Below are 72089 nucleotides of genomic sequence, written 5' to 3'. Positions count from 1 at the left end.
GGATTAAGGTTTATGTTATTGTTAGAGCTTAGAGTTAGGATTGTGGTTAGGATTTAGAGCTATATAATTAGAATCATGATCAATGTTAGGGTTAATATAATGTTTAGGGATATTTAGGATTATGTTTAGGATTAGGGTAAATAGATTAAAGATTTTAGTTAGGATTTTAGTGAGGATCACTGTAAAATTTTATAGTTAGTCTTCACGTCATGGTTAGGTTTTGGGATAACTTTTGGGGTAATGATATAAATTTCTAGGTAGGTTTAGGTTTAGGTTTAGGGTCATACTAAATTTAGAGAAATAGTTATAATTATGGTTATGCTATAGCCTACATGACTAAGATTAAACAAGTAGGATTATGGTTACAATTTAGATTTTATGGTTATGGTTAGAATCAAGGTCAATTCTAGGGTTTATATAATGTTTAGAGTTAAGATTAGGATTAAATTTACATGAGAGTTAGAATTGTGTTACATGACATTTAGGGTTAGGATTGTGGTTATATTTATTTTTTAGATTAGGTTTTATTCAAGGTTTAATTATGTAGACACCTAAATTTGATTACACTATTTTAGTAATCCTATTTAGTTATCTAAAAAGGCATTATTAATTAAATTTCTATTTAATTAATCCTTTGTCATCCCCTAGTTGATTAATTTAATTAATCATATATAGTCCTAATTGATAAATCAAATAATCTATTATTTATCAATTAAATCCTATTCTTCTATCTAATTCCAAAAATCCCCATTTATTAAATAAATCTATTTGATAAATGAAATCCTCTAATTCAAAAACCCCTAACCTATCTCTAATCCTCCATTTAGCCTAATCCACCCCATCCACCCATACTAACCAAGCTTAGCCACTAACTCACCCACCCTCATTAATGCCATCCACTTGCACATCTCTAACATCCCTAATCTAATCCTAAACCCAAGCCTAATCCACCCCCTAATGTTGTCACATTCATTAAACAAGTTTAAGACTTTCCTAATCCAAACCAAAGTATCCCCTCAAAAAACCCAACCACTAAGTCATGAGTGCTCTTACAAAACATAAAGACTCTTACAAGCCCACTCATGACTCTTACACCCATCTTCCACACTCTTCCCTCTTCCACACTCATTCCTCTTACATCCCTCTTACATACTCAACCCCACTCATCATGCCTTTAACCAACCCTTTACCCTACCCTCTCACACTCATCCTCCTTGTGACAAGTGTCACCTTCCCATTGGTGCTAAACAAGCACAATCCATGTGCTCCCCTTTGAGTGCATCTTAGCCCTCCTTAAGCCTTCATCCATCCTTGCATCTAAGCCCTCCATCCCTCTACCCCTTAGCCTATAAATTGAATCCCATCCCAAGCCATTTCATCAACAATCTTTGAGCTAAAGTTACCATGCTATTTTGAGAACCAAAGCCATCAACCATACCCTTATAATGCCAAATTGAGAGCTTACAAAGCTACCAATTTGCCATTACCCATCTCCATTGAAGCAGCTTTTGAGCATCTTGAGCATACATCCATAGCAAAAGGACACATCTACAGAATCAAGAAAGCATGGAGTGTTTTCTCTTGTGAGGTTTGCACTTCTTATTTTCTTTCTTAGTCTAAGCATATATGTGAATTTAGTTTTTGGTTTGTGAATGTTTACTTTATTTGTTAATGTTCTTTGTTTACTTAAGATTAGGGTGAGGACCAAGGTAAAGTTTATAATAGGGTTCATATCATGACCTAGGGTTGGAACTAATGTTATGGTTAGTTCATTGAAATTATTATTAGGGGTAAGGTGAAGATTTAAACACACAAAAGCACATGCGCACGCGCGTGCACACACACACACACACACACACACACACACACACACACAAATATATGAACTTAAACTTTAATATATTACAAGTTCATGTGTGTACATTAAAAATTTAAATGTATATGTATATACACAATACATATGTATACATACATAAATATATACACATATACATGTACATATGTATGTGCATACATATACATACATATGCATATATATATATGTATGTATATATACATATGCATATATACATGTGCATAATATGTATATAATATATTTATTTATTTATTTATTTATACTTATATATTTATGTATATATACATATACACATGTGCATATACATATACATATATGCATATATACATGATATTTATACATACATACATGATATATGCATACATGTATATGATATATATACATACATAGAAAAAATATATATAATGAAACTAAAAACATATAAAGTGAAAGTAAAGTCATTTCTAGAATGGGTAAAAAAATCAAAAAATTATACCTTTTTTGACTGATAGTTTTGGATGCCTCTCTCTGGACTTGTGATCAAAACTGTAACCCCATTGTTGAAAATTACATGTGGGGTCAAAGTGATAGTATTTAAGCTTCCCATTTTTTTATTAGTTTCGATCGAAACTTTAATAACTAGTTTTGATCAAAAATTTAATAATTAGTTGTTGGAATTCTTTAGAATAATTGAGAGGGGGTGGGGGGGTGAATTAGTTATCCAATATCCAGATGTACAAATAAAAAATTTCACATCTTAGTGAACTCATATCCATAAAACCTTATTATGCATGCATCCATTAGATCTTACAATGCTTAAACTTTGTAGGTTATTGTCCTAGGTCAAAATAACTTTGCAATAATGTAAACATGAAATATGACATATTCAATAATGCATTTGACACATGTATTTTGTGTGGAAACCCAATTTGGGAAAAATCACCAATAACATGCTACTAATCCTCACTCTTTTGAAGTGATGCCTTGTGAAAGGCCAACCTTGTTAATGGTTACAATAAACATAGTTAAATGTGACCTGGTTAGAGGATTCCAATCACCCTATTGGGAGTGAGCCTTGTTAGAGGACTTTAGACCATTCACTTGGAATGTCACCTAGTTAAAGGATTTACAAATGATTGTTAAGTCAACCTTTACCCTAGAATAATACAATGATTAGAAAGTAATAGTAAGGCTTGATCTGATAACAAATTACAACTCACTTGCATATTATAAATCTCTATTTTGGTCCTCCATTCTACTTGGATTTCACACACTTTAGCTTTGATAGCTTGTTCACCTTTCAAGCATTCATACACATAAGCCTTCTTACTTTTCTTTCCAATGGCAGTCTCTTCTATTTGGTCACCAAATGAAGCAATACCCTAGACTCCTTGTCTTCCTTAGGTTCTCGCACATGAAAACCTTATGTTCTAACCAGCTCTCTCTAGAAATAAAGATTTAAGATCTTTTTTCATTCAACCTCAATCGTCCATTTTAGGGTTAGGTAGGATACAATGAATCTACCCACTTTTCCATTTGGTTCCTCTTGAAACTTCTCCCAAAATCCTCTTTGAATCCACCTCAAAATGGTTTATCTTGGATTCTTTGCCACCAAATCATCATAGTTATCTTCTACACACTTCACACAGTTCAAAAAAATAAAATAGTTTGTTTAGATTCGTTAAATCTATGATTTAACATGAACAATGGCACTCAACATCAATATGTTGTCACTCAGCTTTCATATTGTTCTTCCACTCATTTTTAACTAGTTAACTCAACAAACACTAAATTTTATTGGTGCTCAGAATCAACTAAACTTTACTTGGCTTACACTAAGTTGACTTAGCATACACTGAATCTTTATTTTACTTGACTTCAACTAATTTTCTCCTCAACTTGTACTAAATTTTCTCGACACATATTGTCCACTCAATCAAGCTTGGTAGAAAAAATTCTTCTTACTTGTTCTTCTAGATTTAGTCAGTGTATCCAACCTTTTCAACCTTAAGTAGATAATCAATACACTATGTCATCACTATCTTAACTGATCTTTGTACTCCTTTTTCTTACCATAACTCAACCTTTCCTCTAGGTGCTCTTGTTATCTTATTTGATCAAATCCTCTCCATTAATCAAACAAATGATAGTACTCAAATCAACTAAGAAGTTATCTTACTAACAAATAGTAGGTTTAACATCAGTGACAAAATAATGATTGTTCCATTACAGGTTCTTTACTTCAAAAGAATCTCATATCAACAATCCCCCTGTTTGGAATTGATGGCAAATGAATACCAACAACAATATCAAAAAGAAATTAATTCCTTGTATTGAAATCCCTCCCTCTATCATCTTCTATGTTGGCTAAAAATTTATCTTTAGATCAACAGACAATCAACTCTTCCTTATGAATTGTATCTCCCTCATTATTGTCTCCCTCTTACTAGGTATATGTATTTCTTTTAGTCATTTCTCTCTCTCTAGTAAACATCAGGTACATTATCTCCCTCTGAGTAGATATTTCATATTGCTTCCTCCTTCTAAAGTATTTCTCCCATTACTATCTTTCTATCTCCCTCTTTGACAACAATGCTAAAGACTTGTCATCTTGACATGCAAATGTTTAACAATTTCATTTTCTCCCTCTATCACCTCACTTGTGACTATAAATCTTCTATTCTAGTTCCTTCATTACTTTAGGCAGCTCCTAAAGTAATATCCACTAAATCAAGTTTTAAGATACAACATCTAGCTCCAGTTGATGCAGGGCACTACTTAGCTTCTCAAGAAGCTTTGGATAGGGGTATCACCCCTAGTTTACCTCTTAGATACTCATGAGAATCCTTAGGTAATTCTTTGGTGAAGATTTTAGCTATCTCCACTTTTGTATTCACATATTCCATCTTCACCTCTTTGTCTTGAACTAACTCTCTCAAGTAATGTGTGCATCATAGGGTTCTTTGATATATTTATAGTACTCGTATTATCACAATAAAGTATCATAGGTTTAATGATTTAACTCTTGCTAAGTACCACTTAAACATTTGAAAAGCATTAGATTTTTGTCTCAAAAACATAACTATCATCATCCTATAATAATCATCAACAAATAGCATAATGTACTTATTACCCTTGTATCTTTGCACTTCAATTGGTTCACACAAATCAGTATGATTAATCTCCAAAATTCCTTTAGAGGTGTGAGTCTTACTCTCAAAACTAAATTTTGTCACCTTGCCTAACTGACATTGTTTGCAAATTATATCGTCAAGTTTCTTCAAATTAGTCAAACCTCTGAATCTTCTCATGTTACTGATACTAATAAAGCTATCAAAATTAACATGACATAGCCTCTTGTGCCAAACCCACACATAATCAATTTCTATGAAAAGATAAGTAGCATCATTCATATCAAGATAAAATATATTACCTCTAGTTTGATCACCTTTTCCAATTAGTTTCCCAATAGTATCATAAATCTTAGCTATCTTGTTCTCAAACTTAACCTTGCAACTTTAACTATTAAATTGTGATACACTCAACATATTATAGTTAAGTCCTTCAACATAATAAGCATTGTTACATAAACTCTTTTATGCAAGTTTGATAGAACCTTTTTCTTTTATCAGACAGGGTGCATTACTACTAAACCTTACACTATTTCCATCATAATAATTCAAGGTAATGAACTTACTTTTATCTCCAGTCATGTGATGTGAACACCCACTATCAATGATCCATTTGTCACTCTTGGTCACATAAGACACTAGTGTAGTTACCTTATCCTCATCAAACTCATTCTTCATTGCAACATACACCACTTCATCTTTATAATCATCAAATCCATCTTGGGTTTCCTCTTCTGAAATGTAGCAAGACTTCATGCCTTTGTCTTTTTAATCTTTTTTTTCCTCATCTCTTTTACCTCTATATTTGTCTCCACTTCTATAATTCTTCTTCTTTGAATTTCTAGTAGCAATATGACCAATCTCATTGAAATTAAAAGACATGATAGGTAACTTACCTTTAAATTTACCTTTGCCTCTATGAAATCTCCTTGCTAGCAGTGCTTCAAATTTTTCTACATCTTCCTCATCTATATCACTATCACTAGAAACATACTTGACCTTTTTCTTCTTCTCCTTAGGATCCTTTAATGATAGCTTAGCTTTGAAAGAAGATTCAACATTTTTAAGTTTGAAATTATTTAAATTAGAGATCTCAAAGGTAGAGAACCTACCTATAAACCTTCTAGAGTCAGATTTGAGCTTGGTATACATCTTAGTTCTTGTATGGAAGAAACTCTACTAGCATAGATGGGTAGCAGTGTTCTCAATACTTTTCTTAATATAGTATCATCATCTATCTTACTAGTAACTCCTTTTATAGCATTAATAAAATCTTTTAATGTAGAGAAATATTGAGCAACATTCTCACCTTCTTCCATTCTCATATCATCAAACTTACCTCTAAGACTTTTAGATTTGGATCTTGAAACATTTGTGTCTCCTCCATAAATGGTGTGAAGAGCATGGTACATCTTATTTGTAGAATCACAACCCTTGATATCATCGACCTCAGAATAACTTAGGGCAGAGATAATCTCCAACATTGCTTGATTATGTTCTTTCTTCTTTTTTAGATCTTCAGTAGTTAGGGCTCCAACAAGATTGACATGCTCAATGATGATGGTATATTTTTCATGAACTCCAAGACCTCCTAGGTGTAGCTTCATTATACTTTACCATGTAGGGAAGTTATCCTTGTTAATCTTGGGTACCTCTCTTTTTGACATCTTGATCTTTTGCTTCTAGTACCTTTAAACTAGTCTTCTTAAGAAGATGGCTCCGATACTAATTGTTGGAATTCTTTAGAATAACTAAGAGGGGGGGTTGAATCAATTATCCAAGGTCAAAATGTACAAATAAAACTTTTCACAGCTTAGTAAACCCATGTCCATAAAAACCTTATTATACACGCATCCATCAATTCATACAATGCTTAAACTTTGTAGGTTACTATCCTAGGTCAAAATAACTTTGCAGTAATGTAAACATGAAACATAACAAATTCAATCACACATTTGACACATGAATTTTAAGTGAAAACCCAATTTTGGAAAAACCACTAATAACATGCTACTAATTCTCACTCTTCTGAAGTGATGCCCTGTGAAAGGCCAACCCTATTAAAGGTTACAACACACATTGTTAAATGTGACCTAGTTAGATGATTTCAATCACCCTTTTAGGAGTGATCCTTGTTAGAGGACTTTAGACCATTCACTTGGAATGTCACCCAATTAAAGGATTTACAAATAATTTTTAGGTCAACCATAATCCAAGGGGTTTACCCTAGACTGATACAATGATTAGAAAGTAACAGTAAGGCTTGATCTGATAACAAATTACAACTCCCTTGTAGATTATAGATCTTTATTTCAGTCCTCCATTTTGCTTGGTTTTCACACACCTTAGCTCTAATAGATTGTTCACCCTTCAAGCATTCATACTCTTAAACCTTCTTGCTATTTTTTCCAATAGCAGTCTCTTCTGTTTGGCCATTGAATGAAGCAATACCCTAGACTCTTTGTATTCCTTATGTTCTTGCACATGACAAACTTTGCTTCTGACCATTTGTCTCCATAAATAGAGATTTAAGATCTTTTGTCATTCAACCTCAATTGTCCATTTTCAAGTTAGGTAAGATTAGGTAGGATACAATGAATCCACCCACTTTTTCATTTGGTTCCTCTAGAAACTTCTCCCTCAATCCTCTTTGAATTCACCTCAAAATGGTTTACCTTGAATTTTGTGGCACTAGCTTATCATAGTTATCTCCCACATGCTTCACACAGTTCAAGAAAACAAAATAGTTGGTTTAGATTTGTCAAATTTATGATTTAACATGAATATTGGCACTCAACATCAATATGTTGTCACTTAGCTCCCATATTGTTCTTCCACATGTCTTCAACTAGTTAACTCGACAAATAGTAAAGTTTATTGGTACTCAAAATCAACTAAACTTTACTTGGCCTACACTAAGTTCACTTGGCATACACTAAATCTTCATTTTACTTGGCTCCAACTGGTTTTCTACTTGGTTTGCACTAACTTTTCTCAGCACCTACTATCCACTTGGTCAAGTTTGGTAGACAAAATTCTTCTTACTTGTTCTTCTAGACTTAGTCAGTGTATTCAACCTTTGCAGCCTTAAGTAGATAATCAATACACTATGGCATCATTGTCTTAATTGATCTTTGTACTCTTTTTTCTTACCGTAACTCAACCTTTCCTCTAGCTGCTCTTATTATCTTATTTGATCAAATCCTCTCCATTAATCAAACAAATGATACTACTCAAATCAATTAAACAGTTGTCTTACCAGCAAATAGCAAGTTTGATATTAGTGACAAAATAATGACTATTCCATTACAAGTTCTTTACTTCAAAACAATCTCATATCAACAATAGTTTTGATTGAAACTAGCAAGCCTAAGACTAGGGTTAACAAACCTTGTCTGAGCTTGGTAGTTTCGATAGAAACTACATAGATAGTTTCGATTGAAACTATCTATGTAGTTTCTATTGAAACTACGTGGCACAAAAATTTTCTATTGAAACTAGAAGAATTGTTAATGTCAATAGAAATTAGATAGTTTCTATTGAAACTTTAATAATACTTTCTATCAAAACTAAGAAAAGGAAAATTGGTTGTTGTGCGATTTTAGAGGAATTTCTTCCCCCGAAAAAGTGTAACTCATTATTGTGGGTTCAACCCTTGTTTTGATTTTACACAATTTAGGGTTAATATAGGTTCAAAATTAGGGTTATATAATTCACTCTTTTTTTTTAAAGGTTAAATTTGGTTTAATTTCTATGACTAATTAGATTTTATTAGTTGAAACATATGTAATAGTGTTGGAGTTAAATCTCAATCTTGTTTGGGTTCGATTTAGTTTAGGGTAATATTTCAAGGGACCTACTGGCCTTTTTTATTTCTTCCTTACAGGTTATATTGTGTTTTAAAGCATTAATTAAAATATTATCGCATAATTAAATTTGAAAGAGTCTTTAAATAATTATATAAAAATTATGAATTAATGTATATTCAAAGAACAATTAAGAAATTGTACCATCCTTCATCACATGCTAAGATATTGAATTAAGAAATTTGATTGTTTGTGCAATAATACAAATATATTTTTCGTATTTTATACTAATCATATTGGTTCATTTTTGAAAAATTTGTAACATATTATAATTAATTGAATGTATAGAATCTTTTATTTAAAAATTAAAATAATAATTTTATTAATTAAAATTGATATTTGAAATTATTGAAATAGTTGGTAAAGGATATGGTTGAGGTCTAGTTAGAAAATCTTTCTGTAATCCTTTATGATGTAGAGGACTATGAGTGTTAGTTTTAGTCCCTGATCAAGACATCACCATTTGATATTTAATTTCATCATGATCGTTTGTGTGCTTCGATGAATTTGATTGTGGATTAGTGGAAAAAGAGTCTTCCAATTATCACAAAGATTTATAACAAAATATTTCTTGTAAAATTTGTTATTTTATTTGATTATATAAATAATGTTGTGTGGCTCTTTTCTATTGTTGGCAAAATCTAGGAGAGAAATACTAAAAAGAAATATCTAATTCAGGGGAATTTAATGGGATTTTGGATGTTTAGAAATTTTGGAGCTTTCATGTTTTTGTTGCTTCACTATTAATGCTAAAGGGGAAAATTGTTGAGATTATTTATATCTTGCCATTTTTTTCATTGATGTCAAAACCCTTGTACTACTAGTTAGGTGTGCTTCAATAATGTGAGGATCATATCTATTCTATGTGGTTTTCTTTGGTGATGGATTTTATTGATGGATATCCCTATTCTAGTTATTATAGTAATATAATATTTTGTGATTGTAGACATGAAGTTTTTTATGGATATAATTAGTTTTTATCTTTCAGAGCTCCTTTGGGTATCTCTGCTACCTCGATTTCCATGCAATACATCATAATTTTTCCAGTATGATAATTGTATTTGATTTTTTACAAGTTCTATCCATTATTTGGTTCATATTGTTTTAATATTAAAAAAAAATTTGGTTGTGGCATCCCCATTGGTCCTAAAATATACTTATGTTTTAATATTAATGATATGTAATGTGCTTATCCTATGTATGAAATATTTGATATGCAATGTGCTTATCCTATGTACAAAATATCATTGGCTCCTATGGTAGAATGGTATAATGTTGTTACATGTATGACATATCTTTTAGATCTTGTGATAGCATATTAAAATATATTGAAATACCTTTCTATAATTCGATCTGACATGTTTTTCTAGGTTGGCATATGTATTTATTTCATTAGATATGTATATCTATAAAACAATTATTTGTATCAAAAGACATAAGAGTGAGAATGTTAAATGTGTTATGATGCAAGGACAGGTATGATACTCGTGGGTGAAGTGTGAAATCAAAAATAGCAAGTGAAAAGGGTAATAGTAAAGGAAAAAGATAATAACAAATAAGAGTATTTAGTTTTGAAGAAGATTGGTGAATGTTGGCAGAAGATATCTAATCGAACCTACTATAATTAATTGTTGTTGTGCTATTATTTGTAACTAATTCATGTATATACCAATGCAACTTTATTAGTTTGCAATTTATTTGCAAGACCTTTTTTTTAATCAATAATTATGTATTTGTGTAGTTAAAATAATAAGTAGTAAGTCTTACATACAGTGACCAAGCTGGCAGTGAGACTTTGTAAAAATCACCTTAACTGGTGTTTATATTTATAAGAATTAGTTTTTCTATGGTTTTTCTCCTATTTGGTTTCCAAGTTATATCTAGTGGTATGGTGTTAACTATTTTTCCTTTGATTCTTTTATTAGTTTTGATTATCTAAATGGCTTAAGTTAGTATTGATTTGAAAAGGTTTATGAATTATTTTTTGGAATAACTGACTCACCTTCCCTTTCAACTATTTGACATTTTCAACATTGTTAACTATTATTGACATAAGTAGTTTAATTTCATCTTTTAATTATCACTTTACACTCATGTCTAGGGCCATGTAATGCTTCAAAGTGGCTTGATTTTGATGGTCCACGCAACTATAAGATTGTTTAGAGACATATAGTATTAAGTGTGGTCATTGAAGGGCCAATACATGTAGCTATTTGATATTTTCATTATATATTGAGCATGAGATAGCATATTCCATTTTTTTTTAAAACTCTAATTGAATTGCATGTATGTCATTTTTGTATATGTGCACACACAATTATTCTACATTTTGATATATAAAAGTGTTTCCCCATTTTTGTACACATAGTTAAAAAATATTTAAGTCAAATTTTCTATCCTTTGAACTTTCTCCACCTTAGTCAATTTTAGTATTGTCATAAATTCAAGATTTGGGTATGGTTCTAGGATAGCCTTGGAAACCCCAAGGATGAAGGGAAACTAAAGAGAACTAAAGGAATGACTAGAAGATATTCAAAAATTAAAAGGTTCAAATGGATTATATGTTCTAGAACAACTATTGGGACTTGAAAGAGGAAATGGAACTTTGAGATCAAGAATGAAATTGACCCATTAAGGAGTTCCAACTATATGACTTTTTGAAGAACAAATCGATTAAAGTGAATATGGATGTCAAGAGAAGGAAATCAAATTGGAAGAATTGGAGATGATTGAGTGTTCTAGAAATATCATCATATTCTAAAGCCTGAAGTGGAACTAGAATAAAAGAAAGGATAAAGTGAGAATAACACCAGGTAAAAGTACAAACATGTGTCACCCTTTACAAAGGTAAAGGTTAATATCAAAAAAAGTGTCAAACTTCAACAATGTAAAAGTCATATTTCTGTTTTGAATTTTAAGTTGGTGTAAAATGATGAAATGTGTATACAAGGATGAAATTTAAGTTGGTTAATTTTATTTTTTTTTAAGTATGTTTTAATAATTTTTTCAATGACCTTTTTTGACAGTGTTACAAATCTAGCAAATTAGGGGTTATAGTTCCCACCAACGAAAAAACTGCAAATAAATGTTTTTCCATCTAAATTTGAAGTATGTCGTTGATGACATATGTATCTAGAACTATCAAAAAGAAATTTTCAAAAATATTGTATATTTTGTCTATTATAGCTAATTTAAAATTGAACTTTTCATAATTTAATAGTTTTTCGTTCCCACCATCTTTTCCCTAGTAAATCCATGTTAACCATTACAAATTTTATATATTATCGAAGAGCACTCTCTCCTCTAGAACAATTCATCATTTAAAAAAGAAAATTGGTACCATCTACTAATTTTTATATTTTTCTGAATGTACATCATCTTCAATGTCGAAATACCTACTTGCATTATTTTGCAATTATTGGACTCAATATTGTGTCACCTATAAAAAATATTATATTGATATAATTTTGACTACAAGCTTTATCCAGTGGTATTTTTAATTTTTTTGAAACCCTAATTTTGATGATGAAATTGGTCTCTAAAGTATGAAGTTCTTCAAAATTGTTAAAAACATGAAAGAAATTGTCATATTGGATGACACATAAACAATTTTGGTCAAATGCAATCTAACTAGACTAGATCTAGCCAGACCAGTACAAGCCAAAGTTTGCTTGCACAAGGTCACATGCGGCAGCCTAAAAGTTTTATCGATTTAAACAATAAAATAAGTGTTTTATTTTAAAGGTTAAGTTTTATCTTTAAAATTGTTATATTTAATGATATTTGCATTTTTAGTACTTAAAAAGTTAAGTTTTATGAAATTTTATTGAAAAAATATTCAGAAATTAGTTTTTTTAGTTATTTTTGTATTGAAATCGATTAACTAAATTTATTGTTTATTTTAAATTTAATGTCTATTTTAAATTTATTAATTAATTTGATATAAATCAATTATTAGAATTAATTTAGGTGTTTTAAAATATTATGAAAACTATTAAAACTATTAAAATTATTAAATAGTTAAACTATTTAATTTATTTAATATATTTAATAAATTGCTTAATCTAAATTTAGCAATGCTTTAATGCAACTAGTTGTCTTAAGATTTTCTAGTCTTATAGACAGTCAAATATAATAAGCTTCTAAATTTGAAAGCTTTTTCTAAATTATCTATGATCTACTATTACTTATGTAATTGAATTTGGAAGTCCTTTGTATGCAAGTGATTTCAAGCTCTCCATTCAGGTTTTCGTGCAATGGGGAATAAAGCAAAAAGAGCGAAAAGATATGATCAAGTAAGAGATGACCAAAAGAAAGGATGGACAAAATGTAATATAGAGCCACCAATTGGGGATCCATTGATTGAAATTGAAGAAGATCATGTTGAAGTTCCATAAAGTAGTAGGACATTTGGAAAAATATGGTTTACGGTTGGAAAATTTGTTGGAGATGGACGAAGACTCTCTATTTAGAGAAATTGAATCACTTGAACACATGGTGCCTGAAAGTAAAATTAAGCTACATCTAAAAATAATGTGGGAGGAATTTTTTGAAGATAAATCTATGATTGGTAAAGCACAATTATTTATCAAATTATTTACGAAAAGAGAAATAAGTCATGTTCAAGAGTTGTTAGGTGTGTACAATAAGAAAAGATAATGTCAAGGCAAAAATAGTTCAGAATTAAAATTGCATAAGGAAACTATCGATCGAGAGACAGATCTGATGTCTTCATAGGTGGATGCGAGTGAAAATTTGCAAGCCACTCATTCAGGATTTTCGCTGCCTCCATTGGTGTCTTAGAAAGGTGCTTCCTCAGGTGGATCTTTGCATGGTGGGCGTCAAAATGGTTCGCAGCTTGGTGGTCATTCTTCTTCTAGCGGGCCACAGTTTGGTGGTCATTCTTCTTCTAGTAGGAATGCTCGCAGGTCTAGATCTTGACATAAAAATCTTAATGGATAGTGGGTATCTCAAGGTAAAATGTACTTCTTTCAAACCCACTCTAGTGGTAGGAAATTTGTTCCTGCTGCTCCCCCACCTCCTTGCATGGCTAATGGTGTTTGCCCCAATTCATCCCTTCCACCCTCTTATGTTTCCTGGCCTAATTTGCTTCCACTTCGCCCTCCAACTTTCATTTGTGTGCCTAATAATATTCCCATTAGTTCCCACAAGGCCTCCTCTCATTCGAGCCCTAATTCACAAAAAGGCATTATGGGTGCTGGTTTGATTCCATCTTCCACTAAACCAAACTTGCAGGCTCCTTCTTCCCTTGTACTGGATCCTCCTGATATGGGCCACACAGAACCCCTACTGGGACTAATCCTGAAGGATCGGAATCGGGTTTCTTGCAAATTATTGTTAGACTTGATAGATTCCTTGCCTCTCAAAATTTGAAACTTCTAAATGCCTTGTTGTCTCTATCTATCCTGCCATTTTTTCATTCTAATCATTTTCCTATCTCTTTAATGATTGATTTGCCTCACTCTTTTACCCCCATTCCCTGTAAACCTTCATTCAAATTTGAATCGGTCTGGTTTAGGCATGCTTTGTTCCACTCCCTCCTTAAGCATTTTTCGATTACTGCCCCTTCAGTGGATGGCACTAAGATGTTCAATTTCTTTAAAAATTTACAATATATCAAGACTCTGATTAAGGCCTAGAATGTTAATGTTTTTAAAAATATCTTTGAACAAAAGTCTCAACTTGAAAGGAATTTGTTTGCTATCAATCAACACATTATTTCTTCTGGGTTAGACCCTCAATCATATGCTTCTTAAAAATGCTTACGAAATGAATGTGCTAAAATTTGTGCTTATGAAGAGGAATATTGGCATCAGAAATCTTAGGAGTATTGGTTTCAGTTGGGTGATCAGAATACAAATTTTTTCCATGCTTCTTCTATGCATAAAGCAGTCGTGAAAACAATCTTTTCCATTAAAGATTGTTCTGTAAATATTCTCACTGATCCTAAGGATATTAGGAATTAAGGTGTTAAGTTTTTATTAGATCTATTAGCCCCTCCTCCTTCTCCTAAGCCTTCTAATGCTCTTATGGACCCATTTTTGGTTGTTATTCCCACCTTTATATTAGATCAGGATAATCGTAGTTTAATGGCTCCTTTTACCTTGGCTAAGGTCCAAAATGTTGTTTTCTCCCTGGCTCCTTATAAATCTCCTAGGCCTAATGGATTTACTCCCCTTTTCTTTCAAAAAGCTTGGGATGTCATTTGCTCTGATCTTTTAAATGTTATTGAAGAGTCAAGACGAAACTCTACCATGCTAAAGTCTTTTAATTCAACGAATATTGTCCTCATTCCCAAATTTGATGATCCCCAATAATTTGCTAATTTTAGACCTATATCTCTCTATAATACCATTTACAAAATTATCACTAAGGCTATTTATATCCGTCTTCAACATATTATCCCTACAATTGTCTCCCTAGAATAGGGGGGTTTTGTTCTTGGTAGGGATACTTTGGATGGGGCTATCCTTGCACATGAGACCCTCCACTCTATTCAAACTCATTCACTTCTATCTTTTATAGTTAAAATTGATGTGATGAAGGCTTATGATAGGTTAAGTTGGCCTTTCCTTCTAAAGGTCTTATTGAAATTCAGTTTCTCCAAAAAATTTGTGTTGATTTCTCTATCTTAATAAATGGTTTAGCCTTAGGGTATTTCTCTGTAACCTAGGGTGTTAGGCAAGGTGATCATCTCTCTCTAGTTCTTTTCATCATTGTAGTTGAAGCTTTGAGTCATGCTATCACTGCTTCTCATTTGGTCGAGTTATGGCTCAGTGTCTCTATTCCAACTACATCGGTTGTGGTGACCCATTCTTTATTTTTTGATGATACCCTTCTTTTTGGTAGGGCTTCTCTTCTTGAAGCCGGTCACATTCACAAATTACTTGATTCTTATTGTTTGGTATTTAGTCAAAAAATCACTCCTCAGAAGTCTAAAATCTACATTTTTAATACTAAATCTTCCCTTGCTTCTCAGATTAAGGGGATCCTTGGTTTTCCTTCTGATGAGCTTCCTTCAACCTATTTGAGTGTTCCTCTTTTTGTTGGGTCCAATAAATCCATTTATTGGCAATTTTTTGTTAATTAGATTAAGTCTAGGGTTTTAGCTTGGAAGGCTAGATGGCTCTCTCTTTCGGGTCAAATTTTACTTATAAAAACTATCTTATCTGCCATTCCTAACTATTACTTCTCAATTTTGCTTGCCCCTAAATCTATTCTTGTTCAGATTGAGAAATTAATCAGGGACTTTCTTTGGAATGCCAATATGACAGGTAAAAAGAAGCTTCCTCTTATTTCTCTTTCTGAAATGGTTGCTTCCCCATCAACTGGGAGTGTAGGAATTCATAATTTGCATGCTTGTAACTTAGCTTTTGGTGCTAAGATTGTTTGGAAACTCTTTTCTCAACCTCATATTAAATGGTGTAGGTTGATGCAAGAAAAATATCTTGATATTTTGGATCCTTCTAGAATTCTGTCAGTTTAGGATCCCCCCAAAGGTTCAGCTATTTGGAACTTCATCCTTAAATCTTGTCATATCATCACATCTTCCATTTCTTGGGAAGTTCATGATGGTGAATCAGTTGATCTTTGGTTGGATTCATGGAATGGTTTACCTCCCCTTTCTTTTATTCATCCCTTCCTCCATATTTGTGAGATTGCTCATTCTCATTGGGGTTCCAAGCTGGTCAACTATGTCTCAACAGTCTCTATGTATTCTGGCTTGGTTCTTTGGCTTGATTTCTCTCTTCTTCCTATTGACCCTCAATCAGCATCTTCTGCTAATTCATTCTTAGCCCAACAATCTTTTTTTTTCTCTCGTTCACCTGATAAACTTTTTTGGTGTCCCTCTCCTGATGGTAAGTATTTGGTTAAGTTGGGTTATGACTTGGTAAATTCCATCCAACTTGCCAAATCCAAACAATGGACTTATTCTCTTTGTTGGCATAGTTATGTCCTTCCAAAAGTCGGTTGTTTTTCATGTTTGGTTTTGAGGAATCAGGTTCTTACTAGTGATAGATTATCAAGACTTAACATTACTAATGTTTTTTTGTGTGTCTTGTGTAACAAGGCTCTTGAAACAGTTGACCACTTTGTCCTTAATTGTCCTTTTGCTCAAGATTGTTGGACATTTGTGCTTGGTAAACTTGATTACTCCATGCCACTTCCTCTAAAGGTCTAGGACATTTTTCAAGCCTGGCCAACTTTGTACCCCAAATCTATGTTTGCATGTATATGGATATGCTCTCCATCTTTGGTTTTATGGGCTATTTGGTGGGAATGGAACAAACATATTTTTTGGAATTCTCCCTCTTCTCTGGATTCAGTCCTTAATAAACTTCTCCATTCCATTGTTGAAGTGACAAATGTATATACATGCAAATTCAAGGGGGGTTGTGGATTCTCCTCCTGGGATAATGTTGTTTCCAAAAATTGGAAAGGCTTAAAATTCCCTTCCCTCCCATTTGCTCTCTGTCCTAAGGATAAACTTCATGCTAGGGCCTCTGTTAAATGGTCCCTTCCTCAGCATGGATTTGTCAAACTTAATTTTGATGGCTCCTCCAAAGGTAACCCAGGCAATTTGGGGATTGGTTATATCCTTCGTGATCATCATGGGATTGGCTTATGTTTTGAGGCTTTCCCTATTGCTCCTACTACTAATAACTTTGCTTAAGCCTTTGCTCTTCTTTAGGGTCTCTCTACAGCAAAAAAGTTTCGGTGTTGTCGTATTCATGTTGAAGGAGATTCTTCTGTTATCATTAATTCTTGTGTTAGGCGGTCTTCCTTTGCATGACACATCCACTATCTTCTTGTTCAAATATGGTCTTTGCTTGATTCATTTGATGAGGTTTTTCTTACTCATGTTTTTCATGAAGGTAACTCTATTGCCAATTTACTTGCAAATTATGGTGTGGGTAGCTGCTCTATTTTCTATCCATCTGATAATGTCACTTTAGACACCTACTTATCAATTTTCCATTTGATTTAGTCTAAATCATCTTATTTACATTGGCATCGTACTGGCAGCAATTCTCACTTGTGGCTATATGACATGTTTCCACCTGGCATTATTCTCATCCTTGCTAACTTTGATTGGATCTTGCCATATCTTTCAGTATATTTTTTCTACGTCATCTTACTCTCCTTCTACCCTTGGATAATTTCTTTACTCAGTTCCCTCTTGATGCTGCACTCTGGCGAAAGGCCTTTGCATGTACACATGCTATTCTTAGGCCAATTGCTCACTCCAGTAAAGATTTTGCATGCTTGGATGCTGCATTTGGGTCTTCTTCTACCAAGCCTGGGAGTCCCCCTTCTGATGTTGCCTCCTCCTCCTTCCCTATTATCCCTCTCACTTCCCATACTGCTATTGATCTCATCCTAAAGCAACCTGACCAATTATGGAGTTCGCTATTTTTTTCTCCACCATCTCAGTTTGGTCTTGGAGGGTGATCTACTATATCTATTGCTTCCTTTTCTCTATGATGTTTGGTTTTTTGTCTCCTAACATGCAGGTTTTGATTCACCTTCTGTTGTCAGTTCAATATGTGGCTTGGTGTTTCTTAGCTATCTTCTCTTTTTGGATATGTTGATTATTAGTTTGTTTACTATTATGATTCCTTTGGAATTTCATGTATCACTTGGCATTTTGTATAACTATCATGTAAATCAGGTTTTTGGTGCTTATTATTTCTCTCATGCCATCCTTGGCACATATATTGTAATTGAGTTTGGCCCACCAACTCTCTTCTTGGGTAGCTCTAGGTATACTATATTTTTTGTAATGGGTTATGAACAGATTTTTCTTTCCTAGTTCTTTCTCTGGGAGCCCCTTTTGAACCAATTAATTATATTAATATAAATACAAAGTTTTGAAAAAAAAAATTTTAAAAATAATAGTTCAGAATTTGAAAGATGCATTAAATGCTTTTGATAATAGAAGTCGAGTATTTAATTTAAGTTTTGCACAAAGAGCATTGATGACTATGGTTATGAAAAAGGACTTGTCACAGAAAAAATTGAGCAATTTATGAAATGTTCAATCTATCTAGAAGAATTGTTCAAAGATACATAAAAAGGAGAAATTTACTTGATGAGAACATTGAAAAGAATTGGGTTGATATTTGTCAGCTTCCTCGAAAGGATAGAATTTTTGAAGATGTTAGAAGATAGGTTGTTGAATATTGGACCAGTCAGTCACATGTTTCTTCCAATAGAAGAGACACTATATAGATCAAAGATGAAGACATAGGTATGAAAATAGTACATCCAAAACACTTTATAGACACAACAAAAAGTGAATTATTTGATGCTTTCAAAAAAGGATTTGCAAATGTGAAAATTTTCCAAAGAATGTTTGAGAGGTTGTGCCCATATTTTGTATGCATAAATAAGGTACGTAAAACTTGTTATTATTGAAGTCATGTTGACTTTCATCTTTATTTGTAATCTTTTAGAAAAGCTATGGCAATACTTAAGCGAGATGTGATAGTTCCTAGAAACGCAACACAATTTTTCAAGTCTTTGTTATGTGATAATCCTAAAGAGTCGGATGAATTCAATGTAAAATGCATGTAGAAATTGTGGAGAGTTGCAGAAATTTCCATATGGAATAGACAATATTGATGTTTCAACACCAGTTGTGTGGAATAGATTTGAGTATGAGATATATCGAACAAAAAATGGAGAAGAATAAAAAAATATAACTTTGAAGGAAAGCAATTTTCCATATGGTGAGTTTATGGATAAATTTAGAACTATGAATTATCCACACATCCAGCATTGTCATGGTGCAAGATGGCAAGCAAAATAGTTTCGAGATTCAAAAAATTGTTACCCAATAGGATGTACTATGTCAATTGTAGACTTCTTTGAAAACTATACTTTTTCCCCTCAATTAGAAATTCAAGCTAAATATTATCACTCAAATCAAGTTGCAATTTTTGTACAAGTTTCTTATAGACATACGTAATTTGAGGTGGATGGGGTAGAAAGTATTGATCCAATGCATTATCATCAAGGAGGTCTATTTTTATCTTATCAATGATAGGGTTCATGATAGGAGCTATGTAGCTCATTGTTTTAGAATGTTATTTGATGATCTCGTGAATCACGAGATAAATTCTTTAGAACATTGGATTTGTTGTAATGGTTGTGCTAGTACATGTATTTAAAAGTTAAATTTTAGAATTTCATGCACATCTTTAAATAACTAAATAATTAATTATATAGAATTGATTACTCATAAAAAAAAATTAAAAAAAAATTCATAGGGCAATTTAAGTCTGCAAAAGTGTTAAATTTTCTTGCACAACATGCAAGATGGAATGTTAAGTTTCTTTGGAACTTCTTTGGAAGTAGTCATGGAAAAGGAAAGCATGATGGAGCAGAAGCATGTGTAAAGTGTGCACTTCACCAACATGAACTTTCAAGTATAATATTGTTATGTACTAATCAAATTTGTCGTATGACTATCTACTAGATAATTATTTTATAGTTTGTTAAAATTCAAACAATTTTCTTTCTTATATAGATGCAAAGATAGACAAAGCAAATCAAGTTGTTGAATGGTGCAAATCTCAATTTTCTCCTCATGGTACAACCTATAATAATAATAATAAATTTGGGAAGTGAAAGGTAAGTTTTCCATTTTTCTTTTATATGATTACTTTAATATTTTTATTATTGACATAGATACTTGCCAATTTATTGTGTTACAAATATTCATCGATCAAGTCTTTACAATTGTCAACCCATTGTTGGAATTAGAAGAGTTGATGACTACTAGACAACACAAACCTCTAGTAATTCAAGTAAGAGAAAAATCATGTTTTAGTGATGCCTGCATTCAAAACAATGCAATGGGTCAATGTGAGAATATTGTGAATGGGTATGTCTCTGAATAGACATGTACAAACATAATCAGAAGTACCCATTATGAAGAAGGTGACAATGACATAGAAATTCATAATCCTATGTATTCAGCTGATTATGAATGTGTTCTTGATTTAGTTGTTCCAGGTGAATTTCTGAAACATGTTTCATTTTTATATTTAATTGTCTTCATATAAATTTATTTACAGGTTCCATTATTTTTGTACATTTTTAGGTGACATCTTTGTTGTGTATGTGGATGCTCAAAATGTGGGAGGTGTGGATTATTATTTACTTAGATGCACACAAGCAAAATTCAAGTTAATTAGAGAGTGAGATTAATTGTAAAAAATTATTTCTTTTATAAATTATTAAGAATACTCAATGAAGTAAAAATCTTATTTTGTAGGCACCTATTATCAGCAAACGAAAATTGCCCATAATGGTGTTCAATTTATTGAATATATGTTTGGCCAAAAAAAATTACATTACAGCCTCTTGGTTTTAGCCACAAAGATTCAGTTTGACACTGTGCCGAAAAAAGGGCGTAGCAAACCAAAGTGGAGATTAGATATCGAGCATGAAAAGTTGTTGGAGATTATTAAAGATAGAGAGGATATGTATCAGCAACTTTCTGATTGATAGATAGGTTTAATGATTCATAAAAATATTTCAATTTTATATATACATAAATTATTTTTTTGTTTACATTGATTTAGGTGTTTTTTCAATATTTATACATGTTTTTGTTTTTACATTGCTTTAAGTGTCTAAATTAAAATAATGTAATTATTTCTATTTACATTACATTTCTATAAACTTTTACAGCACACCTAGAAATTTATGTAAGACATATTTTCATTAATTTATAGAACATGTAAATTATTTACACATTAACAATTGTCTAAAAAATAATGTATAGAGATTTCAAAAACATGTTTTCACATTTACATAAAAGATATTCTATAAATTTAAATATCAAATATATGAACTGCCTATAAACATGGTCACATAACTCATGAAAATATCATATATATCAACTATAAATGTAAATGGTCACATAACTCAGGAAAATATCAAATATGTCAACTATAAATGTAAGTGGTCACATAACTCATGAAAATATCATATATGTCAACTATAAATATAAATGGTCACATAACTCATGAAAATAGCATATATGTCTACTATAAATGCAAATTGTTAGATAACTCATGTAAATTTGAAATATGTCAAATATGAGCATGTTGTAAATCTAAAATTTCCCATAGCTATAAATCTAAATGATATGATGGTAAATCAATATCAAACATCTAAAATATATGAGCCAAACTCATGTATATGACATATATGAATATCAAACATGATCATGTCCCGCTCCATGATGTGATCGACTAACCTGAGATCTCAAAACCTGTGTCTAGTATAAGAAAAAATGTTTCATGACCATGTGTATAAATTCAATAAATAATAACATGCATACAACTAAATTTACCTTCAACTAAGGATGACTAGGGTCAATAGCTATCTCTTCACCTCCATGCTCACGAGCTACAAATGCAAACTATATGTAATAGAAGAAGCAAATATGTCACAAGTTATACTTTACTAAATTGAATTTAATATTATATTTAAAAATAAATAGAAGATTTGTAGACAATTAAGTAGACATGTTTGTAATGTTTTACCTATGTATCCTGATGCATAGGATGTGTAGGTGTCTACAAGTCCCCATATGAAATTTTCATCACAAATATATGTCTACCTATCTTACTCAGGTCAGTATCACTAAAGGTCATATCTCTGATGTCAATCATAGGATCCATGAGCATATCTGTGAACAATGAACATTGTGGTGGGTAAGAACATGCCTCAACGGGAGGGTTGCATCCTCCTCAACTATAGTCTATGGTGGAGTTGTAGCTATAACATGTATGTCCTCCTTCCCTCAACCACCCTGTGCCTCTAATGTACCTCTGATGATACCACTCACATATGATGGCATCGCAATAAGTGGTTGCTTGGTCAAAAATTGTATAGCTCGAGAGGTTGAAAGTAGATTAGTAGACAAATATGTATTGATAGCCCTTAGATGGTCTATTGACGACTCTATAGAGACATCTACTAGAGATGGGATGTCAACCTCATGATACATATCATCAATTGAAGATGATGCAATAGTGTGACCACTTGTAGATGTAGATCATGAGTGTGTCATGTATTTGTGCACTCAATTAGAAGATATCTCATGCACCTAGGTAGCAATAGTATCAATCCTCTTGTACACATTTCTACATGTATCACCTATCAGCCTATCTCTAGTTTTGGCATCACCAAAAGGTTTGGACCAATCAATGCATGTTTATTATCATGTGCAAGAGCATCTGGGTGTTTGAATTTATTTGAGAACCTACCCTAACCTTGCCCAACATGCCCAAGGATATTAGTGTAATCAACATCTCGATGTAGATAAAATTTTGCAAACAATTTTTTGCAGAGATATTAGGGGAACTCATCCTTTTAGGGCCACATGTGATGTGCAGCCAACCAATGAGGATATATGAAAGGTGCCACCAATGGATCACTACACCTCATAGTATGATACCCTTTGACCTTTTTTGAAGGCCAATAATATGGGAACATGCTCTCCACACTCTCCATTGACACCATCTCATCTATGTCCCTCCACCTCAAACCACCGCTAATACTATGGGATAGAATGCTATAAAATGTGTCCAAACTAACACTATCATAAGGGTTAAAACCCTCAATAGTGTTCATCAAACTAATCAACTCATCTCTAATTGTAGTCACCTTATCCCTATGTTATAGGATAGGTGAAGCTTGTAAACTCTGATCAATAGCATCAAGTGTGCTCTGTAAGTGTTGAATAGTCTCAGTGAATAATGTCTCCCTATCATGGGTACTGGTAGTGGATCTGTGGGATGAACCATTGGGGGGATGACCATGTACATTGGCCTCTCCAGAATCACTACCCCCAAATGCCATAATGATGAAATATATAAACAAATCAAACTAGATAGCTGATAACAAAGATCTACACATGCATTATATATATAAAATGCATGTGTAGATATTTGTTATCAGCTATCTAGTTTGATTTGTTTATATATTTCATCATTAGACACACACACACACACACACACACACATGTATAAACAAATTATTATATAAACTAATTAAATCAAAACACACTAAATGAATCTTGCTAAACAAACCTATTGTACAACATATAAAGAAATGTTAACTACATTAAATTTTGATTTTAATAATAGGTACAAAACAAATTTAGATTAAAATTTTTAGGGAGTATGGGGTTAGAGAGTAGTTTAGGGTTTAGAGAGATCGGTTTTAAGAGTTAGAGAGTGGTTTAGGGTTTAGAGAGATGAGGTTTAGGAGCTAGAGAGCAGTTTAGGGTTTAGAGAGATGGGGTTTAGGAGTTAGAGATTAGTTTAGGGTTTAACGAGATGGAGTTTAGGAGTTAGCAATTTAGGGTTTAGAGAGATGGGGTTTAGGAGTTAGAGTGTGGTTTAGGGTTTATAGAGATGGGGTTTAGGAGTTACATAGTAGCTCAAGGTTTACAAAGATGGGGTTTTGGAGTTAGAGAGTGGTTTAGGATTTAGAGAGATGGGTTTTAGGGGTTAGAGAGTAGTTTATGGTTAAGAGAGATGGGGTTTAAGTGTGGGAAAGATGAGGTTTTGTGTGTGTGTGTGTGTGTGTGTGTGTGTGTGTGTGTGTGTGTGTGAGAGAGAGAGAGAGAGAGATGAGATGGGGGAGATGAAGTTATGTTAGGGATTATGGGGTTAGAGAGCGATTTAAGGTTTAGAGAGATGGGGTTTAGGAGTTAGAGAGAGACAAAGGGTTAAAAGTTTTAGATCTAGAGAGAGAGAGAGAGAGACAAGAGGTTAGTTAGGAGAGATCAGGTTATGTGTGTGTGTGTGTGTGTGTGTGTGTGTGTGTGTGTGTGTGTGTGTGTGTGTGTGTGTGTGTGTGTGTGTGTGTGTGTGTGTGTGTGTGTGTGTGTGTGTGTGTGTGTGTGTGTGTGTGTGTGTGTGTGAGAGAGAGAGAGAGAGAGAGAGAGATGAGATGGAAAAGATGAAGTTATGTTAGGGATTATGGGGTTAGAGAGTGGTTTAGGGTTTAGAGAGATGGGGTTTAGGATTTATATAGAGATAGGGGTTAAAATGTTGAGATCTAGAGAGATTGGAGGTTAGGGTTAGGAGAGATCAGGGTGTGTGTGTGTGTGTGTGTGTGTGTGTGTGTGTGTGTGTGTGTGAGAGAGAGAGAGAGAGAGATGAGATGGAAGAGATGAAGTTATGTTAGGGATTATGGGGTTAGAGAGCAATTTAGGGTTTAGAGAGATGGGGTTTAGGAGTTAGAGAGATAGAGGATTAAAAGTTTGAGATCTAGAGAGAGAGAGGAGTTTAGGGTTGGGAGAGATGAAGTTATGAAAGTTAGAGAGAGAGAGAGAGAGAGAGAGAGAGAGAGAGAGAGAGAGAGAGAGAGAGAGAGAGAGAGAGAGAGTTTTAGGCATTATGGGTTTTGATAGCAATTTATGGTTTAGAGAGATAGGGTTTAAGAGTTAAGAGAGATAGAGTGCTAAAAGTTTGAGATCTAGAGAGAGGGAAAGGAGGTTAGGGTTGAGAGAGATGAGGTTATGTAAGAGAAAGATGAAGTTATGTAAGAGAGAGAGAGAGAGACATGAGATGGGAGGGATGAAGTTATGTTAGGGATTATGGGGTTAGAGAGTGGTTTAGGGTTTATAGAGATAGGGTTTATGAGTTACATAGTAGTTTAGGGTTTAGAGAGATGGGGTTTACGAGTTATAAAGTAGTTTAGGGTTTAGAGAGATGGGGTTTAGGAGTTATAGAGAGACAGAGGGTTAAAAGTTTGAGATCTAGAAAGAGAGAGATGAGGTTAGGGTTGGGAGAGATGAAGCTATGTAAGTTGGAGAGAGAGAGAGAGAGAGAGAGAGAGAGGTTTAGGGATTATGGGGTTAAAGAGTGGTTTAGGGTTTAGAGAGATGAGGTTTAGGAGATGAGAGAGGCAAAGGGTTACAAATTTGAGATCTAGAGAGAGAGGGTTAAATGTTTAGGGTTTAGGTCAACATATTTGGATTTAAGGTTCAATATAGGAGTTAGAGTCTAATTTGGTTCAATGTGAAAGTTTTAGTTTGAATTTGATTAGATTCAATGTTGTGGTTTAATTACATTCAATGTTAAGTTCTGCTCTTGCCTATAATTTATAAGATTTCAATTAGAATTTATTTGTGTTCATGATAAGAGGTAGAGTCTGATTTAGTTCAATCTAATGGTTTTAGTTACCAGTTTATAGTGGTTTCTAAACTTTTACCTTTGGAACAATTTCTAATGATTTCTAGTAAAAACAAAATAAAAATATTTAAATTTTCTAATATTATATCTAACTAATTTTCTATATTTAATAATTTTTTTCTATTGTTTTCTAAAGTTTCAAAAGTTTTTAACTGTTCTAATATTTTCTATATTTTCTACTATTTTCTATATAATTTTCTACTATTTTCCATAAATAATATTTTACAATTAATCTATTTTTTCTAATAATGTCTAAACTTTACTAAATTTCAATATTTTTTCTAAACCTTATCTAATATTATAGTATTTAAAAGCATAAATGTATAATAATATTTTTTTTAAATTGAACTATTTAAAACAATCTACATTAAAAATACACATTACAAACCATATTTTTACCTAAGGAAACATAAAATAAAACTTAAAACATATTAAAAAAATTGGAAAAAATTGTTGACATGTGTGATTTGGCCCAATGACTCTTGTAGCACTTCCTGCTTCGCAATTCTAGCAAGCTCGTATAATGCAAATGACTTGCAGATTTGTCTTTTTGCAGCTTATATAATTTTCCCCATTCCGATTGGATTGAATCCAACAATATTTAGTCAATCCATGTTGATGTATGTACACATCACTTGACATCTACTCAACATCACGTGGTTTTGGCCAGAAATAGTCCGGCCGAATTCGGTTCCGTTGGATCAATAAAGTAAGCCCCAAAGGTGACACAGATCCGTGCTTTCACCCCACCGCTATTTGGGATTTCCATCCATTTCTATGATTTTTTATATTATTCAAAAAGAAGGCAAATACAAATTTTTTTAAAAAAATTGATGTCTCAATGACCCAAAAGTAGACGTAGCATTAATGTTGAAGGGATGGGCATTAATGGTATTACAAGGATAATTAGTTCCTTCGAGTATTAAAGATTTCTAAATACAATTATGTAATCATTCTACAAAGATCATAACTAGACACATAGTTTAAGCTAGGGCATCTAAGTCTTTTTTCCATGGTTTAAAATAATTGGAATAATTCGGATATGGTGATTCAACTATTTGCTTCCAAACTATTATTTTTCTTAAATTTATGTTAAATATTATATAATGTTCATTATTGCAAGACATCATAAATATGTGTATTTTGATTATTTAAATGAATTAGAATGTGAATGGAATGAAATTGGAGATACTAAACTAACCCATGTGAACCTAAGATAATTTTGGGATAGAATTAGACAGGAGCTCGGACACCCAATCACTCAAAGAAGAGTGAAAAGTGGGTTAATTCAAGTTGTCATTTTTCCAATATTTTTTCATTGTATAGATTTGGTAATGGTCCATGATATAACACTAACACTAGAAAAATTAAAACTTGAGACAAAAGGGTTCTTCTCACATTGGATAGGGACATCGAGTAGAGTGTTTTTTCAAAATATCTGTTAGGGAAGCTTGTGAAGACTAGGATTTTTCTTTATCTCAATCCATATCCAGTGAGAAAAGGACTTATTTTAAAATAAATATAGCCAAGGATTGGTTCTTTCTAGCTAGAAAAGGATAGTCAAAGTTACCCAAAATCATCCACTACATGACTATATAAGGAGAGACTACAAATATCATAGTATTGTTGAATAGATTAAGAGGTGATGAGGATGTTGATACCCTAGATGAATGTATGTTTTTCTTCATTCAAATCATATGCATAGAGTATGGATGCCTAAAAATAATCAACAATTGAATTTGTGATTTGATTCAATCCTTCAAGGTCAACCAATTCTTTTACATGTCCTAATATTTAGTTTATGTCCTAGCATGAACACAGATTTTGCTATGTCTGGAAGGTCTGGAACATGTGGAGGAATTTGATAATGACATACAAATTTATGATTTATGTCCTAGCTTACAACTACAAAATAGCTATACAATTTTTTAAAAGGTGAATGATGCCTTCATCTTGAGGCTAATAAGGGAAGTATACAATTTGTCCAAAGGTGTTGATTTGTATAAAAGGCACAACATTGATAAAAATGTATGGAAGTTATTTAATTCAATTCCCTACATTTTTTTATGTAAGGGTAGGTGGTTTTGATGATTTTCTATGTAAAAATGCCTCAGTAATCATATGACAAGATAGTAATGGTGGAACTATGTAGTCAAATCTATGAGGTAAAATAAGAGATGTGTCAAGAAGCACAAAGCAACTATCTTACTCCCTATTTCATCAGGAATCTATAAATGTTTCTCCTCTTCTAATGTCATAAACATGATGAATGCATAAATTTTAGATGACATGGATAACTATGATGTTTTGAAGACACATTTTGATCCCAATGATTATGTCAGGAATAATTTGCAGTTAGGGCTTTCATAGAACCATGTTCCTGCAGTCAAGAAATTTTAGGGCAATTACATAGATGACCTTGGAGTTAGAATAAGGTCATGATCTAGGTTGAGTGTAAGACAAATTAGGTCTTTCGATTTTCAATTTGTTCTTCAATGAATTGAAGAAGATGGGTCAAGTATTGTAGACACTAAATATTATGCCAAAGTGCACGACACTCCTTTGGAGACAATGAATTAGGATGGTGTTCTTGATTTGGATGATATAAATGTGAGGACTTCCCCTATCCTAAGAAGAACAAAAAAATGGCTAGCAAGGATGAGAGGTGGAGGACAAGATATGACACACTATGGTGCTCCAATGGCAACACCTGGCTCAGTAACACCATCAACCCAAGCTATTTCTACCCCCACCGTCACTGCACCCAATGAGGGAGATGATGGGGAACTAGCAAAGAAACCTATCAAGATACTCCCTACCTATAGAGATGACCCCTACTCAATGTTGATTTCACAATAAAAAATAAAACCCTATAATAGCCAGATAGTACATAGCTTGAAGAAGCAGAGAGCACTCAGCCAAATCAAACAAGTCAAGGGGATAAATGAAAAAATATAGCTCAAGATGCTCAGCAGCTAGTGAGAGATCATAGAGAAATGGTCCTAAATCTACCTCTGGTGAAGAGGATCCTCACTTTTCCCCCTGATTATTTAAAGTTTCCCTTTAAGGTACTAGCAACCTCTACATAGGAGATACTTAAAAAGAGAAAAAAGGAAAAAGAATATATTTCTCTGCCTAAGGATGCCCTCACACAGATTATACATCACGCTCTTTCCCCTCCTAAGACCAAAAAGTTTAAAACCCCTTCATGGTTGGTGGAAGATGAGAAGATTGGTCACATTTTTCTAGAGTTGGCACAACGTGCAGTGGACAAGGATCTTGACTCAGCCACTGTAGTTGACTACACCATTATAAGGATCGACATAGGTGATCTTGAGTTTTATAAAGAAATAGGCAATTAGCAATTTTCAAATCAACTAATATATAAAAAAATGGAGAAGACCAAATTGGACAAAAACCAATTGAAAGTAATGGTCCAATTGTTGTCTGAGATCCTTTAATCGGTTCCAGTTCCACTCTCTGCTCAGCTGGCTAGTTCCTCTGGTACCAAGTTGGATCCTACTATGGATCAAAACAGAAAATTGATTAACCAGTCATAAGTAGACAGTCTATACAGAAAAGAAACACGAGAATGGATTATGGATTTGGAGGTAAGAGGTAAGGGGCCTCCAATCCATTTTCAGGCCCAGTGAATCTTATGATGCCTTGATTTTCTCTTAGAATGAAGTATTTTTGGAGATCAGAGTTGCTAAATTGGAAGACACTATTGATAAACAAAATATGAAGCTAATAAAAGAGATAGTTGATAGGAAGTTTCCTAGTGCTGTCAACTTAAGTCTTCTTAAATCAGAGAATCAACTCGTGCAAAGATGGTTTTTTAACCTAGGGTATAATAAAAATGAATGAATAGGTACTATAGCGTAAAGAACCCAAGAAATATTTTGGAAGAAGATAAAGAGACGATTGAGAAAGTATTGAGCTACTTTTAAGACATTAGTTGTGACCTTCAACAGAATGGCATTTCTGGGATGTTCATGGCAGGTGGCGTTAAGAATCAATGTCAATAGAACATTGATACCATCATAGTCCCTCATACTTTAATTTGGTAAAGACAAATATGACAAATTAGAAATTATTAATCATCACCAAAGAGATTAAGGATAGGAGCACCAAATGGACTGTCCGTCACACCAATGTTTCAGTGTCAGAGCTCGAAGATATTACTAAAGAAGCAAACGCTCTACAAGCGTAAAAGGAGGCACAGAAAGTTCAGAAGCATTTTTGTTGGAGATGGTGGAGATTCAGTAGCACCGTGACAAATGGAATCATCTATTTATTTTTAGTTTTGTAATTACTCTAGTTTTTCAAAAGACTTTATATTATATTATGTTTTAAAAGGGTCTCTAAAAGATAGCTTTTCTTTTTGCAACTATCTCGATGAAAGACAAACAGACTAATGCTAATGCTAATGCAAAGCACCAACTATCTGAATCTGAAAAGTCTCCCCTGTTACTTTGATAACTGAATGCGACTCATATTTTCATGGGCTATTATTGTTGATAAATTTCCTTTTCTTTGTGGCTATAATGGAATGTGTGTGAATGGTATCATGGTTAAATAGGATAGTGAGGTTAGAACTTTTTTTCTGGGATAATGTTTCTGATTTCTGAGTCATAATTTGCGCATATCATTTTATGGTTATGTTAATGTTGGCACAGAAATTATTTCATAAGCAAAACACTTATTCTCTATTTTAATCTTTGCATGCATATAGAGTAGTTGATAAGTTGTGGTAAATACAATTTTTTTTTCAAATTTGTATTATTTTGTGGTGGTGATATATTTGATGAGTGTCTTTCTTACTTGTAGTGAAAAGAAAATCTTATTTTAGTTATTACAAATAATAGATTCATTGTTTATTTCATAAGGGAGTTGTACTTTATAATTAAGAAAATAGATTGTCAATAATCTGTTGTATAAAAGAGTGGTTTTAAGGGCTAGAGTTACTCAAATACATAAAATGTCAATTTATTAATCAACTTTTTTTGTGATTTTGTTGGGGAGTAGAACTATCATTTTAAGATCGGTCGCCTAGGTATGAGGGATAACAATGCTCCCTTATGAAAATATATTCTTGTACTACAACCTAGCCTAGGTTTTCAAGATGAACAAAAGGATATCATTGGTAAATTGAACACCCTTTCTTGGAAATCACATATAAACCTTGAAGAATACAAATCAACCAACCAAGTATTGGAGAGAGAAGAATTGGCTTAAAAAGTAAGGTTGTGCTTGTTAAGGAAACAAGACAAGACAAGTGCTAAACACAACTAGGAATCAAGCACCAAATAAGGTTTCTAAAAATAGAAGGGTTCAAGAACTATTGAGAAATCAATAAATGGTTATATAACTAAACAACTGGTTGGAGTTGAAGTGGTATACCAAAACTGGGAAAGAAAAGGTCATTATAGACATAGTTTTCAAAGCTCTCTAAGACTCAAATTTTACACATAGTGTCCCTCTTCACGGAAGTAGGAGTAGACAGCCTCCCCCTGCAAAGCAGAATCGTCCATCCCCTATCTATCATGCTTTAACACTTCATGGGGTTATCCTCCTCTCAAAGATTAAATTCACCCCTACTCCTTTTATTCTACGAAGAAATATGGCTTAGTTAATACCATTGGGAGCACTAGTCATTGGTACATTAAACCTAGGAGCATTGACTAATTTACTTAAGGAATCCAAGAAAACCCTTCCCAAATTCTCAGGAGATGGTAAAGTTCCTACAGATGAACACATAACATATTTCTTCCCTACTTGTGTGTGTTAAGGGTACAACATGAGGATGTTTCAATTAGATTGTTTGTGAAAACTTTAGAAGATGAAGTCATGGATTGGTTTCCCTATCTAGATCATAGACCAATTACTAATTGGGCTACCATGAGGACACAACTTGAGATAATATTTAAGAGCGTTGAGCATGAGTACTCCTTTCTAGCGCAATTGGAAAAAATTAAAGAGGAGATAATTATACCTATAAGAGAATTTTTTATTTTTAAAAAAAAAATCATCAACAAAATTCCTACCAATAAAAGGCCCACCACAAATAATCAAAGATGTTTCTTCTTGAATGCAATGCCCCCCAATATCATCTTTCATTTTAGAAGAACCAAGGTAGGGAACTTGGTTGATGTCTAAACACTAGTCATAGAACTTGAAAATGATTTCATTACCCCAGGGAAGTGGAAAAAGGAGTTGCAAGGGAGTAGTGGTATTACTTTACTTCTTCTTAAGCTATTTTATAAATATTAACAAATGATGATATAGAATTAAAATGGTAGATGCCTAGGGTGAATTCTTCTTTCCAACAACATCATCAAGATGATGCATGGAGGTAGCCAAGCAAAAAATAATTGCTCTTACTACTACCCAACAAGGGCTAGCGATTGAAGCACCATGGGCCTTAAAGAAGGGGAACATGTCTATGTTTCACCTTTCTACAAACCATTATGGAGAAGCCTATCCCAAAATGACAAGGTACATGTGTAATACTTGTTATTTTCTATCATTGTATATTTCAGTGTTAAGTCATATCAAGTACTTTTGTGAACATGTTAGCTCTTAATAATCTTTGAATTAGGATACTTGATATGTAGAATAGTTGATTATATCATATAGTGGAAATTACTTACCTACAATGATGATACCTTATATGCTCTTGGTTAGTGATTGTGACTACTTTCATAATGGTGTCATAACTATGTGTCTTCAAATGATATTTATTGTATCTTCATGATGAAGAGTTTTTTATGTAAGGATGTGATGTTATCTATACTCATGATTCATTAATGGTACTTACCCCATACTTGCATGTGTATGACATGCATATCTATTTTACATTTCTATTTAACATGCTTGATGTGCTTGAGGGAGGGAGTCTAAGTCAACTATGATTCAAGAACTACACGATGTACCACTCCTTGACATTTCCTATTTAGTTCAAATATATAAATGTACATATGCATGCTTATCTTTTATGCAAGTTTGCAAGTACCAGGTATTGACTTCCCTAAATTGCCAGGATAAGTGTGCCCTGTCGCAATAACTCAATGGTAAGAATGAGAAGATAGTGTTCAAGCCTGAATCCCAGCCTAAGCCTGACTATTATCCTAAGAAGGAGGGCATGTATTGATCGTCTACCCTTTTTCAAATCTGTGAGTCATCTTTGTGCATGCTATTTGATATTGATGTTTGGTTGGTTTTGCTTATGTTGCATCTATGTGGATTCGGTGATGTGATTTACTTAGTAAATGATTTAATTATGACACTTGAATAATCATATGCTACATGAATTATTAAATATTATTTCGTTTAAAGTAAGCATTAAAATATAATGATAATTTAATTACATATGAATTAATTATATATGTGCATTTAATTTAAAAAGACTTAATTTAAAAGTCTTAATATGAAAGATAGAAAAAGAGAAATTAGTATATTAAAGATTAAAATTTATTTTATCAAAGTTTATTTATTTTTATCACTAAGAGCTTGAAGCCAAGATTAATTATCATTATGTGATGTGATCAATTATTATTAATACTAAGTTTGTGTAGAGTCGAACCCAAGACCTCTTGAATAAGAGGGTCACAATTTACCATTGTGTTGTAGGCTCTTGCCTAGTTATTTAATTAATAATAATAAAATTAAAGTTACACATAATTAGTGGGCTTTAAATAGTATTATTACTTATAATTATAATATGTATATTTTTAAAAATACTTTGCACAAATAAATAAAGTGGAAAAAGAAAAGAAAATATTATTTAATTTAAAAGTGTATTAAGTGTGCATTGAAGAATTAATAAATTAAGTTATTTAGCCATTTTAATCAAACTAAGCTGATTTTTGTAAAATTAGAGGGTAGAAATCCCAAGTAGTGTTAGGGATCTTTACACAAGTTTTGGAAGAGCAATTTAGGAATTAAAGTTAAAAATTTATTGTAAGCTTAAGAATAGTTGGATTGCATGTACTCACCAAATTGTCTAGAATTTAGTTGTTAGCTTGAGGTGGGGTTTGAGAATCCCTCTATGAAAATTATTATGCAAAAAATTTCTACCTCTTGTCTATCATGTTGTTATAATTTATTTGTTAAAATTTATAGGATGGTATCTCTAGAACAATTATACTTTGCATTTTAAAAGAGAATTTGATTCATGTATTATTTGGGAAAGCTCTGTGAAATATAAGCAGTAGAATTATGTTGCTGAAATTTTTATTGAAACTTAGGTCTGAGCAACTGATAGAAAATTCAACATTAAACTCTAGAGAAAAATGATTATTATTAGCTATGGTTTGAAAAAAACAATTATTGAAAAAAAATCAACAAACCCTCCGTAAAGATCCATCAAACAAAAGTTATATTTATCTCATATTTAAACAAAAAAAATATTGGTTGGCAACCTCTTTGAAAATACAAAAGAATAACTGGAAAAAAATATGTTATATGCTTTTGAAAAAAAAAACATTTTAGGTAGAAAAGTAAGTGTATTACTCTTACATGTTTTAAAAGATCATAAACATGTGAAAATAATAATTACATGCTTATTTTTATTTTAAAATATATATAATTTAATTTTCATGTTTCTTAAAAAAATTATTAATTATTAATCTTGAAATTTTTTTAAAAATTATTATTTATTTATTTCAAAAATTAAATGCACACTACTTTTTTTTTCTTATAGGTGAATTTTAATATTAATAGTTTTTAAAACTCTTAGTTTGATATAACTTAGTATATATTTATTAATGCAAATAGGTTATTAATTCATAAATATATATTTATGATTTAGTTATGTTTTAAGAGAAGTCATGGTAGAGTTCACTATATAATTATCTAGTTGTGATTAATTGATATTATGGGTGAAATTATAAATAATTAAATTATAATTATAATTTTGAGATTGAGTTATTTGTAATTGCACTATGAATTGAAATAAAAGTAAATATTAATATTGGACTTTAATTATATGTTAATAATGAAGTCCAATCAATATTTTAGAAATAGAACTGATATTATTATTTAATCTAACAATATATATACATATTATTAGTGAAGTCTTTTATAATTTAAGATCATTAAATTAATAACATAATAGTATTACATGACATTTTATATGAACAAAGAGATTTAACATTTAAATATTCATTCATTTTGAAGGATTTGAGCAATACAAATCCACAAAATTTGAAGAACACCTGCATGCAAGAACTTATCACAAAAAAGAAAAGACAAAGAGAAGGAAAGGGTTTGGCTCTGAAAATATGGAAGAATATATTATCAGACTGAAAGAATGAATGAAATTTACAATTGATCAATCCTTATAGAAAGAGATTGTAAAACTTAAAAGGGAAACCCTAAGAGGTAAATGACATTTAATAATTACTATTTAATTATTAAATGGAAATGCAAGTACATAAAGGGAAATCTTAAGAAGGGAGTAAAAGTAATTTAATAAATTAAATTAACCCTTTACTCTAACACCCCCCCTTAAGATTAGCAACAATGCAGCTACAAACAATGTAGGAAAAAGTAAGGAAACTACAGCGCTAAAAGTAAACTTGGGTCCCGACAACAAGGCCTGATGAGGTACCTAGTCACAACCAAATCTCTATGAAATGGAGAAATAGGGAAAATCATGTGGGAAAAACCCTACTCCAAAAAGAGATTGAGAGAAAAAAGTATAAATTATATGTCTCAAGAGACACTCTCAAAACCATAAGTACAATGAAACCCCCATGATAGAGGCTTGAGACTCCATGGCCCCCCTAGAATGGCAGAACTCTGGTGTCAATGAAAAGACCAATGTGACTCCAATCTCAAAGAAACAAAGGTAGTGAACAAAGAGGATGAAACCTCTAAATGTAAGGTGAAGCTAGAAGTCCTAATTGATGCTCAAATGAGAATGCATGAGAATCCTAAAATAGAATCTCATATGGAGGTGGATAACAAGTGTGTTGAATCTATCATCTGAGAGGAGATGTCTGTCCTTTGATATATCCTCAACAACTACAATAGGCAGCTCGATGACTAGAGCTGCAATAGTAGGCAATGTTGAAGAGTAATCATGTGCAATACATGGAATCTGAATAGGAGGTGTGGCTGTAGAAGTCACAATAATGGTTTCAAGAAAAACACATGAGTTCAAGTGACCTGACTTCACCTTAGTAGTCTCTCGTAAATAAAGAGAGTGAGTCTCCAATAGTGGAGATGGTGGACCAAAATGAGAGAGTATAAGAGGGAAGAATGATCAACAATCCCTATAGTAATAATATTGCATGTCTCACTATCTCTGATGTGCACTGAATCTTGTGCAAACTCAATTGTCTTCCCTATCCCATTGTGTGTAATTTGATAAATAGAGAGAAGATTAGAGGACAAAGATGGAACACATAGTACATCACAAAATGTACCATCATTAATGTCAATAGAACTTTTCCCACATACAGTCATAACAGTTTTATTCTGCATAAAAATGTGTGGAGTAGGAGAAGTCTCAAAAGAAGAGAAAAAATCCTGAGAAGATGTCATATGGTGTGAAGCACCTAAATCCAGTAACCATCTAGAAGAATGTGGAGTAGTAGTAGCACATAGTGCATGACCCTTTCCTATATCTTTACCATATGACTGAAATGATGATGAAGAAGAAGATCTATGAGAAATATAAGGAATATCAATGTTGATCTTTTGAAGGAGAGCTGTAAATAACAAAAATAATAATACAAAACACCCCCCACAATGCAAAAAATTGAACCTCAGCTGCTAGAAGGAATGGGTATACAAGAAAAGAGAAAAAAAGATTTAGTTTTAGAATCACGTGTACCTTTGAAGAAAACTAATGAAAAAAATAGAGAATCTAGATAGGGCTTGAGAAGATCTTTCCAATGCTTTTTTCAGATTGGAAAGCAAAGCTAAAATGAGCAAGTTATACCCCTTGGAAGATAGAAAGCATCATCTAACATTAAGGGAAAAAATAGGTATCAAACTGGGAAAAAATCCAAAAAATACCTTAACCATCATGTCTGTCTAGGAATCATCTTTCCAGCGATATTTTGTTTTCCAAAAAATGCCTTCGTATGATGCTCAAGTTAGAGCCAAAAACCTGACAGGGTCTCCAAAAAACAAAGAAAAAATTCCAAACCCCAAAAAAAATTGAAAAAGAGCTAAAGAATTAGCCCTCGGCCTCCCATGTTATCGCAAGTTGGGTGGTGGAGGCCGAGTGGGGCACAGGTAGTGTATAGTCAGCAATGGCAGCGAGTTGGCAGCACAGGAGTGACACGTGGGTAGCACACAAGTAGAGGCAGACACGGTGGTGCATGGGTGGAGGACACTGGTGGCAGTGGCCAAAGGGCAGCATTGCTGTGTGGTGGGGGTAATCATTCGATAGTGCATTTTTTAAAACACGTCACATTTTTTATATACTTTTTTTTAATCCACCTTGGAATGCATGTCTAGGGTTGTATGTTATTGTTAGGCAAAAAAATTGCCTCAGATTTTCCTAGTGTCCAAACTCAACAAATTTTATATGAAAATAGGAGTTTTGACATCATTTGAATCCAATCGTGAGGTTTGTTTGGCCTCAAAGTGATCCAAAAATTAGAAACCCCCTATTTTCATAGAAAATACCTCAAAATAGTTAGTTGTGTTCTGTCAAACTCTCATTCTTCTTTTTCTCCAAATAAGAACAAGCTACATTAGGTCAAGCTCTGATACCATGAAGGATTTGAGAAATACAAATTCACAAAACTTGAAAAACACCTTCATGCAAGAACTTGTCATAGAGAAGCAAAGACAAAGAGAAGGCAAGAGTTTGGCTCTAAAAATATGGAAGAATATATTATCAAATTGAAAGAATGAATGAAATTTACAATTGATCAATCATTATAGAAGATCATAAAACCTAGAAGGGAAACCCTAATAGGTAAATGTAATTTAATAATTACTATTTATTTATTAAATGGAAATGCAAGTGCATAAAGGGAAATCTCAAGAAGGGAGTAAAGGTAATTTAATAAATTAAATTAAATTATCCCTTTACTCTAATACATTTAAATAAGTATATTAGCCTAACAATTTATATAAACATATCTATAGTCAAGCTAGACATTTGTAAACACTTGATTTTTTTTTATGTATGGTTGATTTTGGGATTTTTGTGATGCTTATTTTGTGATGATTTTTGGGTTGTCTAGATGGCCAACTAGGATGTACACCAAAATCTTGTGAGATTTCTTTTATGATGATTATTTTACTTGATGTTATGATGTATTTATGCTTCAGATGGAAGTTTATGCTTATGAGATTTATTTTGATAAGCATTTATGATGACATGAGTTTTGAGAATAAATACATTTTTAGGTTGCCTATTGTGGAACCATATTTAATTTTCATTATTTTGTGGTATGGGACACAATTGTGGTTTACGAGCTTAGTGGAGGTTGTCTAGGTACATTCTATGGGAGTGGCTTGCAATGGGTGTTGGGACCCAAATGGTTGCTAGAGTAACTCATTGTAAGTTGGCTAAATAAGTGATAATAAACTTTTGGAAATGGGTTTAAGAATTAATAAGATAGTTATGTCACCACACTCATGTCTAGAGTGCTTGTATAGGCTAAGGATGGGAATGGGATGATACCTAGTGAGAGGTATGACTAGTATTCTTTTTCTTTATGAGAAGATATTATAGTTCCACATGGGTCATGTTGAGAGTTTGGGGTCAAAAATGACCACTCCAAGATAACTAAATGCTTGAGGATTTGGGTTCTATTGAAAGGTTGGTTTAGGGCAACCCAAGTAGCTTGACCATGTGATGACACTCCCAAGTATGTAGCCTTAGTCTCCTCCATAGATTTTGTATTGCCCCTAGTGTGGATGTTTCTTATTGCTTTTTTTTTTTTTTTATTGTTTGAGATATTTATTATTGGTTATTAGAATTTATCAGTGATTATTGATTATTCCTTATTATTATTCATTTCATTTGGCATTTGATTTAGAAGTGTGAATTCATACAGTGGTTGTATCATCTTGGTTTTGATGCTTAATTTGGACTTGGTATCTAGTTGTTGACTTTGGTATTTGTTTATTATTGTCATTTCAACTTTGGTTATCTTTCCTTTATTACTAGTTGTGGTACCCTTGAGGTAGAATGAGCTATCAGGATTCCTTACCTAGGGTTGATTTTTCAATTTGATATTCATGTGGATCATAGATTATCTTCCCTATATAGTGGGATTAGTGCCTAACAAGGTTACCACGAGGTCAGGAGGTAGGACGATTTGTCACCATTTGGGTTTCCCCAACAAATTGGCACTGATGTTGGATGTTCTTTGATGCACTTGTATTATTCTTATCTTGGAGACTTCTATTCAATTAATGTATTTATGTATTCATGTATCTTGTATCTTGAGATCCTACAAGATAATGTATTGTATTCTTTTGTATCATATTAGGATTACATACTCTATGACATGTGCATTAGATGTTGTGTATTGGATGTACCTCATTGCATCATTTGTTATTATGTATTTTCTTATGAAAGTGTATATATGTTATTCATTATGGCTATGGACATTGTACTTCAAATTAAACCTAATTAAACTTTCATGCATGTTATTCAATGTGAAGGAACCCTTGAGAAATAGAAATTTTTATTTTCATTTCTTATGAGTATTTGATGTGTATGTTTTATATTGCTTTTGCATTGTTATCGTGATGTTCTATAACCTTTTAAGAAGAATAAAATAGTTTAGTAAATATTGTAAGATAATAGGTTAATTTTCTCTTAGGTTCTTGAGTGAGGAATGACAACATGCAACTATCACTACAAATGAGATTCAAGGAGATGCCTTTAGAGAAATATTAGGCATAGTACAAATTGGAAACTCTAAAAACTATTATCTAGACTACAAGTATTATTCTGAAAGAGGGTTGATTGCTTCACTACACTATACAAATCCTCATTAGTTGTTCTCATTGGAAGTCAAAAAGGGAAACAAGGGGTATCCATTCTTCAAAGGCTAAAGGTTCCTACACCATCCAAGACAAATGATCAACCAAAAAAATATAACTTTGTAGATACATCTAGTAAGATAAATAAAAATATCCTTTGACATTGTATAATTTTGTGAGACATCTAGAATTACAATCTCTCCTTTAGAATACCTCAAGATGAATCCATTAGAATTAGACCTCATTGTAGAACATTTTAGGCATGAATTTTCCAAGGTTAATTCTTATTAAAGACAAATTAATGATTATGAACCTTCCACATATGATCTTACTTTGGATTCCATGAATCTCACATCCATTATGCCTAGTAAAAAACTTGACCATTTTTATGTCTTTTTCATAAATGGACTGAAATTGAGTAACTGCATCATAGATTTAGGTTCCTCTAACATTTTCATGCTTGTACCAATAGCTAAATACCTCATTTTTTCTTTAACCAAAAACTTTGGCAAGTGTTATTATATGAATGCGAAACAAGCCCCTCTTGTCCATAAAATTAAAGATGATCAACTATATGTAACCACCAATCCAACCAAAAGGTCAAAATTGACTATTCTAGTAGCTAATATTCCTGCTAGTTATGACATGTTTCTAAGTTAAAACTTTTGTAAAGACCTAGATGAAGAAATAAGGTTGGATTGGTCACATGATTTCACAATCATGGAAAACAAAAAAAGTCAAGTTGGAGCTAGAAAATAAAGCTAAATTCATAGTCTTGAAGTCAAATGACCCCAAGTTTCAAACATTATATCAAGCAATGGATTTTGGGAATTATATGTAATTCATGAATCACCAACCAATAGAAGAGGAGAACAAAATAGAAAAATAGTCTAAATTGTGAACTGTGGAGTTTGATGGTAGTTGTGTTAGGAATAAAATGCACAACACACAACTATGAGGGGGGTGAATTAGTTGTGACCAAATTAAAACATTAAACCATTCACCATATGTCAGATTTGAAAACTTAAAGATAATGTAAAGAGAATAGCACCATAACAATAACACCCATTTTTTGTGTCAAAACCTTGTTAGGGGAAAAACTATGGTGGGAATCAAACCCACTAGATGATGTACAAGCACATATAATAGCCTGTTAAAGGTAGATGAAGAATACAAATTCATTTAGGCATTCACCTAGAGCTCACTGCACTATTACAACAAGGGAAACAACCCAATAAGTGGACAACTATCCACTGAGATGAACTGATTGAAAGCATCATCTATGCCAAAATAGTTCCTTTGAAGTATTTTATTATACTTTACTCATACCTCTTCTAAATAAACTCTAATATATGTCTCTAGTCCAAATATTCATAATCATCTTTGCATCATATCACATACTCGCACACCATACCATACCATACCATATATCCAAATTTGCAAATGAATTAGGTCGATTCAATATGAGACCTAATTAAAAAATAAATTACACCAACCAATTATATTACATAAATTTCAACTAGAACACATATAGAATATGTAACAATATCAAATAACACACTACCAACCAATTATTAATCATAATAATCCAATCAACATGCTTCTTGACTGAGTCAACTAGGAAAGCATTTCCCTTTCATTGTCTGACCAAAAATCTGACTTCCATGTCTTTAATACTTGAACAAATTTGAATGTAGACACAAATCCAAGTCTTCCTAATGCACCCATAATCGTAGCCCAAAATTTTGTTCCACTAAAACTCATTAAAGAGTATAACACACCTATATCTAAAATTGTTCTCAATAGATATTGTCTCTAATCATCCTTCAACAAAAAAAAATTTAACCTCTCTAAATCAATTTGAGATTAACATATGCAGTGGAAAATATAGCATGTAGACTTGCTAATAATAATCCCATAAGGTTCGTAAGCTCAAATTCAAAAAATTGTGTTGTTATCAAAACTCTTTTTGCATTATTCATCAATAGGAACATTTTCTGATAGACATATAATGAAAAAACATTAATGTCAAATATAGCCAATGGCAATTCCTAAAAATAATCTCTTCCAACATCCAACAAGTTAGAGACAAATTCATTGTCAAGAATTATAGGATAAAACATTACAAAAATAGAGTATAGGACAAGATTGAAAATTTTGAAGCCTTCTCTATTGAATCAATGCCCATAAAGCATAACACATTAGCATATAATGTTCTAGAAAATATTGAGGCATGTCCGGTATTTTATGATGACATCCATCTCAAGTCCTTGGAAAATGTCAAAGTATAACTTATGGAACATTATTATGAAGTGAGAATCATTACAAAGACTTCACTCCATATAGCAAGAAGGAACTTCCACAAGGAGTCCCTATGGTATGGTCCCTATGGAGAAGTTATTTGATAGGCATGATGCCTACATCAAACAGAAGAGAGCTAAAAGAGGTAGCACTACTAGTGAATATGACAATATCAATATAGGGGATCTTCAAAACCCTAAGATGGTACACATAAGGAAATTTTGCACCCCAAAAGCTAGGGAAAAACTAATTGAGCTCTTAATTAAGGACCAAGATGTCTTTTCTTATTGTTATGATGATTTGAAGAACTTCACAAGTGATGGATTCAGACACCACATCCCTCTTGTTGGAATAATCAAATGGGAAGAATGCTTCTGAGAGGGGGGGTGAATTAGAAGTGTCACACTTTAACCTTAAAAACTTTTAATTGAAAATAAACTTCATGCATATAAACATATCAAACAATCATAAAGTAAACACATGCATCACAACACATAATGCAAAATTTGGTAATCTAGAAACCCTCCAAAATGAGAAGGTAAAACTCGGGTGGGGATGATACCCACAAAATATCATTGCAGCAATAATGTTTAACCACTTCTGATGGTATGCCTTATTAAAGGCCTGCCCTATTAAAAGCTTTACACTATATCAATAGTGACCTATCTAAAGGATTTACAAACACTTTACATGAAGTGTCACCCTATTAAAGGATTTTATCACTTTTTCAAAGGTTCTACAACCTAGTTGTTAAGTTGACCTATGAACGTAGGATTTTCCTTCTAATAAAATTGCTAGAGAGTATTAGACTAATAAACCTGATAGCTTATAATCCTTGATTGCTAAATTCAAGCACTTGATCTTCTTTCTTTAATCTTGATCCTCTGAGATCTGATATCTATTTGATGCCCTTACTCTATTCTAATCAACTGAATACTATAGTGTTGCTCTATTCCTCTAAGTCTTTCACACTTCCCTCTAAATTTTGCTATAGTTTACCCATACACTGCTCTCTTCCACACATACAATGGGGTTTCATCCTCCTTTTAAATATTTGAAGACTTAGGGTTAGGTATAAATCTATGATCCACATTAAATCTTTAATTCCCACTCATTCCTTATACTTTTCTTATTGGTTGCATGCCTTCTCCATTTTTCTTATTGGCTGCATATTGATTGCATAGGAAATATAAAAGATTCGATCTTATCTTTTAATCCCTTTGTGATTCATCCAAAAATGGTTTATCTAAGTTTGTGAAGGTACAAACTCATATGTTAATTCTGTGTTACTCAGCACATACTAGATTACTGGTGCTTGGCACATGTAGTATTCTAGCTTTCTCTGCATCAACTGTGACTTGGCAGCTGTATATCACTTAGCTCATATGGTTCACTCGGCACCTAAAGTCACTCAGCACCTGTATCATACTCGGCACTTGATCTTCACTCAACACCTAAAGATTTCCCAGCACCTAAAGATCACTCGGCACCTATTAGAATTCTAGCTCAGCACATATAGTGTACTCGAATTCTATATGAAAATTGGTTAAGTGTGTTGACATGCAATTGTCAAAACCAATCTAAGACCAACAATCTCCCCCTTTGACATGAGTGTTAAAAACACTTAACTAAGCATTATACTTGGTCTTATGAGTACATTATCCAATCTATTCAGCATATGTACAAAATTTCAAAAAACTTGTTCAAAATTTTGTAAAGAACAATATACCTCAAAATTCTTATAACTCCCCTTGAGCTGATGTGCCATTTATATTCCTATAACCAAAATTCTTGTGCTAAATTTGTCTCATGTTGATGTATTTGATACTCTTTGCCTTAGCCCTATTTTTGTTTCATGTGCTTGCTTGCTAACCTGTTCTGTCTGTTCTATTTTCACTTGTTCTACACTTGCAAATATTTATTCATATATCCCCCTTTTATATGTCTTCCCTTTTTTGGATATCATAAGATATGTGCAATCTTTTCCCCTCTATTCTCCAAAAAAATCAAAGAATGTAATTACTTAGTATTCTCCCCCTTAGTTATTAATCTCAAATTTTATTCATATCTCTTTTTTGACACTAATGTCGAAGGGTACTAAGGGTTATGACCATATTTTTCCAAAAATGTACTATTTACCTCCATAATCATCTTGAGAGCTACATCCCAATTCTCCAAAGCAATTTCCAATGACTTGTGGTAGATGGTAGTCTCTACAACAAGATGAACAAGTCCTTCCATAGTAGAAAGATTAAGATCTTTCTTGAGAATATTCTCTTTCCTTAGGCTTGTTCTTTATGGAGTACTTCCAAGTGTGGGGTTATGGAAGACTATATCTGCATTAGTTTGGCCTTGATGTTGGCCTCTTCTACTATCAACACATCTAGTTCCTTCTATATGTGAAGTTTTTGACCAAAATGCTTCTCACTCTGAGCTAGATCATTTGATAACTGAGTGCTAGAAATCTTTAAATTTCTCTCCAAGCTCAGGATTCTTTGGTTTGTCTCCTTTGTGAAGTATGAAAAGTCACACAAATTTTTGAACAATGAGAATACATTCTCAAGTACCTTTTTCACTTTGTCAATCTTCTTTGTCAATTAAACTTGGGACAGTGCTATTTCACTGGCTATTTTCTCATTGACTTTTCCTTGGAATTTCTTCTCAGACCATTCCATAAGTTTTACATTGGTTTCCTGGTCTTCATTTATCACCTATTCTACAATTTCTGACAATTGTTTCATTATTGGCTTGGTCTCATTGGCTTGGTCTCATCATGTGATTGCAAGCTGAAGGCATCCAAAAAGAGGTCCTTGATCTCATGTAATCCTTTCTTTTATGTATACTCCTTGAGTATCTCTTGCATTTTTCTCCTATTCAATGCTTCCCGCATCTCAGTAATTTGCTCAATGCTTATTGTTTTTGAGTCATAACTAGGTATGACTATCTCCTCATCTAACTCAGGGTCTCCATAGTGAAGTAGCCTTGTCACCTTTGTTGAGCTTGAGCCTGGTGCAAAAATTTACAATGGCATTGTATCAATGCTTAGCTTCTAAAGAAATTTTATAGGAGAGCCAATAGTTGGTAGATTAACCAATGTTTGTATGGCAACCTACTCCTCCTTTTTTGATGTGTCCTTTTCCTCATCTAATCTCCCTTGATCAATTACAACTATTTTTGGTGTACCTATTGTCTATATTGTAGGATCAAATGTAGCAATCTGTTATGTTTGCTCTGTTGATGTATCTTTCTACTACATGGTATCACCTATTCTAGATGTGTCAACTGTTGGAAATGGAAGTGGAAGCATTAGGAGTTGGCCACTAGTAGTTGTAGAGATGGTGGAAGGTGGTTCTTATGGATTCACCTTGTCTCTAGTTGGATCTTCTACTACTTTTTGCAATTCATCCACACTCACCAATACTAGATTTGTGCATAATTGTGCTTGTAGTATTGATTAGTGAAGGATCTTCTTGAGATCCTCTACATTTAAAGGGTTGATGTTCTGAGAAAAAGTGTCAGGAACATCCTTCATAGTTATAGTATCTGCAGATGTGATGATGACATGAGGAGGGCTAGAAGGTGCCCATTGTGTGTCTTGCACACTCTAATCTGTTTGCTACTCATCAGCTATTGCCATTTCATCTTGTTTCTTTGTCTCCTCTTCACCTTTTTCTTTCTCCTCTTCCTCTTTCTTCTCTTCTTCTCCTTTCTCTTCTTCTTTCTTCTCTTCTTCTCCTTTTTCTATTTCATTTTCCTCCTTTTGTTTCTCTTCCTTCTCCTTCTCACTGGCCTCAGCCTTATTTTCTTCTACATTCTCCTCTTCTTCTCCATCCTTGTCATTTTTCAAGTTACATATTGACTTCCACAATCTTGTGGACTTATTGACAACTTCTTCAATTTTATTTTGTAAAATGCTAAAGGCTCTATACTTTGGTGCAAACTTGCCCCCATGTTTCTTATTAGCCTTAGCAATTTGACCTCTAGTCAATTCTAGCATCACTTGTGCCAATGTGGATTCTCTTATTTCTTTTTCCATCTTCAAGCAATAATTCCACTTATTTTCAATAATTTCATATAAATCCTTGGGCATAGTGTTATCTAATTCAAGAGGAGTATTCTTGAATTCTGCCATCATGGCATATACTGATTCTTCTACCTTATTCTGATCTTCTCTACTTTATTGAAATCAACACTTTTCAAATTAGAGAAGTTTGTATTCTTAACATTTTTACAAATTTTATCAATACGTGACTTGGGAAGATGACTTACCACTTTAAAATAGTTGATGTCCTCTAATTTTGTTCTTTCCTCATCTTCAAATTCTAGTTGTGTAACATATTTCCTTTGTGTTTCTTCTGCATTGCATTAGTCTGCTCAGTAGCCTTTTCTTATCTTTCACTTGCTCCTTGGCCTTTTGAGTTGAAGCCCTTGTAGTGGCTCTTGTCATTGGTGTTGGCTTGGCTTGGGTTATCTTGCCAACCTTCTTGGCTTTGGGCTAGGTTGTAGGCTGAGTTTTATCTTTTCTTTTCTTGGGCTCGGCTTGAGCTGGTGTTTCATCAGCTTCTTCTTCCTCTACACCTTCTTCCTTTTCTTTATCCTTACCTAAGCCTTGTTTCAATTGCTTTGGGCCTTGCCCCTATTCATCTTCTTCACTCTCATCTTCTTCTTCTTCTTCCTCAACTACCCCTTCAATACCTTCACCAAATTTCTTCTTTATCTTCTTCACTAACTTATCCTTCCTCTTTATTACAGAGGTTGTCTTGAGCTTCATTTCCACCTTGGTCTTTATAACATCATATGTACCAAAGGGTTTGGCAGTCTTATCAATTTCCTCTACAAGAAATGCTATGATTGCTACTGAAGCTTCATCAACATCTAGCTCATAACCTAATGGTCTTAGCCATCTCACCCTTGGAACTGCTACTTGGATATAGGTGTAAACAATGTAAACCAAGAAACAAATATCAATGATATGTTGATCCACAAGGGAAACTAGTATCCTAAGTCTTTGTGTCATGGATTTCTTAAAATCCTCAAAATAACTTGTCATTTGAGCTTCTAAGTTGTCACCCATTTGCTCAATGTACTCATTGATTTGTGTAATGGCTGACTTGTTTGATTTCCAGTTCACCTTACCAATTAGGGAAATTCTTCCAAAACATAGAAGAATATGCAAATTAGAACTGGTCCAAACTTACACTAAGCACCTTTTGACCTTCTTATTGCTCTCAGATTTGCCATGATTTTTTGTAACAACAACTCTGCTAGATCATATGTATGATCTTTCTTGACAAGTTTATATGCCACATCCATAATAATGCAAGGTACACTATTCAATCTACTTGATTGATAGAACTTGTGAGAAATTACTCTCAATGCAAAATCCAAAAGGGGATCTATGATTGTATCAATGGTTGTGCCTCTCTTGTTCTATTTAGCCCCGATGTTCTTTTTAATAGCTTGCTTTGAATCACTATGCAGGGTTTTGTGCCAATCTAGGGTTGGAAAACTTTTAACCCTATGCACTATCCTCTTTTTTATTTTGATAGGTCCTCCTTCCAACCATAAATAGCCATTATGTATCCTACTTAAAACAATTATTATCCATTCAGTTTTAAAAACTATGGGGAAAGCTAGGGCATGGATTAAACCCTTTTTCTCAACTATTTGAAATTCTTCCTTAAGCACTCAATTTTCACACAGTTTATCATATGCTTGAAAAATCTCAAGGTCTCCTATTGCACCTATCTTGCAATTGTAACATTTCCTAACATCTTGCACCATTACAACTTTGGGTGGAATCATGGATAATGCACCGGCAGGGTCATTTTTATAACCAACTTCTAGAATCTACCTAAACTCTAGTTATTTGACCTCATTACTAACCAAATAAACCTTAAAACCTTCCTTTTCCTTAGGGTTCTAGTATCTTTAATATCTTTTATGTAATATCAAAGTTTGGTTTCTCTGTTCATTCTTACATCTTCAATATAATGGGACTGCATAGTCAGTGGATTGACCACTTGAAGGTTCCCATTTCTCTTACAGCTATATGCCAAGAGGCATCCATCTCTAGCTCTTAGACACCATTGCAAGTTACTACATCTCCAATCTTCATTAAATATCTGATTGTACCTTCGTCTTCTATTGACATCATAGAAAAGAAGACCTTTGGAAGATCCAATGGTTTCATCATAAAGTTCCATCACCAGCCACCTTTGTGCATTGCCCTGCTCCCATAGATTGTGAAAGTAAGCAGATCCAAAAATAGTACGTTGCTATGAAGTAGAAACTATTTGCATTTGGAACAGTGTGGAGAGGAAGTTTGCAAAATATCAAGGTCAAGATTTCCTCTGGAATATGACATGGAAAAAAAATTTCTTCCCTTCCTTCTACTCTTTTGTTTGATCCATCATCACTGCTTGATCAAGCCTCCCCCTCTATTTTCTATAGCATTGGCCTCATCTATGAAATTTCTTCAATTTGATTATATCCATAAGTATGCTTTAATTCATTTGGTGTCTACTTTAATTGTCACGATGTTTCAGTTGACAGACTAGCAGAGAGCAGTACTGCTAAAGTTGATCCATTTCCTGGAGCAGTTCGTGTGATTAGTACTGGTTCATATGAAGGGACATTATTGCTGAATAAGAAAACTATGTTTCCGTTAAAAGAACGAAAGCTTCCAGGTGCTTTAAAATTGTTTTTATTTAAAGTGTAAATTTAATTTATTTTTATATTACTCATTTTGGACTGATAAATCCTTTATGTTTTTGTAGGTAATAATGTTTTCTTTGATCATCTTTTTCATATGACATTGAGACTATTCGGACCCACCATATGTAAAAGGTACATAGTTTCATATCATTTCTACATAATTTTTCTTTTCTTTCATTTACTGTAATATATTAAAGCTATTGATCTAACAATCTATTTTTTTTCAAAAAGGTGGAATTTACAAACCGTGGAATTAAAAAATCAGCTCATTGCATCTTTTGATGAGAAATTTGGAAAAGACATGTTTGACAATGGCCTACTTCTCAAAAGAGCAGCAAAGCATTTAAAGACTGTGAGGGATCAATATAGAAGGGCTCTTAAGGATAACCCAAAGTACGATCGTCCAGCTATGATTCCACCAATGGAGTGGAATGAAATAGTAGAAGATGCAAAGGAGAAAAGGCTATGTGAAGATAGAGGTAATGAAGCAGCACAGGGAAAAAAGAGGTATGTCATGATAGTATTAAGTACATTGTAATCATGCACTAATTATTCATATTTGTAAATATATAATCTAAGATGTTTGAAATTGTTCATAGATTGCAGGACACATCTGTGGCTACAAAAGCGAGACTAGAAAAGTTTGGCCAATACAAACTTGGCTCTGGTGGCTATATGAATCTCCAGTCTTGAGTTGTAAGTAGAAGCAATGATATGAAATAAATTTTTTTAATATAATGCTGCAAAAAACTTTGTTTAGTGAAACCATACATACAAAACTGATGATATTAAGCAAAAAATACAGGGCACAGAATTCAATGTGGAGTTCACAGATGAAGATAGAAAACTTGCCTTGAAGGAAGGCTATAAAGTCGTGGTTGCACGCCTACGCGAAGAATCTATAAGCCTTGCCCATGAATCCAGTTCACCAAATGATATCTCACAGGTAAATTGGTTAGATGAAAAGTAAATGAAATTGAATAGTTGATCCTTTTCTTTTTTGGTATTAGTTTTGAACGTAAATTGACTACATAACAATGTGCATAACATTTTATTGCAGCCTTCATATCCTACCACAGAACCTGCTCGTGACGAAGACCATAATGTGCATTATAGTGGTGGAGGTATTAATTTGCTATTGGAAATTAATTATGCAATCAGAAATATGAAATGTTCTCCTTCCATTTATTGTCCAAGCATGGTCTTATCCAAACATATATTCTATGCTCATATATTCTTCGCTATTTGTTGTTTATTAAATCATAGTAGTTTGCATTTCTTGTATTATGTATTTAGGGTATTCTTGAGCAATGACAACCAGGTTTATAGATTGGCAAGGCAATTTATTATATGATTTGGAACATTCACATAGTTTTGTTCTTATTTCTCTAACACTACTTTAAAGATTATCTTTGGTTGCTGAAACATATTCGTTATTTTAAAATAGGGATCTTTAAGCTTTTGATCAGTAGTTGATTATGATTTCCAACTCTGTACTTTGATAAATCATTTGTTCTAACAAATCTCATAGAGTAAATATTGTGATATTGCTATCATGATTTAACTGTGTAGTATTTGAGTCAAATTTATTGACTCATATTTCATGTGCAGTGCTCAAAATGAATCCATCACTTATGATAATATTTTTTTGAATATTTCAGAGCATGTTGAACATCATGTCGAAGGAGTGGAACATGTTCCAAGTGTTCAACATGTTGACGTGGTGGTGGATCAAAATGTTAATGTACATGATGTGGCATTGTCAGGTAAGAAAAATGCATGTTATGTTGTACTAGTACTTAATTATAGACTGGTAACAATTAAAAAAAGAAAAAGAGTATGCCAATTTATCCCATTCACTTGTTCTTGCAATAGAGCCCCCTTTAGTGCAGCAGCCTCCTACTCCTGCAAAGAGAAGGAGCCATTGTAATTTGACATTACACGTGCTAGAAGAGGAGCAGAATGATGTAGATATGGATGCTCCTATGAGCGCTTTTCTTAAAAGAGCTCATAAAAAAAATTTTTTAAAATGATGTTTTAAAAATCTTCTTTGATAAACCTTGTTGGATAATGAAAGAACTTTGAAGTAATTATGTATGAATGATGCGTATTAATACTGATTTTTATCTTATGTTAATGAATATTGTTATGTCTTAATGAAGTCTTGATTAGTATTGTGTATTAATGAATTTTATATCATATTAATGAATGTTATGTGATTGTATTGATTGAATGTTATGGTTCATAAATGGATGAATGAATCAATGAAGTATGTAATTAGATGATAATGGGTACTTTAGATTGATGTTAGGGGGAGGGGGGTGAGGCTAGATGAGCTTCCACCTTCACGTGGTTGGCCTTGTTAAGTAGAGAATATTATAGTATTCTTGAAACCAAGTGAAGCTCAAATTAACATAAAATGGACACTTCGCATGTGGTAGGTCTAAAATGATCTACGACTACTGCTGCACATAACATGACATTGTGAAATACATTTTGATATCACCAATTTCAACACTCTATTCAAAGCATAGGAGTGGCCTATAGTCTTAGCATGAATTTTGAGTAATGCCTTAGTCCAGATTGCCTCAGAAGTGGCTGGAAGAAGCCTGCACGAATCTGAGACTATGAACTCTCCCTGCCTTGGCCAAGAAGAACTTGCCAACTCTCTACTATTATGGAAAACTACAGAGTGGTGTGGCTGGTCTGAAACCAACCAATAAGTTCACAATTAAAGGAATGAGCCTTCCTTTACCAAGGATTGCCAAGCAACGATCTCAAGTGTACCAATTTGATCAATGCTCCAATCCTTATTGAGAATCTTGTCCCAATCAATCTCTAGATGAAACAAGGACACAAAGTGACTAGTCAAATGGTGAATAACACCTAAACGTCTGAAAATTTCATCCTTATATCTTCCAAGGTCACTCTAGTGAATCCCAACCAGTTTCGTTACTTCTTATTGAGAAATCCCAACATTGACACCCAATCGAGATTGATCCCCAAGACCAATGCATCACATGAAGAAACTACATTCCCAAGCGCCGTAACAAGCACAATGCACTCTTAGTCTATGATGCAGAGGTGGTGTGTGATATCCATCTTCTTCATATGAGATAGCAAATCCATTCATTTAGCAACAACTCTTTACTCCTATGTCCCCTCAAGGACTTACCTTCCAAGCTACCCCAAGTGCACTTAGAGTTTCCCAAACACCATAACTTCTTCCAAGGCTTCAACCTTCATTCTTCCTTTGTGAATCCTCTCCTCATGGCCTTTCCACCATGTTCCATCCATCCATTCATTTTGGACAACTAATCTCTTACCCAACATTCATATCTAGCCTTAAAGCTAGTAGCCTTCACCAGTCACTAATTTGGATTTCTCTCCAATAGTTCCCAAACAACTACGAAAACTAAAACCTGATTAAGATATTCAAAGAGATAATATAAATGAGGGAAAAAAGGGTTGCAATGAAGGGAGAATTGCAAAGGGCATCCTTTTGCAGTAGCAATAAGGGAGCACTGTTGTAAGAGCCCGTTATTGCAGTAATTTAGGGAGAATGACTAACAACACACTCTTACTAGCATGTTCCCAAGGCTACAATAAAGGTAGAATCGCTAGTTCACCCTACTGTAGTACTAGCAGCTAAGGGAGAAAGTCTACGAGGGAACTCTACTACTTTGTGATTAAGGGAGAATTGCGAGGGGATTCTGTTGCAGAGGTAGATGAGGGAGAACCACCAAGGGCACCCTATTGTTGTGGTAGTTAGGGGAGAAATGCTTTTAGGAACCCTACTACATAGTGAGTAAAGGAGAACTGTGAGGACACCCCACTAAAAGGAAAATATCTCATCTCTCAAGGCCTAGGAGAGGTAGAACAATCTTCTAAAGAAGTGTTGGATATACTTAAGGCCTTAAGGAGAGAGGAGTTGTGAGGACACAATGTCATAGTTGGAGGCTGCTCCAAGTCAATTGTGAGACAAGTAGAGCCCCAAGAAATCCTCCCACAGGGATTAAGATTCTGATCATAGACTCTCCCATAAGAATTGGGAAGAGATAAATTCTCTCCTAAGAATTATCAAGATGGATAGACAGAGTAAAGTATATCCATAAGGCCTTTGAAGGAGAAAGTTGTAACGAGATGGTGACATATCTTGAGGACTGTTCTAGAATGACTATAAAAGACAACTAGGCTTGACCATAAATTAGATTCACTAGTAGAGAATGAGTATACATTTAGGCAACTAGTGGGCAACCTTATCTATCCAACCGCTACTAGACTTGAGACCAGACGTGCTGTTAGTTACCTTTCTTGCTTCATAACAGCCCCAAAGGATGAACATTGGGTTTTTGTGAAGCATATGCTGTGAGATGTGAAGGGCACTCTTGATTTTGGCATTCTGTATGGCAGAAGTCAAGATGCTCAAGTCATTGGTTATACAAATTTGGATTGGGGAGGTTTTATTGATGATTGAAAGTCTTCTTTTGGATATGTTTTCAGTTTGGGCATAGGTGAAGTCACATGGACTAGCAAGAAGCATGAGACAAATTCACTTTTATCTACTGAGATTGAATACAAAGAAATAGTAAATAAACTTGTAATGCAGTTTGTCTTTATTGGATGCTTGCTGATTTGTCTATGTCTCAAGCAAGCCCTACTCCCCTCTTTTGTGATAATGAGGGAGTTCTGAAGTTCCATGAATGGACCAGGCATGCAAATCTTCATTGTCACTACATCTACTAGCTTGTTGAAGATGGAATCATGATGTTGCAGTATGTATGCACTAAGGACAACACTGCAAACTCTTGACCAAGTCTCTCAATCCAGAAAAGTTTATCAAGTTTAGGGGCCAACTTGATGTAATTGCTAGAATGACAAATTGCAGTCTCCAAATACCCCCCCTCTCCCATTTTTGAAAAATTGTCATACCGGTACCGGTACCAGTACCAGAGACCTCCAAGTCTCCCCATCTCCCAGTGACCTTGTTTTTACCACTTGGTGAACGATAGATTAGAATATATTAGAAGCTCAAATTTCAAATACAGTCATTAATATGCTGATGCTATTATGACATATTTTAGTATAACTTATTGTCTTATTTGTTGACTATCTATCAATAGATTGTAGTATAACTTATTGTCTTATTTTCTGACTATCTATCAATTGTAGAGTGCTACGTTGTCATCACAAGTTGTCTCAATAAACCTCCAATAGATACTAGTTGATCTAATAGGCAGCTTGTTCTCAAAATAATAAGCAGGAATATGGTAGAGTTCAGATGTCATTACTTAGAGCTCATATATGTGACAATATGGATTCCAATGCTCTTTTTTACTTTGATTTTATGCTTTGGTCTAGATAAATGACATGTTTTTTCTGTTTTCTACTAGTAACATTTAGCCAGATTGATCTAGAAGGAAAGCTTGTCATGGGTTATCGAAAGGCTTCTGATACTATATTAGACCAGGTTGGCTTTCCTTCTTATTGGACTTACAAAGTAATGAAATTTGAAGTTATGTCATATTTTTTGTCTTAAGTCTGACTGGGTTATATGTTCATTATACAATTTAATCTTTCATATTATTATTTTGTGTGCTTTATTGATTATTACAATAGCATTTGGGTGCTTTTCCAATATTTTTGTTAGAAAAGTAGAGCACATAACAATTTGCTTGATGCATTGATGTCCTCTTTTCTTATTTTAGGAAGTTCAACCATCAACATTAGGAATTGGGCCATTTTTCAGTAATGCCCTTAACTCTACAAGTACAAAAAAAATTTCAGGCTATACACTTCCTTTAGTCAATATAAAAGAAGAATCATTTGTAGAGCCTCTGACAGGTCAAGTCAATACTCCAAGCACAAGCTTTAGTTGGTATAAAAGTGACAAAGCTAGAGGCAAATCCAAAGATAGTTCAAGTCAATCCTTGTTGACACCAAAAAAGAAAAAAAGTTGCAATCTTTGTTCCAAGAATAAGAGACTTTGCATGGAGAATGGTGATGCATTTGAATTGAAGTTGGCATGGGAAGAAGCTCAGGATTTGCTTCATCCTGCTCCAAAAGCTATGCCTAGCATTGTCATGATTGAAGGGCACGAGTTTGAAGAATATGAGGTATGGAGGCTCAGCTAGGATGGGTTTTAAATTTCATTAAACATAGGACGAGAAATTGTATGGACACTCTTGTTAGATCCTTTTATAAATTACTTCAAAATTATTCAATAGAAATAAGTAGAGTTGACTTACTTAGATTCCTTAATATTTCAAACATGTAAATATTTGATTTCAAACGCCCTTGCAATTGCTAAATCTTAAAATCCAAATATAAGCCAATGAAAAAGCTACGAATTCATCTAATGGGGCATCCCTTCTGTGTGAAATCATAATTTTAATCTGCCTCTATATTTCTTGTTTTCTGCCTAATATAGGTGCAACTTTTAAATATAGAGTAATGAGCTGCAACTACAAGTATTGATCAATGCTTTTATAATAATTTTGAGATTGGAATAAGATGTTTTTATTTAAATTATCAATTCTATTGCGTAGTTTTGATTTAGAATAACTAAGACGCAGGATAACAGCAATGATTTGAGCATTAATGAGGCAGTGATGCATGTCTATAATAAAGGGTATGTAAAATATTGGTGTAGATAATATTTAAGGAGTATAGTACAGATTGCTTATGCAGGGAATAATCAAAACTGACAAGGATATGCAGTGTGTTCAAGGGCATTCTGATCCAAATTAGTATAATCTAATGGGATGTAAAAATGAAGGTTGTATACAAGGAAATATTCTAAAGAGGAGGTTAATATCCAACTCTCCAGATCTTGTTGAACTGACACATTAGGTTGGTAGTACAAAATTACATTAATGTCACAAAAAATTAAAGAATGGATTTCACAACATAAAAATGCAATGTGCTGTAACATATAACTCACAAAACCATAATCAGGAGCTGATGATAAATTGAATGGCTATATGTTACTGCATGTGTGGCACCTTTTATGCTGAAATCAATCGTTGTATTATTTTTTGGCATTTTAACCTTATGGTTTTATATAATGTGTAATGTAGATCAAAGTTAAATATGTAGTTCTTTGGCAGCTGAAGACCACATTGGACTGCACGGATGGCATCCTTTTCAAGTTTAAATCAATTAGTGTCAATTTTCATTGTATCTATATGTTTTATACCTTTTGCAATTTAGATTAATGTTAAATTTGGAGTTCAAGTACAATAAAATAAGCAATGGGAACTGTATGGCACACATGCAAGGAGTTACAATTCACCGTGGCTATTAGAGAATACAATGAGTGCCTGTCATGACAATAACCAATAGTATTCCACATTACACAAAGAAGCAAAGTTCCACTCAGTGGTAGAGAACTGCACACATCAGAATATTGCATGTGGGGTGAACTTTATGATTTTACATTTTGAGCTTATTTGCATGTTATTTCCATAGCTATACATTTGAAGATTGACAACATTAGTTGGCTTTTGATTTGCATGCTTTTATGCAAAGTCTTGTTGAGTCTATTGGTGCAAAAATAGTGACAATCACTTAAAATCATTGTTTTTGATGTGTAAGGGCATGACATAATTTGCTTCATCAAATTGTAAATGATGACACGCACACACAAAAACTAGGCAAGGTTAGTTTCTACATTCATCAAACCTTGAGATGAATAGATTTAAAGGCCTGGAGCAAAGATGAAGGATGACAATAATCCAAATTGTTTTCCCTAGGATGATGAAATAATGTTAATATCATATTCTTTGAATGATATAGAAAGTGAAAAATGAATTGATACTTTGCCAATTGTGGATGGTAGAGAACTTGTGCTCTTGTAAGAGTTCAAAATTTCAAATATGTAGTGTGGAGGGGTTGTACACCTTATATTAAAAGCATTAATATAAGCACAATAGCAATAGCAATCGACCAAAGAGTATTGTCCTAAATTTGAGTATTGTTGAGGCAGAGCGTGCTTCGAGTACTTGAACAGTAGACTTGGTGACCTGACTGAAAGAGTCAACTCATTGAGGTGACTAGGTGGGAGTGACTTGGCGAGCTAACCTAGAGAGTTGACCTAGGGGATGGGCTTGGTGAGAAAACTTAAAGAGTCAACTTGGTGAGTGCACTTGAATTGTCAGCTTGGCGAGCAGACTTGGGGACTTGGTGGGACATGTGGGTGAGCCGACTTGGTGAGGCGACTTGGTGAAATGAATTGGTAGGCTAGCTTGGCGAGCTGACCTTAAAGAGTCAACTTTGTGAGTGTACTCGAACAATCAACTTGGTGACATGACTTGGTGGGCTTGGCGAGCCGACCTGATGTGCGTACTTGAACAGTAGACTTGGTGAGCTGACTTAAAGAGTCAACTTGTTGAGGTGACTCGATGGGGGTGACTTGGTGGGTTGACCTAGAGAGTTGACCTAGGGGGTGGACTTGGTGAGAAAACTTAAAGAGTTGACTTGGTGAGTGTACTTGAATTGTCAGCTTGACGAGCTTACTATGGGAGTCGGCTTGGCAAGTTGATATGGCGAGTCGACTTAAAGTGGCAACTTGGTGGTGCAAGTTGGTGAGCTGACTTATCGAGGCCACTTGGTGAGGCAACTTCACGAAGTGACTTGGTGAGCTGACCTACTAAGTGTACTTAAAGACTAACCTTGATGAGGCGCTTTGGTGGGGTGACTTGATGACAAAACTTAAAGTGTCAACTTGGCATGCCGACCAAGTGAGTTTACATAATGAGCGAGCTTAGAGAAGCAACTGTATGGGGAAACTTCGTAAGCACACTAAGTGAGCCCACTTGCTGGGGCAAGGTGGTAAAACCATTGGGTGAGTCGACTTTGTGAGCTAACTTAATGAGTCAACTCGTTGAGGTGACTGGGTGGGGGTGACTTGGTGAGCTGACCTGGAGAGTTGGCCTAGGGGGCGAACTTGGTGAGCGTACTTCAATTGTTAGCTTGGCGAGCTGACTTGGCCAGGAGCCAGCCTGGCGATCTAACATGGTGAGTGGGCTTAAAGTGGCAACTTGGTGGGGCAAGTTGGCGAGCCGACTTAGCGAGGCCACTTAGAGACGTGACATGGCGAGCTGACTTGGTGAGCAAGCTCGATGAGCAGACCTAAAGATTGACCTTGTTGAGGCAATTTGGTGGGGTGACTTGATGACCGAACTCAAAGAGTCAACTTGGCGAGCATACTAGTGCATTTGGGTTCATTTTTTGACCTTCATTGACCAAATTTTTGACCAAATTTTTGACCAAATTTGACCAACCCATTGGTCAAAATTTATCTGGTTAAAATTTTGACCAACTCACTGGTACATGATTTGTTCAATCATATAACTAATTATATATTTTCCATATTAGTTACTGTCAGTTTTTTTCAGGCATTCTATAAAATAGTTCACATGCCTTGCGTATGATATGACATTTTGCATGTATCCTGCACTTTCTCTCATCCAGCTAATGATGGATTACATAGAGTGATCTGAAACCATGATGCTAAAAAACACACAATCAAATCCAAAATGAACATGCACTACAAATGGATTGTGGAAATCTGATATTGGTAAAATTGCATGCATGTCTACCAGGACAATCACAACTTAAACATATATTTGTCCTGGTAGACATGCATGCAAAATTAACAATATCAGATTTCCACAATCCATTTGTAATGCAAGTTCATTTTGGATTTGATTGTGTGTGTTTTTTAGCATCATGGTTTCATATCACTCTCCATAATCCATCATCAGTCGGATGAGAGAGTGCAGGATGCATGCAAAATGTCATATCGTATGCAAGACATGTAACTGTTTTATAGAATGTCTGAAAAAAAATTTACACCTATTTGTTGGTAGAAATTTCTACCTTCGTTGGTCAAAATTTTTGACCTTTATTGGTCAAAATTTATACGTTATTTGGTCAAACTTTTTTGACCTTCATTGGTCAAAATTTCTACCTTCATTGGTCAAATTTTTTGACCTTCACTGGTCAAAATTTTTGACCTTCATTGGTCAAAATTTCTACCTTAATCAACGAAAAATTTTTAACCCTCGTTGGTCAAAATTTCTACCTTGCTTGGTCAAAATTTTTGACCTTCATTGATTGAATTTTTACCTTTTCCAGTCAAATTTTTTTCTTTCATTGGTGGAAATTTCTACCTTTATTGGTCGAAATTTTGACCAATTCCTATTAGAACTTGCACATGGAAACTGAGGTTTTTCGACCAACGTATTGGTTGAAATTTTGACCAACAGAAGGTTCGTCAAAATTTTGACTGAAAAAATTCTGACCAATGGGTTGGTTGACGTTGGTTGAAGTTTGGTCAAAAATTGGGTCAAAATTTTGACCATTAATGGTCAAAAAATGGTCTCAAATGTACTAGTGCTTCTTGCTGGTTGGAAACTTATGGATTTTCTTTTCTCTTCTTCTCTCTCACTCTTCCTCTCTTCTACTTATGCTAAGAAAATAGAAGGCTCTTTAGGGTTATAACAAAGAGGAAAGACAAATTAGAAAGCAAATAAAACATGTGTTTTTTTTTTAAAGTCCAACTTTACATGCTTGTTGCCTGGCCGATTTTCGGCGATACCCGATGGCGATTTTGGCAATTTTTGCCATGAATCGCTGATATTGGCAATTCAAGCAATTCACATGAAAAAATTGCCGCTAGCAATTTTTGATCCAAAAAAAATCATGAGTCATGAATCTTATTGCCAAATTGGCGATTTCGGCGATTTTAAGGTGATTTTTGGAACTATGGTATTTATAATCCACATTGGAAAATCTATTTCATTTCAAGTATATCTCACCATGGGCTACCACAGCAAATAACTACAATAATGCAACACAGACTGCCAAAAACCATAATGTTGATTGTTCAATGAATCCTCAATTATTTTGTTTGAACATGTGATGAAATATTATCTATGTGATAGCTGAGTGTTATGTGAACACAAACTTGCTTTGATTATGCTTTGATTCTTCAGTCTGAGGTCATATACACATTCTACATCAAGAAAAGAACATAAAGGCTTTAAATGGAATTTCAAATATAGGTTTAAGATGAAATCTACAATTCAGGACTTGAAGCTATGCAGATAATCAAAATCAATAATGTAGTTCCAATTTCAAAATCTATGCACACATGGAAATCCAAGCAACATACAGCTACCAAGTTTGAAATCTGAAATCCATATTAAAGTGGTTGAACATAATAAATAAAAGGAATTTAAAACATTTGGCAAAAGCAAGATCCGTAAAAAGCTTTTGGGTTCAAGAATGATCATATTTACAATTCTTCTCTACAGAAAAGGGGTAAACATGGACAATGGTGATGAAAATGAAACAATGGGAAACATAAATAGAAGATTGTAAAACTAGCATACATAAATTTTGCAGCAAAAGATACAAAGCTTGAAAGGGAAGGAACTAAAACATAAACAAGTTCTAACATTGAAAATTTTTTAATTCTTATGAGTCTAAAAGCTAGGCAAGCAATGTAAAAATGTCTCTATATTATTAACTCATTAAATAACAACATACCATCCATTCTTGCAGAATTGAAAAACATGCAACAACTCAACGATGGAGAATTTGTAAAATATAATGACCTAAGTTTTGTATTATGCAAAGGCAGAAAATCCTGAAGTGTCAAATGGGATTGATTACTCAGCTAGCCACAAAACTAATAGGAAAGCATTGAATACATACCTAGATCAAACTGAAACATGGATCTACTTTATCATCCTAACATTAATCACATTTCCATAAAAATGAAAATGTTGCATGGATCAGAACTAGCAGTGGATTAACATATTACAAATAGAAATTTGATGGTTACAAAATGATTGGGTAGATAGAGAAAAGAGAGTAAATTGAAACAGAGCAATCTTTGAAATGATATGTATACATATGCATAGGTCTTTGATTTTGGCAATTTTTGCCATGAATCATCAATATTGGCAATTCAGGTGATTCACATGAAAAAATTGCTGCCAACGATTTTCGATCCAAAAAAAATCGTGAGTCATGAATCTTATCGCCAAATCAGAAATTTTGGCGATTTTAATGCAATTTTTGGAACTATGCTTTTAATAATTGTTTTCCTGGACTAATTATTATTATGTTAAGTTTGTGTAATGTTCTTGGTGAAAGTATTATTGAGATCTTGCATATATTTTGGGGGTGAAAAGTGTTGTCATAATTTTGAATGCAGGTTGTTTACTTTCAAGCTTGTAAGCTGAAAAATATTTACCTGAAGAGAAATAATTTGTTTTGAGTTTTTGAAGTAAAATGGAAGATTATTTTACTTTGATTACTATTGGGATTTGCAGGCTAGGGCTAAAATTCTGAGCATTGATGTATTGTTATAGCAATTCTTTGAAACAGAGAGGCAGGAGCTTGGAATGATGTTCTGATTTAACTTTCTATGACCATGAAGACAACGTAGATTTAAGATAGATGTTTGAGAGTCTTTCTTTTGATTTGTGACACTTAGGTCTCTGTCTCTCACAAATATTAGGTTGATAAACATTTCTAAGTCATTCTAGGGTTTCCCTCAACTTGTGACATGTCATCTTGAACATAATTAGCTAAGCGAAAATGCATTTGAGGTCATTTTAAAATGATGCCATTTTGTGCAAAGTTTTGACAGGATTTGAATGTTCATTGCCCTCAAAATTAAGAATAGTTTCCTCTAGTCTCAAGTTTCTAGCTCTTCTTCGTCGAGGGTGTCAAAACTTTTCTATCTACAAAAATTGTCAATTGTTAGTCTCTTCAGCATTTTGTAACAGGAAAATCACTGGGATAAATCACTGTAATTTTCAGTAATGTCAAGCATTTACAAAGATTTCCCTGCTCGAAAGAGCTATGTAGTGATTACCTGTTGAAATTGTAGATTCTGGTAGCAACATCATTGTTCTTTAAAATATTACCATAATTGATCATCTTGCCCTAGCTAAATACAGTCCTATGATATTGTGGTAGACGTAGAAATAGTGAGAAATAAATAGATCACTAAAAAACATGTGCCAGAAAACCCCAAACTCTAATGATGCGCATTGTTTAGAAGCACTATAAAAAAAAAAGTGTTAGAATACCTCTGAGCAGCCTCTGCAAACACATCACTCTATTCCTCTAAGCGGTACAAAAAATGCATCCTACACAGAACAAGCTCGTCTGGTCTCCATTTTTTAATCACCACAAGGGTCTGCTACAGTTAGAAGATAAAGGCACGCGTCACACCTGCATGAAGGAGGGAAGGCCATAGCAAACAACTGGTGGTTTTGGTAACCCCACAGCAACGAGCGGCCCTAAACCTCGTTCTGTGGAAAAGCCTAAAAAAACCTTTACGAGGTCCTGTCATCCACCTCGACTCTCCCCTATTCTCTAGCCTCGATTGTGGATTATCCCCTCTTCTCTCACCTCAATTGTTGTGAATATCTGAATATCCCCTGCCAGTGATAAGCATCAAGCAGCTTCAATCGTGGTAGAAGAATAAGATAGCGTAAGAAATAGGACATGTGGCAACAGAGATTGGATGTTTAAAAATGTTTTAATAATGAGTTAACGATGACCTCTAGACAATAGTTTCCTGCACAGAAGGAACCAAAAACCACTCCCATTCTCACTTCTATTACATTGTATTTTGACAAATCTTTTGCCTATGTGTCTATAAGGAAGTCGGACATGTACCTTTTATCTTTAAATACAATGCTTTGTCAAGACAATGCATGGAAATAGAACACTAGATAGTGGATAGAGGAAAACTATGACCAAGAGTAGAGCCTTCTCTTACTTGATGACACAGCTCTATTGAAACCTCTAAGAGACATATTTAGTATTGTTGTTTGTGTTCATCGTCATTGTGCCCAAGGTAATAACCTCCTTTATGAATACTTATCACATCAAGTATTTCCCAATACATATTTACATTGAAAACCTTTTAAAACCTTCTTTTTGATCTCACCCCTATTTGAGAAAATGTTGAATCCCATGATATTCTCTTAGTAACCTGGCGAAGTCAATCAGGCCCCAAAGCGGGTTTGGCTAAAAAAAATTCAAACTGAAACAACTAACCTCCTTAAAATGTCCTATTTGACCCTCTCAAACTGACTGAATTTGATTTGTATCACTAATTCAACTTTTAGAAAACATCTTTTAAAATTATCCAATTTCGTGTCAAGAGGCCTATGAGCTAGCTTTAAAAACTAACAGAAACTCCTAACTGAGCCTTGAGATCTAACATATTGCTTCTTTGTTTAGCATCCTTGCACCCTATCAAATCTCATCTCATGATGATCACTCAGTCAAAAGATATTAATGTTCAAAGTTGCCTAGTTGAATATGCCTGTAAAGAAACATGTTAGAAAATAGGAAAATGCATTTGGTTTCGACTTTGAAAATAGAGGAAATGGATACTTAAGGGTATGAATACTAGAAAATTAGTTCATTTCCATGAGGATATTATAGATCTGTGATTTGGGATCATGATGAATAACAGGATGCATTTGAAAAGTGTGCAAAGTGAGGTACTCAAAATTGCAAACAGTGGACATCAGCAGAATCGTGGTTTTTTCAAACGAAATGGACCTGGAAAAGTGTGCAAATGGATTGATCAAGACATGAAAGCTGACACACTTGAAGTATTTTAAGAGTAGAACGTAATGGTATAGACCATTTGATCTGATTATTCATAGAGTCAAAGATATGACATCCCGAACAGGGGTACTGATCAATCTACACCTCTTGACACCATTAAATTTTCACAAATTGCATTCAAAATTGCATTTGAAAACTAATCAAATAGATTCATCGTAGGCTTAAATATGGAATGTAGAAATTGTGTGACTTTTAGAACATAATGCAAAAGGAATTTACTCAGTATGGTCAACTAGGTCAAAGTTATAATCAATCAAATAGGGCCTTCCAGAATTCAAGGCAATTTGCATCAGCATGATAGAGATAAGTAACCAACTTCAAGGGATTCAAAATCTAGTCAAAAATTATTGAAATAACATGAAAATTGAGGCATAGGTTCAGTAATATGCATACTAAACAATCCCAAATTAGAAAGTCATGAAACTTTACCGGGTGCAAGATATTCAAATACAAAATAGGCCTTCTGTCATTGTTTCACAATTAGGCAAAAATGTAGAATTGAACACTGCTCAAAACAAAACTTCACGGAATGAATCAGAATGTCAGTTCATCACTATTAGATGCATGGATATGCTAATTGCAAGGTGTTAGAAACATAAAACACCTCTTAGGCCTTAAAACAATAGTCGTGTCCACAAGCAAGAAAACGTTTTTACAAGGCTCAAAATGACTCAAAATTTGGAATGATACTAAAAATGGGGATGCAATTTTGAGTCCCATCAGCTTCCAAGATACAAATCCCCAAATCACTCATAATGTGAGAGTTTATAGCCAAAACGTCTAGGGCTTCCTCAAATTCAAGGATACAATGGCAACCCAATTAATATAAATCCACAGACACTTGGATAAAAATTCAAATTCACCTCCTAACACCTTCAAAGCCACTCTACAATCTATTTAGCTACTACTTCTATGTGTTATTATTATTTCCTGGTTAGCCACATAAGCATGCCCAACCCCAACATCACTAATTTTTTCGAGGGTCTGATCAGTGTCAAGTAAAATAGAAATGAAATATTATAATACCCATCTTTTTTCAAAAGATCTCAAATTTTCAATCGTGGAATTAAGAGGAATGGGTAAATCTTGTTGAAACCCTAGGTACAAGCTAAAATAGGGCCAGTGAACAAAAACATTTAGTCTAAACCCAAAAATCCAACCATCTCATGATGAGTCCTAATAGTGCTTTGTTTTCATTAGCCTTTTACCACTTACATCTCTCGCTTCTTTGTCATGAAACTCCCTTTTTGCCAAATTATTGATAGGAAAGTAGAATATTTGGTACCTCTTTGAAGGTGGAAGAATAATTCCTAAAATTTGTCAATTATATGAAAATAATATATTTTGATTGATGCTACTACAAGAACTAAGGATGCATGAAAGGATATGGAGCCAGCTAACTAGTTGGAGAAGTAGTTCGGAGGCTATAGTTTTGCTATGTTATTTTGGGTAATTATTTTTGAATGTTTGAATAGATCGATTTAAGGCCTTGTGTTATTTTGGCCAAGTTTATTTTGTAATCAAATATGTGTGTCCAGCAGCCAAAACTATAACCTGGATTCATCTATGTTTAGGATGAAGGCCATTGGCCATTATAGCTTAGTTATTAGTTAGTTAGATATTTTGATCCTATATAAGAAAGTGTTAAAATCAAAAAGACAATGATGGTGCGATATATGAAAAATCTCTACTAAAACTATCTCTTTGAGTTCTTGGCATTAGAAACATGGAATCTTTGTAGCAGCATGTGTTAATTCAATTCTCACCATGTGAATTAGAAGAAGGGCCCCCTCTCAGGAAACTTGGTAAGATCATTTTAGTTATAGATGTTTGTTTTATATTTGATGTACAATTTCTTTCATTGAATTATGAATGTGTGATTATTAATTGGTGTGAATATTGTTGCATGCAAGAAATTGAATTATTCTTTTTTCATTAAGATTAAAATATGAGACTTCATTGTTTATTCTTTCCTTGCTCTACTCCAAATATACTAGAATCATTCATTCATTATTGTACCATTATCCATTGTTACACCATTCTTGATTGACACAATTCCATAATTTGTCATAAATCCATTAGCCACATTACAGACCAAATAACTTCCTATTGCAAATTCCCACTTTGTCTCACATAACTACCAAGCTCCTACTCCAATTATTCTTACCTCCTATCACAAATCACTCTGTTTTAAAGAGTTTCTACCGCAAACCATTTCCTATCACTTTTCATTCCTCAAAACTGCATTATTGAAGCCCTGATCCCTATGTTGGTGTTAGTATTTGGTTATATCTCTTAAGTAATTTAAGTATAGTGATTAAGATATATGTGTGATCACTTTATTAATGATTTGATCATAAATGAGATTGATAATGTTTTCTTAGAATAAAATCTTCATTGTATACAGATTATGCTTTCATGTGATCTGTGATTTTACTTATAGTATTCATTCATACATATTTGGTTTGTGTAGTTCCAATTTAGACATTTTTTTGATTTTCATCTCATCCCCACTTAACTCATTATCTTCATCCCTTCGGTAAATTGCCCCAATATCTTTCAACAGTCTATGACCCCGGATTGACATTCAATAGGAGTAAACTGAATGTCCAAAGCAAGACCAAATCTTAAGTTAATTTGAAACACAATTTAACCCAACATCTCAATCAATAAATGTATAAAAATGAATTTAATATCATGCATCTCATTTTTAATCCATTAAGAGGAACAAGTATTCGAACAATTTGAAAATTGCAAAATCACTTAATAAGTTTACAAGTTACCACAGTCATAAAATTTCTCACCAAAATCTATGCATCACTTCACTAACCCTTGAAAATGTCCTAAATCATCCTTAAATAATTGTGGAAGAAAAATTTTCAACACTCCACATGAATCTACACAACCAAAATATACCATGACCCTTTATCTTCTACAAAAATTCAAAAGTTGCATTTTGCGACTTTACAACATTTTTTGCAAAATAGCAATTTTTTGACAACTTACAACAAAAATAACTTATGACACCTAATAACATGTCCATTTGGCCCCAAAACATTCCAATATGAACTTTATTACATCACATGCCCAAAATTCAACTTTGATTGTTCATTAACCATTGTTGACTTATGTTGACCAATGAGGAACTAATGCAAAATTGATGCAAAAATATGACCAAATGATTACAACTTGAAATGACATGAATCATACATGCATGAAACACCTAAACACATCCATTTAATGAACAAACTCCAAAATTTGGAGGGAGATGTCAGGGTCATGCATGATTCTCCTGTGTCATACTCCCCATGACTTCAAAACTCATGTCCCTTGAGTTATTAGCTCTTTCAAAGTGAATCCATGCTTGATTATATCATTCTTTGGCATCCATACTACCTTGACCTCTGGAAGACTTTTTTATTTGACCAAGAACTCTTTATAGGTGTCATTTATTATCTGCCTAACCACTTTGGTGTCAAGAATACACTCCAACATCATGGGTCTTCTTGGTGACAAGTCCTTTGTAGTGTCCTATGTCCTATTCTTATCATTGACTATAGTTCCCCTTTGTAAAATTTCAGGTCTACAATATTGAAGATGGGTGATATCCCAATATCAGGTGCAATCTCTATTTCATATGCATTCTCACCATACTTGTGAAGAAACCTACATGGTCCAATTTTATTCATGAAGAGCTTATTGTGATGCCCTTTAGGAAACCTCTCCTTCCTCAAATATATCATTACTAAGTCACTAACTTTGAAGTGTTTCTCCTTCCTTGTTTGAGTTTCCTTCTCTTTATATTTTGTCACTTATTTTTCTAATTTAGATTTGACCTCTTCATGAGCAGACTTAATAGCCTCTGCAAAGGTTTCCCCCATAACTCGTATACCCTGTATGTTATGAATATTCATTAGCTTTGTAAGACCTCTAGGATGAAAACCATACACTACTTCAAATGGGGTCTTTCATGTTGACCTATTGACTGAATTATTATATGCATACTCTGCATGGTTTAAAATCATATCCCAAGCTACTCCATGTTTCTTTTTCAAATAACTTATGATGTTTCAAAATTTCATATTAATAACCTCTATTTGACCATATGTTTATGGATGATAGGCTGAAAAAAATGTAAGTTGAGTGCTCATTTTCTTCCATAAGTTCCTCCAAAAGTGACCCACAAACTTGGTATCACTATTAGTAACAATGGATAGTGACAATCCATGTATCCTAACAACTTCCTTGAAAAACAAATTTTCAATTTGAGAGGCATCATGGTTGGTCCTACATGGCACAAAGCGAGACATCTTACTAAAAAATTTTACCAGTACAAACACCATATCCATACCTCTAGTTGTTTTAGGTAACCCTAATACAAAGTCCATATTGATGTTATCCCAAGGATTTTTAGGTATTTGAAATGGTTTATACAAACCTAAGATTGAAGAGGATCCTTTATCTCTCTAACATATCCCACAACCTTCAACATACCTTCTAACTTCTCTTTGCAAACCAAGCCAATAGTAGAACTTTTTAACCTATTCTAAGTCTTATTTGCTCTAAAATTTCCACCAAGAGCCCCATTATGTTTTTTCCTTAATCATATTCTATCTCATTAATTAATTTGGAATATACAATTTTCTTCCTTTGAATAGAAGTCCCTCCTATAACACAAAATTAGAGAAAATGCAATGAAAGTTGTTAGCAAATTTAGAGAAAACTTTATAGGCCTCCTTGAAATCATCATCCTCATGGTCTAGATTCTTAATCTAATCCAAACCAACACTCTATAATTAAATATCTTGGATAGACAACACTCTCCTACTCAAGGAATAAACATCCTTATTAGTTTCTCCTTTCTTGTCCTTAATTGAAAAGGTGGAAGACTAAAGTTGTTCCATCCATTTAACATTCCTATAATTAAATTTATCTTTCCTATTGAGGAAACTTACGGCATGTTTATCTATAAACACCACAAACTCATTTGGCATGAGGTAAGGCCTTCATTCCTTGAGGTAAGGCCTCAAAATCAAGCAACACAAGTGTGTATAACTCTACCACCCTTATCTTGAGGTAACTAAAACTATCATCTACCTCCTTCATCCATTGAAACTTGCAGTTTATACCACCTTTCATTTTGTTAAGGATAGGAGCACATATCCCTCTAAATCCCATAACTAAAATTCTATAAAAAGTGGCAAGGCCATGAAAACTCCTAACTACTCCTACAAAATTTGGAGTTGGAAAATTTAGAATGTAATCCACCTTTGATGGATCCATTTTCAAACTACCTTGAGAGATAACAAAACCCAAATAAACAAGATTAGTCTTTAGAAACTCACATTTTCCAAGTTTATCTTCAACTTCTCCTCTTCAATCTTTTGCATCACCAATCTCAAATATTCATGGTACTCCTCCTTTGACATATTAAACACCAAGATATCATCAAGATAAACAATGAAAAATTTACCAGTAAACTCAACCAATACCTCATTCATCAATCTCATAAAGGTACTTGGAGCATTGTTCAACCCCAAGGAAATGACACGCCATTCATATCAACCTTCATTGATTTGAAATGATGTCTTCCATTCATCCTCATGTCTAATTCTTATCTGATGGTAGCCAAATTCGAGGTCAATCTATGAATAGTAGCATGATCGACCCATGTAGTCTAATAGGTCCTCTATCCTTGGCATTGGGAACCTATATCTGAGGGTAAATTTGTTTTGGATGTGGATTCCACACACAAACTCCACTTTCCATCATTTTTAGGAGATAAAATTAATGGCACTACACAAGGACTCAACCTTTTCCTTATTAGTCATTTATCTAGTAACTCTTGTACTTGTTGACTTATGGTTTCATTTTGTTGGGGTGTTAGTTTTTAGGAAACAGCTTATTAGGCAATGTAGCTCCAGTATTAAGTCAATTTTATGACTTATGATTCTAATTTGTGGTAAATATTTAGGTGTTCTCCTAAAAAAATACTAGGAAAATTTTTGAGCAGATTATCTACTTCTTTAGGCAATAGTTCATGCTTCTTCCTATCATCTATGGGCTTAACCATTACTGTATAACCTTAAAAATCTTCCTCATTTGTCATACCTAACAATTCATTTCCCACTACTAACATCAATGAAGATTCACCTTTCTCCTGGTAGTATTTTTCATGAAGAGGATCTATCTTAAATTTCCTACCATTCTTGGTGATTAGATAAGTGTTTTTCTCTCCATCATGTAGAGCCTTAACATCAAATTTCCAAGGCCTACCTAGTATTAAATGAAAAGAATCCATAGGGATTATCTCACAAAGAACCCTATCTTTATACTCACCTATTTCAAACTCCACCCATGCCTACTCTTCCATGATATAACTCTAATTTTTATTGAGCCAAGAGATCTTATGTGGTGATGTATGGGGTAGCCTTCTAAGCTTGCATTTCTTCACCATCTTTGTAGACACCACATTCTCAATTGATCCTAAATCCACAATTATCTTGTACAACTTTCCATAGGCTTTCCCTTGGGTCCTAAACATAGATTTTGTTTAAGGATGCTACTACTTTAATGGAACTTTCAAAAGGGTTCTCTTGATCATCATGTTCTCACCATCAACAATGGGAGTTGCACTCCCAACTGGAGCATTAACACTACTGCTACTGCCCTCATCTTCCAATATCATTTGATTTTTCCCATATCTACCTATAGATGAAGTGGAAGGTTTTTTAGGACATTAATTCTTTGTATGTCCATACTTATTGTAATTATAACACTTACCAAAGAAGTACGATTTCCCTCTGCATGATCCTCCAAACTGTCCTCTACCTCTATTAAGGACCTTCTCTATCCCCTAAAATTTTCTTTTGATTTTCATCACTCCTACTCTATCCTATTACACAATTGCCTATGCCCTTCTTGATGCTCCTATCTCCTCTATCTCTATTGCCATGATCACCTTTTCTTTTGAGTTTCTCCTCAGCCCCGATGGCTAATTGAAAACACGAATCCACAATTTTTGGAAGAACCAAACTAATTTCATCTTGAATGTTATGCTTTGAATCATTCACATACATGGGTACCAACTCCTTCTAATCTTCATTATTATGTGCCTTCATGCTTTACCTATGGAATTCTTTAGTGTGGGTGAAAACATCTTGGTCTCTTTGCTTGTGAGTGTGGAACTTCCTTATCATCTTCACTTCCAAAAAAATTGGCATAAACTTGCTCTTCACAAGAGCAATCCTCTTATTCCATTTGGTAATATAATTCTAACCATTCCTTTCTCTTTCATTTTGAGTATGATTCCACCAAGTAATGGTAGAACCCTAGAGCTTGGTTTTTTCATATTTAACCTTCTTGTCGTCATCCACACCATTCAAGTCAAAGTAGGTAGGCAATACTACTATCCAATTAGTCAATTCTACCCCATCCATTTTTCCACTAAAAGCAACCACTTAACCTTGAAGTCCTCTTTCTTGAAGCCTTTTTTAGCATCCATGATCTTGTTGATTTTTTCTTGTCTTGTCTTCAACTCTATTGCTTGGAGATTTGAGTTCTTGGTCTTGTTCCTCTTCTTCACTATCATAAATGTTCTCCTTGGCCTTAGCTTATCCATCATCTTTTTCAATATCATTTCCCATTTCTCTTCCATCCTTTTTCTCCATTTGTTCATGCACCTTTTCAAATTTCTTAACCCCTTTAGGAGGCATATTGTTATGTCAATCTATCAAACTAAATATTAACCACTTGGTATGGCTCTAATGCCAATTTTATGCAAGTAAGGATGAATTAGGACAGGGTAATGTCCAAATTAGTCTAGGTAAGTTTCTCAAGGAAATAGCCAATCTCCAATATGGGTTAGGCCACAAGATCAATAGGTAATGAACTATCCTTCCAAACTACCTAACTCCTTAAACCCCCTTATTCCTACTCCTACATCCACAACTCCACCTAGCTCCAATTTGACTCCTTACCTTCTTTCAACCTTCACAAGCACCTCCTAGGATGTTTTCACAACAATGGCTACAAAGAAACCAAGGAGCTATCTAATGGCATTAGACATCTTTTCCATTATGTTTCTAAATATTCTCAAATATTCAAGCCTAAACTTCAATATTCACAACATGAAACTGTCCACAAGGCCTAAATAGACATAATACAATTAGGCCTCCAATTCTAATTTTTGGAAATAAAATTTTAATCTTCCCCAGAACACTTTCCAAACAAATTTGATATCTAGATACTCATATGGCTTCTCTACAAGATTCCAAGTTCTTAAATTGATTTAAAGACACAAAGCCCCAAATTGCTCAATCAATGAGGGTTTATAGCCAAAATAGTTAGG

The sequence above is a fragment of the Cupressus sempervirens genome, chromosome 9, assembly GCF_028749045.1.
Source record: "Cupressus sempervirens isolate cs-2001-9-10 chromosome 9, ASM2874904v1, whole genome shotgun sequence".
Taxonomy (NCBI): domain Eukaryota; kingdom Viridiplantae; phylum Streptophyta; class Pinopsida; order Cupressales; family Cupressaceae; genus Cupressus; species Cupressus sempervirens.
Note: the sequence above shows the minus strand (reverse complement) of the source record.